Source organism: Mytilus edulis, chromosome 6, assembly GCF_963676685.1.
Source record: "Mytilus edulis chromosome 6, xbMytEdul2.2, whole genome shotgun sequence".
Classification (NCBI taxonomy): Eukaryota; Metazoa; Mollusca; class Bivalvia; order Mytilida; family Mytilidae; genus Mytilus; species Mytilus edulis.
This window is the reverse complement of record NC_092349.1, coordinates 16,177,887-16,249,975: the sequence shown is the minus strand read 5'-3', so window position 1 is coordinate 16,249,975 and position 72,089 is coordinate 16,177,887. Positions and strand designations below refer to the sequence as shown.

The 72,089-nt window shown below is 31.4% G+C and overlaps 1 protein-coding gene across 2 annotated transcripts; it reads right to left on the bottom strand.

Annotated features, from left to right (window-relative positions):
• Positions 1-13,777: 13,777 nt before the first annotated feature.
• LOC139527232 (uncharacterized) lies at positions 13,778-50,992 on the bottom strand. 2 transcript variants are annotated; one of them, XM_071322556.1, is made up of 13 exons: positions 50,880-50,992; positions 47,768-47,878; positions 47,350-47,412; positions 43,955-44,038; positions 35,758-35,937; positions 35,000-35,089; positions 30,213-30,509; positions 23,146-23,258; positions 19,336-19,395; positions 18,707-18,908; positions 16,667-16,732; positions 16,320-16,388; positions 13,778-14,540 (listed from the first exon to the last, which is right to left on the bottom strand). In XM_071322556.1, the coding sequence occupies exons 2-13, from the start codon at positions 47,820-47,822 to the stop codon at positions 14,464-14,466; spliced, it is 1,356 nt and encodes a 451-aa protein (XP_071178657.1). In that variant the 5' UTR covers positions 47,823-47,878; positions 50,880-50,992; the 3' UTR covers positions 13,778-14,463. The 2 variants fall into 2 exon arrangements, with proteins under 2 accessions (XP_071178657.1, XP_071178656.1); XM_071322555.1 differs by having other exon boundaries at positions 13,785-14,540; positions 35,000-35,296.
• Between the last annotated feature and the right edge of the window lie 21,097 nt (positions 50,993-72,089).

Genomic DNA, 72,089 nt, shown 5'->3' with positions numbered 1-72,089 from the left:
AAAATTTATAATCAAATGCAAAATCAAAAGGTCATACACATCAAACGAATGGAAAGCAACTGTCATATATCTGACTTGGTACAGGCCTTTTCACATGTACACAATGGTGGATTAAAACTTGAGAGCGGATTGAAGACAGTGCATGTCAAGGAAGCTTACTTTGTCGACGCACTCAGGTTCACTCTTTTTGTGTTCATTCGATTCCATCAGTTTTGTTGGTTGGCCTTCATTTGTATCTTCCAAATAAATGAAATTAGATTCAACATCAGCAAACTACTCTAATTAATATTCTTGACACATTTTATTTCTACATGATCTCCAATTTTGTGTTTGGTCTTTTAATTTTTGACTGGAACGTCATAGTCTGGCCCACAAAATCAGAAGTCTGAACCTTTCATGAGTCTCCGTTTGTTATTTCATATAAAAATCTGTTATTTTCTTTCATTACGTTATAACACAGAATAATTGATTGGTTTCTGAAAGTCCAGTTGCAATTATTCTCAATATTTAGATCAGCAAAATTAGATCAGAAATAAGCAATAAAAAAATGAAGGATTTGAAAAGAAGTGACTTAGGAAATTGCACTCATAAAGAAAACAATGTATTAGAAAAATCAGAAATTAACCATACAACTGGTTTCAAACAAAGTGTTGCATTATCGATCTTTAACGTTGGGATGTCTGATTATTCCTCAATTAAGTCCTCTGGAATAAAAAATTTAAACCAAGACAGCTCAGTGTAATAGTATATATTTTACAGTGAAACTGCGTCTAGCAGTGAATACGTCAGTAGCAATTTGGCTTTGATCTTATTTTGTTGACCAATATAAAGGAGGTTCTTTTGGTCTTACATGTTGGATAAATCATTTCCAACTGAGAAACAATCAATTTAAAAGCAATGTAAAAGAAAAAGAAGATACCAACGCAAATACAAAAAGAAAACTCGGAAAATAAACATTTTTTTTTATATAGATTAGGCCGTTGTTTTTCCCGTTCAAATGGTTTTACACTTGTAATTTTTGGGCCCTCTCTAGCTTTTTGTTCGGTGTGAGCCAAGGCTCTGTGTTGACGGCTGTACCATGACCTATAATTGTCATCTTCCTATACCCATATACAATGAAGTACAATAACGTATTGATAACATGAATCGTTCTTCAAAGATATGTATGCAATTCATAAATGAATAAAATCTTTTGATGTAAAAAGATATGTCATACCACACCTCTTCATTTTTTAAACTACCGTTCAGCGGGTTATTTTCGTGGGTGTAATTTCGCGATTAACCTTGAATAGGGTATACGAAATATTTTGGTGGTTATTATTTTGGCGGATTAAAAACTTTCATTAATATATTAGCATGTACACTTTTAAATTGAAAGAATTTTTTTACGATTTTGTTCTATCAGCGAAAATAAGCGAAAATTTCCACCCCGCGTACATAACCCATTATACAGTATTTATTTGTGTTGTCTCTTTCACCAAGCTAGAACTAGTGGTTCTATATCGTAATATTGTATAGAACTGGTTTGATAAAGGTAAGTGATATAATATGGTTCAAAGTTCGCCCCTTTCGAATCGTGTTTTTACTTTTTATCAAAGTATTCATTCATGAGGTAATTTTTAAATTTAAGACAGTTTGACAGAAAATCAAAGAAAAACTTGCATATAGATATCATGCTTTGATTATACAATATTTGATAGAATTAACTTAAATTCTGACTTTCGCAATCTTGTAAATACCGCGTTTGGAGACACATCGTAGATATAAGGAAATATTTAAACAACGAAAAATCAACATTAAAAACAGTCGATAAAGAATTAATCATACAAATAAAACTTGTAAATAAAGCCAACAGTAGTATACCGCTGTTTGAAAGTCATAATAAATCGATTGAGAGAAAACAAATCCGGGTTATGAATTCATTAAGAATAGTTGTGTTTTCTTGATCCCTGCTTATTATATATTCACATGGTTTCTTTTACACATTGCATGATAATTCTTATAACACTGTTACGGTTCAGATTTATTTAGGTATGCATTGTTAGTCTAGAAAATGTCCCATGCAGTCTATAGAATATATTTTCTGTAATTTTGAGTTAGCTTATATTTGCATCCACATGATTTCTCTCTCGCCAATCATCAATAAAACAATATATAGATATATATATATATATATACTCTTGTAATGTTCTAATATATGACGTTTTTAATCAATATGAACCGAAGAAGATAGTGACACTGTACTAATATTTCAATAACTAGGTTTAATCAGACTCAGTTTTTGTTTGTTATCGGTACCTTAATATATTCATTCTTGATCACTTCACGTAATATGGACATCGATAAACTTTATCTAATTTAGTACATTTTAAACATTAAAACAAATAAAATTGATATGAAATCATTTGTTTGAATACAGCGCTTTAATATTATGTTGTTTTATTAGCAAATGTACCAACGTCTGTTTATTTTTTACCTATAGTTTAGGTAAATTGTAATTAAAGCCTTACAATAAAATTCGATTTCCTGAAATTATGCATTTGTCAACCTGATTCTTAAGTACGTTCAAAGTGATAACAGTTTCAAAGAGCATTCATTTGAAGAATGATTACCTCGGATGGGCAAGCATCATTCAGTTGAAGACTGACTTTATATTGGAAAACCGCCGGTAATTACTTTTTTAAGCTTTCTTCGTCTGAATATGTCTGATGAAATTCATATAAACGTTGGTGGTACTCTCTTTGAAACAAAATGGTCAACATTACAAAGACATGGCGATACTTTGTTGGGATCACTGACAACGACATCAGAATATTATAATAAGGATAAGAAACAGTTTTTCTTTGACAGAAATCCAGAATTGTTCAACACCATTCTAGATTTCTACAGAAATGGAGTAATTTACCTTCCTACCCATATTTGTGGGTGGAATTGGAAACAGGAACTTAAATTCTGGAGAATTCCCGTTACAGACATTTCCGAATGTTGTTACCCAACATACATCAAATACGAAAAAGATCAGAATCTTGTTAATTATATAAAAAATGCTTTTGTCGTGCGCACGGCAGAATATCAAACTCATAAAGTATCGTGTTTATCAGGTTTTAAACAAAGAATTTGGCTTTTCCTGGAGGAACCAACATCTTCGATTGCTGCAAAGGTGAGTTATTTGAGAAAAGAAGGGGAAAATAATTATTGTAGTAAAGATTTTTGTACACATGATATTTTGTTGCACTGCAGTTTATATTGTACGATGGTTACTCTTTTGTTTTTGTGCTACCTTAATTTGTCCTCTTATGTGGTAACTATATTTGATCATCGATAATGGACTATTGCCATACTGTATAGATTTATTTCGGCATGAATATCGAGTTTTCCCTGAACACGTATAGTTAGACGCACAGGGCTAAACAAAAAGCATTAGTTTCTTTTAATAAGTCATTTTAGGCTGACGCAACCTTACGGCGAAAATAAAATAAAATAATGTTTTAGTAACATATAAAAGTAAAAAGATGTGGTATGATTTTAAATGGGACAACTATTCAAATAAAGTGGATTTAAGTTATCATAGGCAACCGTCCGGCCTTCAAAAATCATAAAACCCTTACAGTTAAGTCAGCTGTAAAAAGCCACGAAATGAAAAATGTCAAATGATTTAAACGAGAAAACTACCGTTCTATTTTATAACAAAACAATTGACGAAAAACAAATATTACAGACATGAACTAACCACTGGTGTACCGGTTTTTGACATTTTCATGGTGTCTTTACACTATGTACTAATTGATACTTTAGACTGATGAGAATATTATCTACTTATTATTTGGAACTGACTTTGAACTAGCTTTCAGTAACTGAAAATGCTCAGTCAATGCCAAGTCAGTCTTAATTGAAATCAAATTCATTTTATTATATCCATATTCATGAAAACGTAAGAAACAAATGCAACAATTATTCATCAGAGGTCACAAAATATTTTGATCATCCTTAGATTTTCCCGAAAGATCCATTCTTTCGATATGTTTGAGCTTTAAATTTGCCATTTGATTAGGGACTTTCCTTTTTGAATTTTCCTCGGTGTTCAGTATTTTTCTAATTTTACTTTTTTCCTTAATCATCTATTGTTCATGTTGTATATACATATTCTTTCAACCTTATAAAATCATTGCACGGAGTGAAGATGGGAATATAGAATTCATATCTTGTTTTTCAGATATTTAGCATCTTCTACTTGTTAATAGTACTGTTGTCTGCAATAACACCGATACTGGCTACACACCCGGATGTGCGACAGAAAGTTGTAGATCTCGATGTATTGATTTACTGGGTAAATCTGAATGGACTAAATTTTTGGTTAAATAAACAAAATCCAAAGGAAGTCATGTTTGTAACAACTGAACAGCCCAAATGGCTAGAGGATTTGGACCTTTTCATAACGATTTTCTTTTCTTGTGAACAAATTTTAAGATTTGCCTCCTGTTCAAGAAAGAAGGAGTACTTCAAAGACTGGTTGAATTTTCTTGATATAATACTGTTCTTCGCTATGTGGACTATTTTCATTATTGATCAATCGTTTAGCGAAAAGTTATATGAAAATTATGAACTGTTAATATTTTATTCTGTGTGTTATTGTCTCGTGGTTTTCCGACTTCTTAGATTCTTTAGAATTACGAAACAGTACAGTGCGCTTAGAATCCTATTGATGTCCGTGAGAGCTAGCATTAAAGAACTGGGCTTACTGAGTATTACATTTCTGATTTTTGTCTTATTGTTTGCTAACCTCATATATTTCGCCGAATTGCGGGATCCAACGACCTTTCCAGATATGGTGATAGGTCTTTGGTGGTCCGTCGTAACTATGACTACAGTAGGATATGGTGATGAGGTACCTAAGTCTGCTCTTGGGCGTACTGTTGGATCATTGTGCGCAGTTTCCGGTCTGTTACTTCTCGCTATGCCAATTGCTGTAATTGCCGGAAAATTTAATGATTTGTATGAGAAAAATGCTAACAGCGAGGATTTTAAAAAACTCCACACTATTCGAAAAATATGCAAGGTTCATCCTGCTAGCAATATCATCACTTTGAAACAAAGTTAAAGTCTGAAAAAGACGCCTGACCTAAAAACCAGAGAACTGAAATCTAACAGTGATAACAAAATATTCGATATAGATATGTAAAAATACATTGATACTTCCTGAATACTGTGAATTCATTAGATTTCGTTGGATATCATTTTGTGGTTTTTTGTTGGTACAGGTGAACAACTGTTATATTCCTGACTTGTTACAGGCATTTCCTTATGTATGAAATGGTTGATTTATGTAGGCATTGTGGAAGCAATTAAAACGCTCAATTGACATTTAGTGACGTTGAATTCCCTAGGTGCTTTGTACCCTCTTCAACCCTTTTGAGATCTGCATTTTATTTTTAAAAAGACGAAATAGTCGCATTGTGTTAATAATTTTTTTTTTGTATTGATACCATTTTAATTACATATCTACATGATAATGTAAGCCAGTTATTTGTTAATCATTTTATAGATTAAATAATTATTAAAGAACATTTAAAACACATTTTATCTATTCATGGTAAATATGTGGAATTCCACAAAAATATTCCTTTTTGATCTATTATATATATATATTATCATCTTAGATGTATTAAAACTTCATAAAAAAAAGGAAACACAAGACATTAGTTTTAACGCGACAATCATTCAAATTCATAAGGGACACTGGTTCCATTAATACAAAGTAGACGTAAATGAAATATGACTATTAAACAGCGATATACTACTGTTGCCTTTATCAAACTGTTAGAGATAAATATGGTGTGTATGAATAATTTTAAACAAATGGAAGATATGTGCAACCTGGCTTCATAAGTAATTAAAATGTGTATCAAATGACGATTGTTCCTACTAAATAGTATATGATATCGGGTATCATATCAATTTATTTATGTACTTCAAACATAGCAAATGAACGGATAAACGACTAAAATAATAAACATGATAAATCAAATGTGAATAAATAGAATGTACGAAAGGGAATATATATTGTTAACGATAGGTTAAATCATTAAATTTTATTGAAGGAATGACTGTAATATTTTTTTCTGCCAATGAAGAAATAACATAAAAAAATTGGTGCACACTGAATAACGCGCGTAGCGGGTTATTTAACAGTGTGCACCACATTTTGTATGTTATTTCGAATAGACAGAAAAATATTACAGTCATTTCTTATAATTTAATTGTAAATTTCATTTTAAACCGTAGAAAACCATGAAAAAACGTTGATGACGTCACGGTCACATGACTAAATCATGTCTATGGGATGATAACAAAATAATGTCAGCCAATCAGAAGACGCGTTATATCCAAAATTAAATTAATAGAGAATAGAAGAGGATAACTCACATATTTGTAGAGAAATCTGTTTCCTGTGTACTTATAAACAGAGAGAAGAAAATGATGCAGCCTTGCTTTATATTAGGGATGTCTACACGGTGAAGATTTACTAATCGACTATTCGTTTAATTTACCGAGCGATACCCGAGTACTCGCTCGGTACAATATTTCAAAATGGATACACAAAATTATACCCAGTTACACGACAAAAAATCGTAGAGTACAAAAGGTGGAGCTCCAATTTTCGTCCCACGACACACGACAGCGCCACGATGCTCAAAATATCGTGCGACTGTCATACGACGATCACATATGACCAGCAGTCTGACAAATTTCATTCATGACGCTGCATAGATGTGTCGTTGGTTCGTTGTGGCTAGGGCTTTAACAAATAGACGGATAAACAACAAAAGAATCAACATGATAAATGAAACTTGAATAAATAGAACGTATATTGTGTTTAATTAGTTTTAAACAAAAGGAAGGATATCAGGCAGCGTGGCTTCATATGTGACTAGACATTTATATTGTATCAAAACATGAATTAATAAAGCGTACTAAAGGTAATACATATTGTTAACGATAGGTTAAACTATTAAATTTTAACAGAAAATACAATAGGAGATATTTCAAGAATCAGGTATCTTGACATTTTATATCCTCAAGGGATTAGATAAAGTATCCTTGTTTGATTTCAATTTAAAGATCTATTGACACATACATTTAGTTGTTTAATAGCTAGTAACATTTCATATTTTGAAATAAAGACATGAGTGACAATGCTATAATTGCAATTTAGATGATTTACGAACAAAACACGCGGATGTAGTCACATATTCGTTTACTTTTCGGCATTCAACAATGACCAAAGCCAATATCGTGTAATAAACTGTTACATTTCCAGTTATGACACAATATGTCATTAGTATTGATTTTATTCATACATGTATGGTTCTTTTCTTAATATAGCTCTTTATTTGTTAAATTCGTTAAACATCTTTTTGCCTTTCGTTTTTTTAACGTAATAAGTGTTTTTGGTAAAGACTATGCTACTGACACATAACATTTACGAACTGTTTATTATTCTAAGAGTACTAAGAACCGAATTGACACAATTAAGCTTTGCCACATCTATAATATGCTATTCTTGTCTTGAGGAAAATATTGTTTTAAAACATATTTGAAACTTTTTATAAACAGTTTATTTTCCGACAATATTAGGTACATCATTTACAAATCATCAGATGACAAACCGGGGAAACAATGCTTTAGTATATAGTGATATATCGAAATAGAACATGACCGTTGAAGCGTTAAAAACTTGTTAACAAATTATTTTATAGAATTGTATTGTATTCATTTGTATCAATTCGAAAATCCCAACATATTTTTACACAATGCACAAACATATCCTTTCTAGGATTTATTGCAGTTTGAGTTGTTGTATACTTCTTCAGATATTTTTTTGTTGTTGTTGTTGTTTATTTATATCAAACAAGCACTGCTAACCTTTGTTCACCCCTGTTTGTCATTTAATACACTTGCATCATGCTACTAAAGATATTTTCCTTCTTGAATGATAAAGTTCATTTGCTGATCATCACTTTCGGGATAGTATTCCGTTTTTTTTGTCTGTTTATGTCGATATCTTTAATGTGAAAGTAGGAAACCGGTAACTCAAAAAACGCTTCCCTTCCAAATTGAATGTTCCATTAACAGGATTAACATATTAATCTATCGACTCAGATGATACTAATATTGTCTCGCAGATTCGTTCTGTAACTTTTTTTAATGTCTTATCGTTTATAACTATAATTTATTTTATATTTTCTATTCGTATGTAAATGTAATTATTCATCCAGTTCGTGTATATCATTTTAGTTTAATGCAATTATATGTAAACGATTCATTTGTTTTTACAGTTTGATTTAGAAGAAATACCGACATAACTAGGTAATACAATTAATTATATAATTACTAACACAATTTTTACAAATAGTCTTGTAATTATATAAAAAAAAAACATCAAATAATATAATTACAAACATAATCTTGATTTAAATCCATTTTTTAGAAATTAAGCTGCGACGTCACTTTTTGTGGCGTTGATACATTTGTGTGACGGACAGTTCGTAACTCTTTTGTGCTATTTTGTATACTGCCCTAAATTATTTTACGTATTCGTTGTTATTCTGTGGTTAACATGTCAAAATGTAATATTATATTATTTATCTGTGTGTTTCGCTGTCCTGAATCTTCTTGCATTAATTTTGACTACATTTCTGGCAAGTAATGAAGTCATTTTAGCAGTATATTTAACATTGTCATACAACGAAAGGTTTGGCTAGCCATCAAACCAGGTTCAACCCACCATTTTGTCTTGCAATGTCCTGTAACAACTCAGAAAATGGCAGTTGTTATCTTCTTGATCGGTGCACAAATTATTTATGAAATACAATTTTAAAAGCCGTTATCAAATTTGAAAAAAGGCTGCACATAGCTAGCTAGAAAACAGGTTTAATCACCTATTTTCCACATAAGAGATTGCCTTTAACAAGTTAGGAGTATGACAGTTGTTTTCCATTCCTTTGATGCGTTGGGACACCCCCTCTCCCAATCTATTAATAACTACTGTTTTGAGTCTGCGTAGAATAGCTGTCCACTTTTGTGTACCATACAATGTAATTTCGAGATTATCAAAGCGCCATAGAGAAAGTGGGACCGTTGATGAGCGCGAACGTTCTAGTAGGCAACTTAAAACATCTGCAAGAGATGATAGGGCTCTTTCACATCAGCTCGACGACATCCATTTACTATAGTTCGGCGCTTACGCGAAAACTTGGTATAATTGGTAGTGTGAGTCTACGAACTGTTAACCGCAGACTAAATTTTGCCAATTTACGTACCCGGACACCAGTCAAAAGACCATTGCTGACTTTCAGGCACCGTCAAGCTCGACATCAGTGTTCCAGGGTCACCGGAATTGGACTTTGAGACAGTGGCGTCGAGTCCATTGGTCTGAAGAAAGCAGATTCCTCCTACATCATATTGATGGGCGCATGCGTGTATGGCGTCACCGGAATACAGCATACAAGGAACATCACATCCTTGGAACTACAGCGTTTGGTGGTGGGGGTTTGACAGTTTCAGAATGCTTTTCATTTAACTGCAAAATGGACCTCTATGTTCTGGATAGGACTATGACGGGTCAAAAACAACGCGATTACATCATCCGGGATATTATTGTGCCACATTTTGACAATCATAATCTAGCAACTAGACCAATATTCATGGACGATAATGCTTGGCCACACAGAGCACGCATTTATGCAAATTATTTACGTCAGGGGACATTTGACACTATTCCTTGGCCAGCCATGTCACCGGATATGAATCGCATTGAACATGTCTGGGTTGATATTGGTAGAAAAATCGACAACAGGGTTCCAGCTTGTCATAATTTACAATAATTATGAGCAGCTTTAATTAAAGAATGGCAAAGAATTCCTGTTAGAACATTACGACGCTTAGTTCAAAGGATGAAACAACGTGTGGATTAACTTTTTCAGAATCGTGGAGGATACATTCGCAACTTACATTGAGTGTACTTTAATGCGTTCACAAATTTTCAACCTCGTGTTTTGAATAGAATTTTGTATTGATGTAGAGCAAATTTGTCAAAAACGTCAGTATAAGTTGAAGCTTTTTCTTGTGATTTGTTTTTGTGCCTTTTTACAACCCTTTGCATAAAATCAAAATCTAATAATGAAAACCGTCCAAAATTTGCAGTTTATAATTAACATTATGTATGTTATTTTTTTTACAAATTCAAATTCAGTTCAATGTACAAATGATGTAACGATATATACCAATTACGTATAAGATCAGAAACAAACGATTTAAAAAAATAATAAGGTGTTGCTTAAGTTATGGCGAGATGTATATTAATATTATAGATATATATATTAATGAGTGGATTAAAAATGCCATTTAAATGTTTGTAGTTCCTCTGTTGTTTTCTTCAAAAGCCAAATAAAAGTATTTGACCCCTTATGTTCAATTTTAGCCAAAGTGTCTATGTTTCTTGACGTAAAAGGAAATGAAATACAAAATGTATACTCTGAAACTCGTTCGGTCCAAGTTTGGCTGATATTGTTTAAGCAATTTCACAGTAGAGAGTTATCTGAGTAAACAAAACAGATTATAATTGTTTTTTGGTAATTAAAAACTTATTTGAAGAACTTACTTTTTTTTAACATGTTTGCTTCTTACGTTCTATCTTTAACTATAATGATATTCAAAATAGTAATCATAGTAATAGGAAACTAAAATATTTCCTTGAAATTATCAATTCAGGGTCAAAAACCTTAAAATCAAATACCCGATTTGGCTGATAATTTCAGGGCAGGTGCACCTTGGCAATGAGTACTATTTTTTTTTGGACAAAACAGAAAATTAAACACAAATTTGATTTAAGATAACCTTAGGATAATACAACAAAAGTTTAGTTAGATTTGGTATTGTTTCAAAGAAAAATAATTTTTAAAGAAAACATGATTAGCAATCTTTCAGGGGTCTTTTTGAACTTTAATTTGTTTATACAAAACTAATTTATTGATCTTTCTTTCTTGAACATTTTTGCTGTTTACAGTGTATCTTTATCTATAATTATCTCAAGATAATAACTTAAAACTGCAAAATTCCCTCAAAATTACCAATTTAGGGGCAGAACCAAAAAATGGTTTGTTAGATTCGTCTGAAATGTTTTGCGCTGAGTGAACTTGACCTAGTAAATATTTTAGCCCATGTCGTATTTGCTCTAAATGCTTTAGCTTTTGAGATATTAACCTAAACCTGCATTTCATCCCTACGATCTGATTTAAGCAATTGTGTCTATGTTTTTGACGAAGCAGACAATAAAACATCAACTATAGTCTATACCCTTAGGATCGTGCAGCTTAAGTTTAGTTGTAGCTAGTTCAAAATTTACAGAGGAAAGGATGTTTGAAATGATCTACACTGGACGACAATGACGATAACGACGACGACGGACGACGGAGGACGACAAGTGATGGCAACACCTCACATTTCCGTTTGAAAGGTGAGTTCAAATGCAGACTTTGAAGTATCTAGATACAGCTTATATTGTACATCTATCCCGTGAAACACTCACCAAATATAGTTTCCAATAAAAATAATAACCAAATATACAAATGGTAGTAGTCTTCTCTCTGTATGCATTTGTAGAATACTCAATGTATATATGCAGTGTGTCACGATTAGTCATATCTAAAGTTTAAATTGCTTTTTATGCATTTACTGTATGTAAAACAACGTTAAAATGTTTGAAATATAAATTGCTGTTTCAAAAGGTTAAAATTACCATCTGGGGATTTCAGTGAGTTAGAACATCTTTCAGATGTAAACTTTAAATACACTTATTGCAAGGGTCTACAACCAGCAATACAGACACAATGTGACCTGAAAGTTAGGAAAGCTAAACAGAGATTTGATAGCTTGTTCAAACTGTATTAATTTTCAAGCAACATATCTGGAGAGTTTGACCGCATACCATTATTTTAACTCCTTTAGTCTTCATCTGTTGAAGGGGCTTTTATCTTCAGATAAGTTGCACAATAAGAATGTTTCTGTAAAAATATGATATCTTGACATACATCTACAATACTTTACGACAAAAGAGATGATTTCAGCTTCCAAATTGTGAACTTTCCATTTCCATGTAGCAACATTTCAGCAGCGCTTGCATACGAAATATATATATATCTCCAAATTGATATGATATTCCCGGGGATTGCTACTCACAAGGAAGCTATTAAACCAAGAGTTCCAAATGGTGACTTTGAAATCATCCCATCGTAAATTTTACGGACGCAATCACTTGTTGCTTGACCGTTATGGAATATCCGTTTCACAGATGATATCGGATATGTTCCCTATGTCGTTACTACACTCTCCTTCCGTTTTCACAAATGTGACCTACCGAATTAGGCTGTTGTTATAATATGAGTTCCGCGATGGGTATCAAATGTGGAACAGGATCTGCCTTCCCTTCCTAAGCACCTGATATCACCCCAGTTTTTTTTTGGTGGGATTCGTGTTGCTTAGTCTTTAGTTTTCTATGTTATGTTTTGTACTATTGTGTACTATTATTTGTCTATTTGTCTTTTTTAGCAAGTTTATTTTCAATCTATGAGTTTGATTGTCCCTCTGGTATCACTCGCTCCTCTTTAAGTAAATATATATGCTAAGAATTTAGAGAAATGTGTCAAGAACATTTGTCCATGTAAGCAGAAATTGACCATGTAGTCCAGTCAAACTAAGATTTAACCTCAAACTAATTGCAACAGAAAATGTTTTATTTCTAATCTATAGCATTATGCCTTTTATATACACAGAAAAAGGTCCCATAAAATCTAACTTGAGGATAACTCAAAATCAACATTTTTAATTTCTTTTTAATTTTTGTAAAAATGAGTCTTTTTTTGGTCAATATTTGGTTGTGTTTCTTGAAATTTATGTAAAGTATGATACTTTCATGGGGTTATAAGTTTGTATTTGACTAAATTATATAATCTTCTGCTCATGAAATGTACAAAACAGAAGTGTTATGGGTATTTTTTTTGGTGCATTTTCATTAAAGAAATTGCAAATTTGAAGCTTTGTAACCATTTTGAAAAAAATGATGTGACATTTTGGTATTGCTAATATCTGTATATTATATTTTTTCAGCAACTTACTTATCTAAAGAAACTTTTAACCACAAAAAAAGAATACATGCTTAATTGTTTTTATTAAATTTAAGATTCTTTACCTTGACATGTTGAAAAATTCAATAAATGGTCAACTAATGAATTATGAAATCTAGATTATAGCTTGATAAAATATATGAAAACACCTTCAGAGTTGTTTGTTATACTAGGTCAAATTTATGCTAGATTGACTGGACTAATCTTGCAGTTCTAACTGGAGGAGTAGATTCGCTAACAAACGAGTAAACACAGATTGTTATCATGCTACGATTTTTGAAATTATTACCTAGTTTAACGGTTCAAACTTTTATTTACCCCATTTACTAACGTAGTATATTGGTGTTGAAAGACAAGTTATATTATTGAGTCATTATCCCTTTTGTCAAGTTACATCATTAGAAAAATCATTAGTTTAATCAATCACTTGTTTGAAAATACACGAGGCTACACATACTTACAAATGAACCAACGGGGCAATTCACACCTAACCTTCACATCGGTTGACAGAGAGTTTTCGTGCATAAATGTTAAATCATATGTCAAAGTAGGTCCAATAAATAATGCTTCTTATTAAAATATTATACAGAATAACTTGACATAAAATCAAATCGAAATGACACTAAGTATGTCCTCGTTTAACTGGACAGATGAGCAAATATGGCTCCACTAGTGACAAACGAAATGGATAGACGGTAGATACCAAATATATATATTTTGAAAATTTATATCGAAAATATAAACAATAGTATCATCTCGTTACAGTAGTTTTAAATAAAAGTGAAATTAAAAATAGGCTTTTACATGGCTTATATAACGTTCAGTGGTTGTCGTCTGTTTGTGTGGTTCATAAGTGTTTCTTGTTTCTCGTTTTTATTAGACTAGATCGTTGGTTTTCCCGTTTGAATGGTTTAACAGTAGTATTTTTTGGGGCCTTTTATAGCTTGCTGTTTAATGTTAGCCAAGTCTCCGTGTTGAAGTAGTACATAACTCAAAAGTGGTCTATTAATACAAATTTAACAATATGTCATATAAACAAACCTCAATCACATTTTTCATTTTCTTCTACAAAATACAGTCCGTTACCATAGACATATATTTTTGAAAGACGTAAGCCATATTGGTAACCACTTGAAGGAAAGTAAAACAAAACTCGATAAGTGAATCATCAATTTCACAAATATAAAAAATATGGACTTAACGAACTATCATATATGGGTAACCTCATAATCACCAAGATGATTTAATAATTTTGTTGTTTTACGCCAATCGCAAAATAGTCTCATGTCCGTAATTGTTCGATTTCCTGAGATTGATATTCATCTTCGTTACGTTTGTGCTTTCTCTGTCTTTCCAGACCTGAAATAAAGTTAGTTAATTTTAAATATAATTAATTATTCACATAATTTGACCATCCTTATTAGATTAAATTACTTTCTCAGTTGTAATTAAATATTTAAACGGACATATACGGATAATATGTTTATCTTTTAGCTTTAAAGTGTCTTATCACATTGAGATTATAAAAAAATTGTTTTAACAAAATGTTTAAAAACTTATCATCAAAACATCTTATGTCTAAAAGAGACAAATCTATCAATGTTTTATTTTGGTTCAGTTTGAAATTAATGTAGTAATCTGTTTTTTGGAAGTGAAGTTATTCATGTTATTGTCTAACGATTTTAATCATTTTTTAAAGAATAAATAAACGGTAATAAAAGAAATTTTGAACTGCTCTTTATTAACTGCAGTTAAATTTTGCAACGAGTAACCGTAATCAACTGATTGGTTAAATTAGGCATTCAAAGCTCATTCAATATTCATGTTTCCTAACGAATGAAGGCATAAATTTGACTAAAACAATTGTATTTTTTTTTAATCGTACTCTATATTCATGAAAAAAGAGACTTTAGAAAATAAAAATTGTGACATGAATTCTTGCCTTTGGTATTGACTATAAAATAGAGTAAAAACAGATTTTTTTGTATTTACTATACACACTTTAACAAGATCAATGTGAAGAACGACATATAACAGGTTTTTCCTTATGTTCCCATACAAATCTTTTAAACATTTAGACTTCAGTAAAACATGATTTACAAAAGTACTATAATTATGTAATCTTAACCAAGAAGATGTGGATCTTCACCAAAATACTCAATCAAAATAATATAGTTGTATCAAACTCTGCGCTTTTTCTATCTCAACACAACTAATGCATGTAGTGTACATGCTCAATTGAAAGAGCAACTATATTTTCATAAAAAGTTGAATAATGACTTTTAAAAAGAAAACTAAAAAATTATAGTAGTATAGGTAAACACAAATAGTCTTATTTTTAGGCAATCTTAAATTATGGATAGTGTTAGTATTAGCATTGATTTCCACGACTCTGATATATAAGATGACATCATCAAAAACGCTGATTTTTGTTGCCAACACTTTGTTACTCTTTTGGTGGAATAACAATTCAACAAACAACCAGCAGTGCAAATGGAACTTAATATTTACCGATACGTATCAACAGGATACCTTAACTCCAATAATTTTCGTGTTGTGTCCAATATAGTGTGACTACGTTTTGTGTCAATGTGGATTTGCATGGAAGGTGCCACAAAACTTGCAGAAGACGTTTGCTCTATCGATATATACAATCTCCATTTTTTGGAGTTCATGCAATCTCTTCCTTTTTTTGTTTATAACCATGTCGAAGTGATGAGTTAGAAATCGTTGGTTCAATAGCCTCCATGTCAACAGTAAGATGTTGTAAATAAATCCTTAGGGAATCATGATAGGTGTAGGTTTTATTTACATACACTGCTCAATAGTGTTACGTAAAATTGAAAGTGTACAAATAAAAAGCTGAAATGTGTTGTTATATACTCTGCCACAATGATAAATAGTAAATGCTAGTCAAAGTATAAGGCAGATTAAACTGTATCTGCGGTATTAGATTTACTAGTTATGAAAGTTTTCGCGTCCGGTGACTTTATTTATATAAGAAAAAATATTACAAACTTTCTGTCTTTAAATTCAGGATTAAAAACACAATTGTCATTTGTTTAATTCGAATTATAATAATAAAAAGAAATACAACGCTTTTTAATTATTATCTGAGACCGTAGATAAAACACTTACTACAGCATGTACAGATAAGTTTAAATAAATTGCATAATGGTCTCCATTTTCTTCTTAGTTTGAATTTCCCTAAAAATAAAATAAGAATCATTACAATAATCGTACAACACCTTTAAACCTTTGATATGTTTTTATCCTAGCGCACAATGTTTGGAATAACAGTCATTGATTATGATCTTAACCACTAGATGTAAAGCTAACACTGTAAAACTAAGCAGAGCAGTCTTTTTCCCACTATATCATGTTTGAAAGGAGCAACATTTAATTAACTGCCTGCCTCGGGTCTCATTGCAAGCAACACTGAACAAATGAATAGAAAATATTGAAAACTATACTCTTATACTTACGCCATATTACAATAAAGACGATAAGCATGATGGCAGATCCTCCATACATATATAATGTGTTAATCCCTGTTAAAAAGAATCATAGTTAAAATTGTGATTATGATTAATCAATCTGAAAACTGATTCAGTAGGAAGATCAAAACATTTTGCCTTTCTCGTCATGTCAACACGTATACTTTTACTCTTATATCCTGACGATAATACGAAACGTTCAATATTATAAGTAGAAAACAAACTTACAATACCATGGCTAAAAAGGTAAAAACCACCTGACAAACAACAAAAACAAAACACAACATATTAGACTGAAGAATTAGCAACAAGAACACAATTAAAAGCAGAGGTATATATCAGGTTCTCTGGAATGATGTGAAGATGGTGAACTCACATTCAGATAGTTTGAATACCCTCATATCGGTACTTTTTTACTTCTTTTTCTATAACTGTATTTGTTCTAATTTAATATTTCAACCCCGTTCAATTATGTGGTGGAGTGATATCACGGTCCCATGCCAGTGCCCGTTCGACATGCCACATATTTGTTTAAAATTTACCCTTCCCTTTCATTAATTTGACCTACTGAATTAGACTATTTACCGGATTTGGTATAGCATGAGCAACACGATGGGTGCCATATATGGAGCAGGATCTGCTCAATTTTAGCCATGGCGTTGTCAGTTTATTTTAGATTTTTGAGTTTGACTGTCCCTCTGGTATATTTCGTCCCTCTTTCATTCAGAAACAGAAAAAATATTTGAAACTTCAGTTGCCGAGATCGGTCCAACGAGTTGTTCCCCTGTTCCGAAGTGGATCGCTCCCGTTGGTAATCGAGACAGGCCGATACGCACGACCGAAAATTCCAGTTAATGGAAGAAATTATACATCTGTCCGAATGACGTCATAGAAAACGATTTTTTTTAATGTACTGCACTATGTATGATGACTTAAGATATAATTTATTTTCTCGAGCCAAAAACTTTATAGAAAACTTCGATACTCTTGATATTGACAGACAATTGATCAGTCTAATGAAATGTAAAGAAATACAATCCTCATTATCATACGCACTTTTCAATTTTTATCAGAGAAGAAAGAAATTTATTTGAATGTTAACATATATTTTTCATAGTTACATTTTTAAAGTCTTTTTATTAACATTGTTATTATTGTTAATTTTGAGTACAGATATTTTAGCTTGATCCTTTATTTAATATTATCACATTTAAATTATTTTTGTTTCCCTAGAAATATATGTTTTCTTTTTGTTAGTTTTTATTTAAAGACATGTAAAACCTTTTAACCATTGCTTATGTTTTTAATCTGTAATCTTTTTATTAATATAGTCTATCTTATATTAATTGATACTTTTACTAGTAAATATTTTTAAAGCAGTTTACTTAATTAATGTGAAAAACCAGTAATTATTTTTGAATTTTATAAGTATAAAATATTATGTATTTAAAGAAATCCTCACTGTATTTTTTTATACAAATATACAGTTGTCTGATGTGTTTTAAAGTGTCTCATACGCCTATTCTAAGGCTGGATATTTGATCTATGTTTGTATTATGAATTGTTGTATATATATATATATATATATTGTCTGATCAGATATGTGACACTATAATAAAATAGTTATTTATTTTATTTATTACTTATTGTCTTTGCTTCAGCAGCACTAAAAAAACACACATTTTCGTTTCCATTTTGAATTATTTTAGAGTTGATTCTGCGGGGCCTTTGAAATAAATTATGAATTTGGTTTTACTACGGTTACCCTTTGTTCGTTAGCCCTTCAACATTGGTTTTATTTTTTTTAATTTGCTGAACTTGATGATAACTTAGACCTTTATTATCTAAATGCGAATGTGGTGCAAGAAAGTGCTACCGTTATTTTTTACTATACGGATATATTTTTATCATTGTTGAAAGCGGCCGGTTTCCATACTCATTCATTGCATTTTGGTCAACAGTTAGCAATGCTACCACAAAATAAACACTGAACAAATAGTTGATAGGTGAAGATCAAGGAAGACTCACCAATGGTTTGGAAAAAGTTACAATCAACTTCAGCTGATACTGAAAAAGAAAACGGTTTACTGCCTACATGACATTTTACTTGCAATGTTATAGCACTGCAAGTTAAATCATTCATATTGACAATTAACACACTGTCTGCTTTATAAAACGTGAAGTTTGACACTTTAAACGACTCGTGTTGCTGCAGAATTTCCTCTACATGCTGAAATGTAAATAAAAAGAATAAGTGGAAATATGAGTGAAAAATGACGCAGTGCTGAATACTTCGTACAGGACATTTTTAGAAAAAATGGTGGGCTTAATAGCAGAGTTCAAAATGTTGCTAAAATAACAACATAACATAACAGGAATATATCACAAATAAAGGCAATAAACACTCAGGAAAAGGTTATAAATAATATATTATTAAGTGGTTTTCAACATTTTAACCACTGGGTAACAACGAACAATCAATTCTGTTTACGACGGTACACAAATACAGCGTAATAGAATTACGAACTGTGCTCATTTATTATCTTTACTTTTCCATACGACTAAAAAAATGAAAAAATAGAATTAAAACTAGATACGATCAGTCATAAAATAATTTATAATTAGAAAAAATGTATGTGTCTACGTCTTTTGCTTACCTTTATTCCTGTTGAACTATTTTGATTGCAAAAGATAGAATTGTTGCATTTGGAAAATGTCTGAAATAGATAAGTAAAAAATTACTCTTTTTTCAGAATAAGTAAAAAGTAAAATACAGAGCAGAAATTTAAAAAATGAAAAATAAATGATGAAAATTAAAATGTAAGCCAAAAAAAAAGGACAAGCTTTATTTTTTACTTGGTGCAGGAATTCTCCAAAGGAAATGGTAGGTTAAATCTGGTATTATAGCTAGCTGAACCTCCAATGTGTAAAACTGGTATGTTTATTCCGCTTTAAATGCGTCGAAACGTTCCCCTTTTGCATCATTCAACTAAAATAGTTGCTCTATAATCTGTAATGATTTGTTCATTTGTCAGCAATGAATAGAATAAAACTTTGTTACAGTTAGTATAAATCAAATGTTAAACTATTTATGGCAAAATGTTGTTTGTGCTGCATTTAGACCCCTCTTACTAGAAATTTGTTTTACATGCAAACGTATAATACTTGCAGTTTTTATTTAACACTATCATAAGTTTAAACGCTGTTTTCAATTTAGACTTGTTTACAATCGAAGGTATATATATACGACTGACATTTCAATTATTATCAAATATGAAAACATTCGGTTTTGGATATGCAATAACCGCAAAATTGTCCTAATCAATTTCTGCCCGACAAAAAAGTGGTTGTTGGTTATTGTGCCCCGATACCGAATGACGTGACGTCAATGCGTCCTTAACGACCATTGCGAACAATGACAATGTTTTTATTGAGAATTATGAGAATTCTGCTACAACGGCCACAACCAACAATGTCCTCCCAACTATTATTGATGTAACCCCAATTTGCCAAATGATCGCTCTTGTCTATTACCATATTTAAAAATAAGTGAAATATTAAAATAATTATGTATTGAAATATATTAAATGAAAAAGAAAATCATGGAAAATGTGATAAAAGTTTAGAGATTTGACTTCTTATGGTCTATTTTAATAGTTTTTTCCTTTTCTTCAAAACTTAAATATATGATGGATAGATTATAAAAGAGGGACGAAAGATACCCGAGGAACAGTCAAACTCATAAATCGAAAATAAACTGACAACGCCATGTCTTTTCCATATAAGCCCTGGTATCATCCCTCGGACCATACGACTCTCGGCTTAAGCACTGGGCTGATATGGAAAAGGGCATGTTATAACTTATACATATTGTACATAAAAAAAATATGAATACGTCAAACATCGTATTGTAGTTGTCAAATAATATGACAGTATTATCCATTTGTGTAATGTATTTGTGCTTTCGATATTGCCATTTAATTAGGGACCTTCCGTTTTGAATTCTCCTCGGAGTTCCGTATTGTTGTTATTTTACTTTTAGATACATCAAAGAAATCATTAACAGACACCGTCTCTTTAACATTAGTAAAACGACTTTTTAATAATTTTATGTACTGTTGTTAGTCTGTTTGTCAGTTTCGTTTTTGAGCATGGCGTTCTCAGTTTATTTTCGATTTATGATTTTGACTGTTCCTCTGGTATTTTTCGTCTCTGTTTCAGTTACACATTCTTAGGTTGTAAGCTACATTTCTGTGAGTGTTATACGCAACAAAAAAAAGAATAAACCCGTATTTTCCGATACATGCTATAGATACACATCCATTTATGACTTCTCCATGTCCTACTTCAGTTAAATATTTCGATGCTATCTACGTATGTTAAAGATGTTACTAAATCAATTTGCCTTGTCTTTTTCGTCAATACTAATAGTGTTATTGGAACACTTGTATTTTTTTCATCGAGAGCACGTCGATTCGAAAGAATATCATTAGTCCTATTAGAATAAAAAAAAGTCAGGGTTGACTTGATATTGTATCACGGTTTGATCTGTTCTATTGATATTGTTCCCCTACCTATAATTGTATCGCTCGTTGTAAACTAAAAGAACGACAAACGGACCTTTGTTATATTATTATAAAACATCCCCCTTAAATGATTTCTCAATTAAAACTGTTTTTCCTTAGTGCTCACCAAATTCGTATTTTATTTGTTCTTCTAATAAAGGCAACAGTAGTATACCGCTGTTTAAACTCATAAATCCCTGGACAAAAAACCTTAAAATAAGCATTATCTATAACACAAAAAGCATTAGGTTTAAAATTTAATACGCCAAAAACGCGCCTTGTTCACACAAGACTCACCAGTGACGCCCAGATATAAAAGATCGAAAGCGAAAAAAAGTACAAAGTTGTACAGCACTGAAGATCAAAAGTTGTGTCAAATACGGCTATGTTTGGGATAAGAACATCCTTATTATTTAGAACAATTAATGCTATTGCAAACAGTAAATTTTATCAAATGAATATAACAGATATACATAATGAAACTGAAGTATTAACCCATTACATAAAACAAACACGAATACATAATGCACAGAATAGACACACCCGACTCAGTCCAGACCTCAATGCAGTAAATTATGAAAATGACGTCACATACGATGGTGAAAAGGCATTAAAAATTACGTCACATTTGAATATATGAAATTTCTGAAACAGCAGAAAAGTGACGTCACATATGAAAAACTATATCTCAAAAGTAAGATAGAATTAGGATTGATTAAAGATTGTAATAGAACTAAATACTGATATTGCATTTAAACACAATGCATATTTCAATACTTATTAATAGCAATTAACTATAATATATATATTTCCAGTTTGTTATGAATCCAACTACAAACGTAAATTATCGTACAGATTACGTTGACCAAAATTAAATCTAATAAATGACGGCGGTGATTAATTTTTCTTTCCATAACACATAAATATAATAAAAAAGACGTCAACACATTTGACAAAATCCGATGAGAATTACAAATATAACATTAAACATTTAAACTAAATACATGAATTTGGGATAAACAAGTACCGTAACACGTCTTATAGTAATGCGAATTCACACTCAGCAAAACAGTCACAATCGGGAATAAGTCACGTTTGGTAATTTAAAGATTAGACGACATAATGACAAACCACAATCTACCATGTGGTAAAAGTTTGGTTAAAGACACATAGTATGGATCCACCAATTCGTGATGGTGTCCATAAAATTTACGGAGTGTCAATTTTAATCTGTCCTCCTCATAACTTTGTTGGAGAAGTTTCTGCGTAAGGAGCACACTTCTGGATATGAAGTCCGTATAGTGTGAACAAGCACGTGAATAACGTATCAATTGTGATATGTAAACACCATACAAAGAGGCAGATGGTATGTTACTGCTGAGAAATGGGAAATTGATAATTGGGAAGTTGAAATCGTCTCGTTTGTCATAGATTTTCGTGTGAAGTTGTCCATCTACGTCAATATTGAGGAAAAGATCAAGGTATGAAGCAGTCCTTCTAGCATCAGTAGTATCCTTAATTTCAAGTTCATATGAGATGTAAGTATTGGCTGAAGTATGGGTTATTCAATGATAGAACATCATCAATATATCGGAAAGTAAAATTAAAGAATTTCGCAAGGTGCTTTTTCTTTTTGTCTTTTAGAAGGTTTTGAATGAATTCTAAATATTCGAACACCGCTGATTTTTTCACTTACTAGGATCAGATCAATTAAAAAACCAAGTCCCAGAAAGAGATTCATGTTTGTTTTGGGTAATTTCTCTTCTTTTATCAGTAATAAATATTTAATTGATCGTTATCTTTTATGCTAGTTCATTTTCGTAATCTATTCCTTAGATATATATTTAATAATAACATATTTTATTTTCATCAAATATTGATAGAACAAACATTTGAACTCACTTCATAATATGTTGTATTACATTTCAGCATGGGAAAGACCTTCTTAGTTGATATATGTATCTCGACTTGTTTTGTTTTGTACTCTGCAGATCTACTGAAGTTTTCTGGCATATCTGAAATCCAAAATCCGTAAATTAGTCAGCACGACTGAATGTCTTGTACAACATCAACATGATATTTCATTTCAAAGGAACGTATCCGGTCTGACATCGGGACGGTATAACAGCATTTGTATTGCTTTTATTTATTTTTTTTTTTTTTTGTCACTGTTTGCCAACAAAGCTTCAAATGATAATAGAAATGAATAAAATAAAGTATATGATTAATGATCATTTCAAAGTAAATGTACAGTTTTAAAATACAATGATGCTATAATGTAAAAATTGTGGTGTTTTCATGTCGGTAGGAGCATGTTTCATAATTCACGAATTCAATACACTTCTAATAAGTTGATACAAAATTCTGACATTTTGCATTGACTTCCCCTTTTTCAGATTTACAATAGCGTTTATTTTTTTGTGAACATGACTATTAATAACAATTACAAAAGTAAAAACACAAAAATACTGAACTTCGAGGAAAAATCAGAGCGGAAAGTTCCCAATCAAGTGGCAAAATCAATAGCTCAAACACATCAAACGAATGGATTACAACTGTCATATTCCTGACTTGGAATAGGCATTTTTTAAATGACTATAACTCGATACAACATTAGACGCAGATTTATCTGCAATGCATGTGTTGAATTTTCATGATATTCTAATCTTACTGTCAGTTCAGCACATTCAGCATTCTCCAAAAATCACAAAAATTTAAATATGCATAAAAGCAAATATTTATTAATTGTGTTTACATTATCAGACATAAATTAAGGTATATTTTGAACAGTTTCGATGAATTATAGTAGTTTGCAGTATTTAAGTTTTTTTTTACATGTTCGCATATACTGCACTGTCAAATTATAAAATTATGAAATATAAATATAAATATAACTCATAGTTCTACAGTAAATATCTCTTTTCAAATAATAAAAAAAAACAATCTTCCGGAAGTGTTTGTTTCTGATGGATACCTTCTGTCGTTCTGGGCACGAAATCGTTATGAATGCGCTCAGTGATGAATCATATATATTAATTATAATAATATTATGAGTGAGATCTTTAAACATGTTAAAAGGTGATTGTATAGCACAATGTAGACTGCTGTATCCCTATTTCTGCTTTTGCTCGTTATGTCTGAATGTTCTGCTCACATATTGGTGTCATTATTTTTTTTTAACAACATAAATAAATATTTATTTCAAATATTGGCTTGTTACAATATCATTCAGTAGTCCAAGCCCCTCCTGATGTTCCCTGTTACAATCCACTAATCACTCAGGGTAGTGATTAGTTGTAAAATATATATTACTTTTTTACATCATATATATATTAAATAATATCACTTAAACATTAATATGACTATTCATATGTTTTCTAATAGTTGCTAAAACATTACTTTTAATTTTCAAACATACTGTTCTATTGAACTCATTCAGAAAAATTGAGAAAAACGTTGACATTTTTTGTCTTTTGATCAGATATGTAGTAGGCTTTGTAAATTGAAAAACCCACAATTGTTAAAAAAAAGTTTAAGTCAAAAAATTCTTATTCAGAAGTTTTATATCCAAATACTAAGTGTCTTAGTTTTATGTTAAAAGTTATTTACTATTCTTTAAAACTTCATTTATTTTATTCCAAAAAGTTTTAAATACGGACACAGTATAAATAAGTGATCATATTCTTCTTCTTGTGTACAAAAATTACAAGAACTATTGTTTACGATTTTCCATCTGCATAAAAGTTTCTTTGTAGGTAGAACATGTTGTAGTAATTTTCATCTAAAAATTCAAGGTTTATATTCTTTTAAATAACTGAATAAAAATTTATATAGATATTTTTGATATAACACATCATCTATATCAAATATACGCATCCATTTTTGGGTCCAATAGCTGGTTCAATTTTTTTATTTATCAGAGACTTTTATAAAAGTTTATTAGTTAATGCTTCTAATTTTATAGGTAAACCATCCAATATAAATTGGTTTCTTTTTATATTAACAATACTTTTTCGATTTCAAAATTGCTGCCCAGTCTTTTGGTATAGATTTCTTTACTAAATTAATTTCAGTTATCCAGTTTGATTTATTGTTTAGTTTATTTAAAATGATGTCTTGCGAAATACAACCTTTTTAAACTATGATATAATTTACATAAATAAGATCGCTTTAAGTCCATTTTTTTTTAAAATATAGCTTTATTTTCAAATTTAATAGATTTATTGTTCCATAATATTTGTTTTCTTATATCTGTAAATGTTTCTTGGTTTTTTTTTGTTAGACCTCCACCAGTTAATTTCCAACATTTAATAATATCTTTATAAACATCTGGGATATTTTTCAATGCTTTCGTCTGTCTTATCCCCACTGTTTGTTTGAAACACTAACCAGTTAAATTATAAAAATAGTGTTGAGGTATAATTTTCCACCCTCCTTTACAATTATTTACTAGTCTGTTTATCGACATAGCTTTTAAAGCAGTGATATAACTTCTGATATCTATCATATTCAATTCCCCCTTTTCATATGGACCAATAATTGAATTTCTTTTTACTTTATGTGGTTTATTATCCAAAACAAATTTAAAACAACTCTTTTCTATTTCTTTTAAAAATTTCTCTGGAACTCTGCAAGCAGATCCCACAAAAGTAAAAATGTGCACAATTAATGTTTTAATTATCAAAATTTTTCCAAAAATAGTAAGATTTCTTTTTTGCTAAGAACAAAATAATTTATTCATCTTTTCAATCTTATTTTCTCAATTCCCCTCTGTTTTGTTTCTGTTTAATTTCAGTCCTTAATAAGAACCAAAAATTTCAATTTCATTCATAGCTACTTGAACATAATATTTAGAACAACAAAATAAAGAAGTTTCATCTGCCAGCTGCGAAATTTTTATAGTATGGTTTTTGCAAACTTATTTGACCTTGATACCTTTAAAATCAGTATTGCTTCTTAATCTTGAAGCCATAATTTCCACAGATAAAACAAATAACAACGCAGATAAAGGACACCCTTAACGTATACTCCTTGTGTTTTTAAAGACCTCAGATATCCAACCATTATTCATTACACATGTTTGAATATCACTATATAAAGTCTTAACCCATCTTATAAAAGATTCATTAAATCCAAAATGTTTTAAAACTGAAAACATTAAATTCCATTCTAGAGAGTCAAACGCTTTAGAAAAATAAACAAAGACTATAGCCTCCTCAATTTTGTATAAATCAGTAAAATCAATAATATCTTGTTTCTGTCTAAGATTAAAACCAATAAATCTATTTTTAACATATCCAGTCTGATCTTCTTTAATAAGTTTTGGTAAGATTTTTTTCAATCGTTGTGCTAGAGCGTACGATAGATGTTTCATGTCAATATTTAAAAGAGAAATAGGAAGGTAATTATCTAGTGACAATGGATCACCTTTTTTAAATGAAAGCGTTAATACACTTGTACGCTGTGAATATGTAAGTGTTTGATTTTTATATCCAATATTAAGAATGTTTACTTATATGAACTTTAAGTTATCCCAAAATTTTGTATGAAATTCAACGGTTAAACCGTCTAATCCAGGGGATTTATTAAGTTTCATTTTATAAATAGCATCTGAGCATTCTTCTACTGTTATATCCCCATCGCAGAGTGATTTATCATTTCCATCCATTTATTTATCGAATTTTGTCTCAAATATATATTTGTCGCTTGATGTTTTCTCAGCGCTTTGCGTCGAGTATAACTTTGTATAGTACTCTAATACTGCAAAGTATTTCACTTTGATCCGTTAAAATCTCACCATTTTCCCCTTTTAATTTATTGATTGACTTTTTTACCTGTCTCTGTTTTTCTAAACCTAAAAAGTACGAGTTATTTTTTTCCCCAAATTCAACACATTTCTCTCGTGATCTTATTTGAGCCCCTTTAGCCTTTTGTTCATAAATTTTGGCAATATTATTTTCAAGTTCTTCAATATCTTTATCTAAAACGTTATTCTCAGCTTCTTGTTCATCTCTCATTTTCAATTTTATTTCTAATTTTTTTTCAAGAGTTCGTAAGTTTTCTCTTGTAAATTTTGCTTTAGGTTTACAATAAGCTATAGTTGCCCTTACCTTTATTTTAAATATAGCCCATGCTAAACGAAGGTTTTTTAAATTACGATTACCCATAAAGCAGCTTTCCATTTCTTTTTTTAACTAATTGTATGTAGTCATTATCTTCTAAAATAGAATTATTCATTTTCCAGTGCCCTCTTCCCTTTTCTGATGCACCAGTTCTAAACTTCTTAAAAACACTTTGATGATCCGTATAATCAATAACTGCAGGATTAATTTTACAACATTCTACTAATGAAATCTGGACCTATCAGAATCATATCAATCCTACTTGCCTGAGATTTATCTTTTCTCGCCAATATATATTGTTGTTTTTTTTTATTTGAATACCTCCAAAGGCCTGTTAAGTTATTTATTTTTATTAAAGATTTTAAACTATTTACTGATTGGGCATTTTTTACCTCTGAACGAGTATTTTTCCTGTGTATCGCTTTCATCGTATCATTGAAATCCCCCCCCCCCCCCCCATTATCGTAATTCCTATCCCTTGTTCTTTTAATATATTATTTACTTTAAAAAAAAAATTGATTTCTATTCCTTTACAATAAGTTGCATATATACACATTAGTGTAAAAATGCTTTCATCAATTTCTACATTTAAAAGAATTAATCGTCCATCTACATCGTTATGTTTATTTATCAACTTATAATTCAGTGACTTTTTAATGAGAATAGCCACACCCCTACTAGAGGTCGTTCCCTGACTGCAAAATATATCAAATTCTGAATTGTTTCTTATTTCTGTTTCTATGTTTTCATCAAAATGAGTTTCTTGTAAAAACAAATAGAACTATTTTGACATTTAATCCATTCAATTACTCTGTCTCTTTTATCTTTATTTTTATTACCATTTAGATTTAAACTACCTAAGTTTATTAGAAATTTAGATGCCATTTCAAAGTATAGTTTCATATAATTGTATTATTTCCTCATAAAACTGTCCTTGCCTGCAAACAATACAATTAAAATACATGTTTATAACAATATTGGTGTCATTATAATGGAATATTTATGACTGTCATACATGTAAGACGTTTAGCTGGTTTTAAAACCATGGTTAATTCATAAATCTTTACATAGGCCATACGAAATGGCATACATATTAATCCTGCATGAGGTACGAAATGACATACATATAAATCTTCCTTGAGGTACGGAACGGTATTACATATAAAGCTTCCTTGAGGTACGAAATGGCATACATATTAATATTCCATGAGGTACGACAGGTTACGGTACGAAATGGTCAGGGTACGAAATAGTTTTTGCCAGGGTCCGAAATAGGGGGAGGGGGGAGCACGAAATGACTATAATTCGATAAACATAAGACGCAAATTTATCTGCAATGCATGTGTTGAATTTTCATGACATTCTAATCTTACTGTCAGTTCAGCACATTCAGCATTCTCAAAAAATCACAAAAACTTAAATATGCATAAAAGCAAAAATCAATTTATTGTGTTTACATTACCAGACATAAATTAAGGTATACTTTTAACAGTTTCGATGAATTATAGTAGTTTGCAGTATTTAAGGTTTATTTACATGTTCGCGTATACTGCACTGTCAAATTATGAAATTATGAAATATAAATAAAAATATAACTCATAGTTTTACAGTAAATATCTCTTTTCAAATAATAAAAAAAAAAACAATCTTCCAGAAGTGTTTGTTTCTGTTTCTTAGGGGCAACGTAATAAATGCATACCCTTTCCGATGTTAATGACTTAATCATAAAAGTAGGTACAATGTCAAAACTTCAATTATTTGAAAAGCTGGGTTTTTTGTTGGCCCCATTTACTATTTGACACACTCTAAGTCCACCTTTTAACGAAGCCATTCAAAGTTCCAGAACTCATATTTGAATTTTCTTAAGTATGTACTTGGGTGAGGTTGTTCGGACTCCTTGGGTTTTTACAGGGTAAAATATTTTGCCCCGTAACACCCATGTTTTTCATAAAAGACTGCAATAGATCATAAAAGGTCATTTTCCAAAACTTTAGCAGATTTTTTATTTGTTTCTTTCGATTTGAGACACAAATTAAACCAATGCAAATGTAGGGTAAATGTCTGATTCGGCCTTTTCCCACTATTTTTGAAAACTTAAATATCTCAAAAAGGGTCTGCATTACCTCTCAATATTTCTAGCTTATTTTGTTCCTCATCTTAGGATCTTTCGAAATTAAGTTTTAATATTACATTCTTGTAGTTTCTTGATTTGTAAAATTTCAACCAAGTACATCCTTAATGAAATTTATTTTGTGTTCACTGTAGTTTCTTTCTGTTTTGTAAGCACGCATCTGATATCTTCATTTACTCATCGATCGTTAATATAAATGGCTATGTGTCGGGTAATCAAAACACTAGTTTACTTCCCAATAGAAACAACAATTCTTTAATCTGAGCAGCGAATGAACACTTTATATCATAGGTTATTATAATGAAGACACAACAGATGTACAACTCAGCAAATTTTATCATCCCGCAATGCATGAAAAAATGTGTTGTATTTCAGCAAATGACATGTGTTCTTGGTTGAATTTTAAACTCGAATTACTCCATTTATTGAATTAGTCAAAACTACAGGTAAAATAAAATTTCATTATACGTTAATAAATAATCACATTTGAGCATCGGTTTAATAAGTTGAACAGCGCGAGAGATTTAAAGAAATCAAGAGATTTAAGTTGATATATTCTGTTTGTTCTAATCAATATTACCCTTTCCCCCACCTTCAGTTGTCAATATCGATCCGCAGCAATCGTAGAAATCGTGAACCCGAAATAGGTTAACCGATGTATTGATATTCATTTGCATAAGGTCGCAATTTCCATATATTATTAAATTGATACTTACTCATATACTCATATACTTCTATATGTTTAGTGAATGAAGCAAAGTGACAAGAACATGTATATTCTTTGATATCCAATACCGAAAAGTTTTTAATTTCGAGTGTAAATACTTCTTTATATTTAGGCATCTTTTTAACAATATTGTTGTATTTTTTATCAAAACAAGCACCGTTGAAACAAAGGATTCTGTCAGTTTTCTCCGATCTCCAAGTTGAAACACAATATTGAGAAGAATATTCACAGTTTAATAAATATGTTTCTCCAAAAATAGCCGGGGCAGTCTGTTCACTCCATTTTACTGTAATATATAAAAAGGAATGCATGAAATAAATTTGAAAACAGTCATATCAAAATGTAAGAGAAAAGGGCAATTCCTTTGGAAAATATCATCAACAAAAGCATATAAAAAACGCAAACAAAACATGTTTTGATATTCAATAACTGCTTTGTTTACAAAACACCATTCAATAACTGTTTACGTATATGGACATACATAACATATGAATATCATGTGTTTGTATAAATTAAAACAGAGTGTTTGATATCAATTTGACAAGCGTGTACTAACTAAATTGTGAATGAAAATGGTGAGTATACCAAGGGCACAACAACCCGACCAAAGAGCAGATACCAGCTATAAGTGAACATTTGAAATTATGCAATTGTCATTATTGCTCAAGAGCTTCGAGCATTAATTAAATACGTGTATTTACTAAATATCTGTAGTTGATACAAAGTCATATCTAGTAATTCATCTAAAGTTCATAAACAGGTTCTTTAGTTCAAGTTATCGTGATGTACAGTTATACAGATCCATATCAAAGGCCGTACCTTCACCTATAATGGTTTACCTTTACAAATTGTAATTTGGATGGAGAGTTTTCATATTGGCACTCATACCACATCTTTCTGTATCTATATACAGTACAAGTTGTTTCCTTACAAATTTCGTGCAATGAAATGTGTAACTTTTAACTTCAGACTATATTGTGCCAATTTATTTTCCCGTAGACCAGTCAAATGATCATTGCTGATTCGTAGGCATCGTCAAGCTGGACATCAGTGGTAACATATGGTCACCGCAATTTGACTTTGAGAGAATGGCGTTAAGTCCATTGGTCTGACGAGAGCAGATTCCTCGGAAAACAACATACAGGAAACAGCGCATCATTGGAACTACAACGTTTGGTGGTGGGGTTTGATAGTTGGTATGCTTTTTCATTCGAATGCAAAATGAATATTTATGTTCTGCATGGGATTATCATTGTGCCACATTTTGACAATCACAATCTTGCAACCATGTCAATATTCATTGTATATGATGCTAGGCCATACAGAGAACGCAATGTTTACGATTATATACGTCAGGAGGTAATTGACACTATTCCTTGTCCACCCATGTCACCGGATATGAATCTCAATGAGCATGTCTGGAATGATATTGGTCGAAAAATACAGGGAACCAGCAAGTAAGAATTAATAGGAATTACCAGCAGCCTTGATTGAAGACTGGCAAAGAATTTCTGTTAGTTCAAAGCATGATTCGACGAATGGATGATCTTTTCCGGAAGCGTGGAGGTTACACTCGCTACTGACCTAAGTTGCACTTTAATGTATTCCCAAATTGTCACTTTCGAGTTTTGAAAAGAATTTTGTGTAAGTTGAAATTTTATTTTGTGATTTATTTTGCCATTTTTCAACCATTTGCCTAAAATGAAATATTCAAATATTCAATTATAAAAACAGTCCAAACTTTCACTGTTCAATTAACATTTTATATGTTATCTTATTAAAGCAAATTCCGTTTATTGTATCGATATTTCGATTAGTTATGAATTCAGTAAAAAAAACATTCTGGAAAATTATCAGGTGTTGCTTAACTCTTGGCGAGGTGTATATATCGTGTTGGAGTCATTTATCAAAAAAGTTCATTTGACTATCGTTGGATACAATTATATGTTTTTCATTTAAACACATGAAACAGATTTTAAGTTTGGAAAGACAGTGGATCTTGTAGTGTAATGTACACATGGTTGTGATTTTGAGTGTGTGGTGTAGGTGATGATGGTTGAGGAAAAGGGTTACAAAGAACACAGGTACATATTTTTATGAAATCAAGTTAAACAAATAAATTGAGACAATATGTCCGCCTCATTGAAATTGGAATAAATATTTTAATACAAAGTTGAAACAAACGTACGGTTTTACAAGTAGCAGGAACAATGGCGTTGTAGATAAAGGAATACTGAAATCAACTTATATTGTTAAAATAAGGCCTTAAAAAATTGTGGATGTCATAACTTTTGGAGTGTCAAAAACTCGTTAGAAGTACTTGATAAATTGCATGCTTATTTTGTTGAATTTGAATCTGTTCAAAATGTTAGCCGTATTTGGCACAATTTTTTGGAATTTTGGATCCCCAATGCTCTTCAACTTCAACTTGTTTGGCTTTATACATATTTTGATATGAGTGTCACTGATGAGTCTTGTGTAGACGAAACGCGCGTCTGGCGAACTAAATTATAATCCTGGTTCCTTTGATGACTATTGACATCCTTTGATACTATAGCTGCCCTTGAACTTTTACTAGATAACATTTTTGTTCATTTTGGAGATTCTGTATATCGTCAAGTTATTTTAAGTCCAATGGGGACCAACTGTGCACCACTTATTAAGAATCTGTGTTTTTACTGCTATGAGTTACAATTGATGACTAAATCAGAAAACACCCATTAAAACAACATCTGATACAAAAGTTTGATACTACTTTAAGATATTTTGATAATATATTGGCTCTCAATAATGACGAATTCAGTATGTATATTAAAGAAATTTATCCTGTTGAACTTACTATAAATAAAGCTAATACTGACAATGACCACTGCCCTTTCCTCGATCTTGATATATATATATATATATATATATATATATATATATATATATATATATATCATTAACGGAAATCGTAATACAAAAAATTTTGATAAAAGAGATGATTTTTCATTTCCTATCGTTAATTCTCCATTTTTAGATAGTGACGTTCCCTTGTTATCATCTCACGATTGATAATTTGGGAAGTTGAAATCGTCCCGTTTATCATAGATTTTTGTGTGAAGTCGTCCATCTGCGTCAATATTGAGGAAAAGATTAAGGTATGAAATAGTCCTTCTAGTATCAGTATTATGCTTAATTTCAAGTCCACTGGGATATATGAGATTTAAGTATTGGTTGAAATATGGGTTATTCAATGATAGAAAATCATTAAGATATCGGAAAGTAAAATTATGGAATTTCGAAAGGTGCATTTTCTTTTTGTCTTTAAGAAGGTTCTGAATGACTTCTGTTCATACGAGTACATAAACAAATCGACCAGTAGGGGTGCACAATTAGAACCCATAGGAATACCGACTGTCTGTTGAAATATAAATCCTCCAAACTCAACAAATATATTGTCGATCAAAAAGTCCAACATTTTGATAATATCATCTTCAGTATATTTTCTGGTAGATTCAGTGTGATTCTTCACAAAATATGAATTATTGTAACCCAAAATAAGACATTTGTATCTACGATTCCCATTTAAAAAAAAGCTCTGTTAAATGAGATGGTGAAGTCGATCTTTAAACAGAGCATGGGGAATAGTAGTGTAAAGCGTAGAAAAATCAAAAGTCTTTAAATTGCTGCAAAATTACAAAGATTGTGATCGAAGATTAAGCAGTAGATCTTTTGAATTTTTGAGAATCCACATCTGGTTAATACAACAATATTTTTGAAGCCCATCTTTAACTGTAAAAGGATAAGTAGTCAGTACTTAAATAAGATGTTTAGTCGAACATTTTGAAGACCCAGCTATGTATCGTTCTTCATATGGAGTTTTGTGTAATATAGGTATCCAGTATAGTGATGGTAAATTTTCTTTTACAAATACCACAAGTTTAGTGACGTATTATTTTTTGAATATTAAAGTCTATTTATACTGTTATATAATCTTTTTTACCATTTGAAAAAGTAATTATAAATGCAGTTATAAATATGTGTCTTTTGATTAACGAATATCTATATATTCTATGAATTTAGTAAAAAGAAATCGAATGATCATATGATAAAAGGTAATAGTGAATCTATTCAAGGATACAATAAATGCGGCGATTCACAAAACCCCTGAATACCATTGACATATCAAAAGACATTTAATTCAAGTTGTATCGTCTTTGAAGATTCTAAATTATCAATTTTACCAAGATTTGCTGATGTATATAGTTAATGATTAACGTGTTTACACATTTTATATTTTTCCAAATTTTGTTCAACTTTTACTGATCAAGTTACAATACAGATTTTACGCTTGCATCAACTTTTTTAAAAATAAAAATTTAAACAAAGCCTTGACGTATTGTTTTCTCATTGCTAAGAATACTAATGTGTACAAATGTTTTCTCTTCCTGTTACATTTTCTGTACTTGAATAATGCAGTTAAGTCGTTAATCGTTTGTTACTTTTTCAGTTGGTTCAATGCGTGTGCGTTGTAGGGGATTTCATTTTAGTGTTTCCATGACAGTTGCACAAAAGAGATAACATTTTATTTTGACTGTTGGTTGCATACGTGCAGTGGCAAATCTTTCATGCATGTTCAGGACGAGTCAAATTTTGCAACAGAATAAAAAAATGTCAGCTTAATCATGTTAAACAAATTCACACGTATTTGTATTTTATACTTGCAAAGTGACAGATAGATCCAATGATGCAAATGCTGTTTTATCTAACTACATAATATTATGAAAACATTACCTTTGAGATGAATGTCATTTTTCTTTTTGAATTTTCCACACGTGCAGGTATAGGACTGTTCCAGGTCCAGGCTATTTACATCGAATATTTCTAATTGAAAAGTCATGGTATTTTGATTAATTGTCATCTGATATTTGTTGATATTCTGACATTTACCATTCAGGCACAAAAGTTCACAAAGTTTTCCAACCCGCCATGTTTTTATATCGATATTTGTGCATTTCGTTTTACTATATGAACATGTCAAGATTATGTTTTTGCGCATTACAACAGCCCCAGTAGTAAGTTGCCAAGACACTGAAATGGATTATACAGTAATTGATTGACGGTTGCTTCATACAAGAATACAGAAACCACGTTTTCTTTAATTTAAATGTTATTGAAATGATTTATTGAAAACATGTGAAATGTTCTATGAAATATTCAGAAAAGGAATGATTTCGTGTTCTGAAGCTTATCTTATATAAAAAAAGATTTGTGACAATGAAATTAAAACAGTACTTTTTACGGTTAAAACACAAAGAGGAATACCTATTCTAACTATGAAGCTGCATTGTTTAGTACCATAATAACACAGAGGAAAGTCGGCAATCTGCATCTTGGTTTAGTTTATTGAAATCAAGTTCGACTAGCAGATAAAAAATAATACAAAGTGTATATTATGCTGTCGTGTATTCGAAGAATGAAAAAACGGCTTGAGAAACATAGCTAAAATGTATAATCATATTTTATTCAGAATTGTTTTTTTTAACATGTACCTTGATCGTCTTCACCACATTTACATATGAATTCACTAAAATCACTGCTATTCATTCTAAGTATTTCTAATGATAAAGTATCTGCTGTTCCATTGAAGTGCATTTTCCAATGTTTTTCGAATGTTCCAAAACATCTTCCAAAATCACTTATCATTATGGAACCAGTCATATCTACTTGTGCTGAAATCAATTTGATTATTTTGTTATGTATAATATCATCCACGAAATACATAATATTCCTAAGTATCAATTACGAAATAATTGATGCAAGATATACTTCATTGTAGTTTTAACATGGGTAGGCATTATATTCGTGATTTTGTTTGCCCGAGCGAAACTGATAAATATAATGCCTACCCATGTTAAACTATAATACAGCATAGCTTTTATCAATTATTTCGATTCTGAACAAGACAATTGAGGTTATTTCTATGTCCGATAAGTGTAAGTGTAAAAGCCTTTGTGTAGGCTCTTCCATGAACCTCCCATTTTGTTTGTAAAATCAAACGGCTGTGATTTTTGAGAGGGAGGAGTTAGAACAGCCAGCATGAACGGTTGTCGTATTTAGGCCAAATATGTCAATTTCGGAATGCAACAAATTACATAATGAATTAATTAGTAACATCATGTGCACCATTTAAGAGTTAGAAAGTGTTTTAAAGTTAAGGAAATATATTAAGTGCATGATAATTTGATAAAATTCATTATTCTAAAGAAGTCAATGTACGCATGCGCAAACAAATTTTATTGGATTTAGAGCAAGGGTTTGTTTACAAAGCAAAGAAGTACGTCATATTAAAATTCCTCATAATGTTTGGCTTGATCTGGATTACATAAGATAAGAAGAAGAATTCATACTTAACAATATTTATCAAAAGTTTGAAACCGATTGTATAGGGTGTGAAATTTTTTGTTATAGCATCACTGTTCCAGATTGGGAGAAGATTGAGCGCACGCAAACGTGTTTAATCTCGCTTCATTCTATGTGTCTTTCCAAAGTCAAAAGCCTGTAGTTTCGTTGGTAATTATGTGATAAATGAGACCATTAGTTGCCGGGACCTTTTAAATATCTTTTTTCATTGTCTGAGGCCCTAAAGTCACCTATTATGTCGTATACCAACTTCATTTAACTGTTGATTTTGGTTTTGTCATTGGCAAACTTCTAGTAGTATTGCTTATATCGGCAAAACAAACGTTTCATCGTCATCATCATGAATTTGTTGATCGATCCAATGAGTTCCGGTTTCAACTTTAACCAGAAATATTTTCGGGATGTTGCATCTTAATTTAGACAGCAGAATAAAAGTATGTTTGTTAAATTAGAAAACATGGTTCATTATCATAGGTCAACTTTTTTTACGTCCGGTATTTAAAAAATGCTTGCTTAAAAGGAGCCTGATAAAGTAATCTGAAATTTATAATACACCATCGTACTAAAAATTCATGAAAGATGTATAATACATTTGTATAACGGCATCCAGTTTGATTTCTAAACAAAATAACTGCCGTTAAAATAGACATTTGTGACACATAATTAACATTTAAAAGTAAACCACGATATAAAAGATGGACGAAAGATACAACAGGGACAGTCAGACTCATAAATCGAAAATAAACTGACAACGCCATGGCTTAAAATGAAAAGGACAAATAGACAAACATTAGTACACATGACACAACATAGAAAACTAAAGAATAAACAACACGAATCCAAACAAAAACTGCAGGTTACTTCATGTGCTCCGGAAGGGTAAGCAGATCCTGATCCACATGTGGCACCCGTCGTGTTGCTTTTTTGATAACTAGTCTTATTCGGTAGGTCACATTCTTTTGTCGTAAAGTTTTGTTTTCAATCGACCCTCATTGTCAATTTCTAGATATGATGCCGACTGAACTGTATCTCTACTATCCTTTATCTCTAATTCGATGTGATAGATGCGTTCCACATAGTCACCAAATTTATTTAATGAAAGAACGTTATCTATATAGCGGACGGTAGAATTAAAGGATATTGCTAACTTCTGATCTTTCTTCCTAAGACGTTCCTGTATGAAGTCAGCTTCATAATAATAAAGAAACAAGTCGGCAAGAAGAGTGCACAATTCGTTCACATTGGAATGCCGATAGTCTGTTGAAAAACACGTCCTCCGAACGTAACAAAATATTGTAAATCAAGAAATCAAGTATCTTGATAATGTCAGTTTCAGAGAATTTTTTGTTTGAATCAGAGTGATTCTTAAAAAAGTAGTATTTATTCCTTCCTAAGACAAGATACTTGTATCTTCGTTTGTCTTCTTTTTTTTTATGAAACTCTTTCAATTTGTCCTATAGTTTGGAATGTGGAATACTTGTATACCGTGTAAAAAAAGTCAAATGTTTTATAACTATTAAAAGATGAAAGAGAGTTAGATTGTAGGTACTTTGGAATTTTTAAGTTTCCACATCTGATTCACGCCACCTCTAGAATAGGCAGTTTCACAATAACTTTGAAGCCCGTCTTTGATTGCTTATTAAATAGACGTTAATAATTTAGAAAGAGGTTTCGTGGAGCAGTTGGAAGACCCAGCAATATACCGTTGTTTGTACACGGCCGACACTCAGCTTACCGAGAGATTGGTCGGTTAATCTATATTGAGTATGCGGCTAAATGGGCAATTGGTCTGTTAATCCATTTGGTCTGTTAAGAGTAAAACGCACAATTTTATGTTAAACTCTATTAAATATAAAGATTTTTGGTATATTATAAGAACTAAATAAAAAAAAAAGAAAAGTGTCTGACAAAATAATATCTATCATAGAATATTTTCCACCTGTAAAAACACTTCATAGTCTGCACAGTTTTCAGTAACACTAAAAGGCGTCGCGCAAGTATGTATAATTAATGCTTATACGCATAGCTTTTTTTAATGAAAGGCGAAACAAACAATTTTATATATCATTTAAAGGACACAAAATAGAACTTTGGTTCTAAACAATAAATTTATATTAGTAAATATTTCATAATTGTAATATAACGTGATAAATTCAACATTTCAGTGATCATTATGGGAATAAAGCCTATTAATGGTTGGAAATTAAAATTGTGTCAGTTAAGAGTTATTTAGCCAGGGTAATAGTTTTGCTACCTTTATACATGTTTATATTTTCATTGAAAAAGTTAAGACTGCGATGTTCTTGAGTAAAAAAAAACAAAAAAAAAAAAACGGCACAACAGTATCCCTCTAGTAAGAACATTTTTATTTTGACTTTCTTTGCATTTTATTGAATGGTGTGTCACTTCAATACATCCTGATATGGATTGGCCGCTGGAATATGCATCAATTTATTATTAACGTTTTCAATCAGCCTTAATTTTTGTATCTGTTCAAAGTAGCATGTTCTCGAATCCGGCTGAAAGTGTCTTTCTAATACAACACAGGGTACGGTACACCTAACGTGTTGTCCTTATCATACATGTATGTACATGATATTTGTCTCTGGACGTTAAACCCTAATTCGTCAGCATCATTCAATTGGTTCTTTTCTTCTATTACTTAATCATATGCTGTTTTCAAATCATTCCAAGGAAGTAAATGGAAAGGAGCGAATCCAGCTACAGTTATTTAACTTAAGTTTCATTCAATTTATTCCGTTTAGTTCCTTTCTACATAAGTGCAGAGAAGAACTGCAATTGTCCGCATGTAAAAAAAAAAATAACAATTTATATGTATATTTATAAAATTCAAACATTATCAAATGACGATTTTGATACAAATATGGTTCGAAATAAATAATATAACAATTATAGCCTATATGCCGGATATATCGACCCAAAGAAGTATATCGACCTCGGACTTCGTCCATAGTCAATATACTTCTTTCGGGTCAATATATCCTTGAATTGCTTTCAAACAAAGGCTATAATTGTATATTATTCCACTGTTTATACACATTGACAGTTTAACCAATATCTGATTGGTTGAGACTATCCCACGTTTCATTGAACAAATCTTCATATCTCACTCAGGCACGGGAAATAAATGTATATTATTCTTTTTCTATTTTTTAAATTTGAGCATCCAAATATATTTTACTCACTGATGTTTAGTTACATTACGACGTTTATCTCTGCTTTATATACTGGTTACCAATGTAGATGACAAATTGGTGGCATTCATAACAATTAAACAGAATCCTCATGACATATGCGACCATTCTAGGATGAAACTAATATTACTATAAAATTACACTTTTTGAAACCATTTTTATTAATTTTCAATTTCCATTGTCTAAAATTTTTCATTATTCATGTGCTGTTAACGTATATTTTATGTTTCGAAAGACATGTCTGTAAAAAAATATAACACCAAGATTTTTCATATCACAAAATAGTCAGAACATTTGTTAGATATTATCATTGGATTCAGAACACCATTCGTGAATATGCTGACATCTTAGACCGTGTTCAAATTGACCTAAACTCGGTGTTGTGTTAGTGTAACTCACACGTAAACTAAACACAATTACGATCCCATTGATAAAACACAATGTTTACATGTAGTAGCATTTCTCTCTATTGTCATAAAAATTCATAATATCTAATAAAATTAATAGATTTAGCTAACAAAGTCCTTATATTTATTTCAATAAGGTAACATTATTTGTTAATGGAAAATTGTTAATTAGGTTTAAATTAAAAATTGTTTGCTTTCCCATCTCTGTAATTAAAGTAAGATAACTCTGGTCAATTTTCCTAACATTCAATCATTATGGGAAGATGATATAGTTCGGTTTTCATTTATAGTCTTTTTCAGAAAAGTTCTAATTGTATTGGGTAGGTCCCAATTACAATTTTACACTCTAGCATTCGGCATCAGTTAGAAGCTTCTGGAAGAAAATGGTGGCTACGGTGTACTGTTTTGTGTTTGTGCGTATGTGTGTTTGTGTGAGGCGTTATTACACTTCTTTCATGTATTTGTCTAAAGGAATCAAGTAAGGCAGATAAGTTACATCAGTTTTCTGCTTCATTTGAGTTCTGGCATAATGGTATACACCATACCGATCTTAGAAACAAATACCTTTACGAGTAGAATGACGAATGCTGTTGGACAGTTTTTGATGCATACCACAACTTGAAACAGTGTTTTCTTGACAGCACAATTAATGTTTTTCACCGGCATATTGTACCTCAAATTAAAAGTAGGAAAAAAGTGTTTTTTTTTTAATAATTTCCAGGATATGGCTTTAATAGAGAGCAATTTCATGAATACTGGGAAGATGTTTTTTCTGTGACATAGTCACTTGTTTCAGAATATTTTCCACTATATACCTTAATGGTATATTAAAGTATAACAAAGGAAAGTTTTATTCTGTAACGAGTGCCTGTGATCTGTGATTTAGAGCAGTTTTTTCTGATTTAGAGCAGTTTGTCTGATCGCTCTAAGAAAGTTGGTGATGGTGAAGGCAGATTTGACCTTGCTTATTTTTGACGTATAAACACGGTATGAATACTTACAGATAACAAAAATATATTTATAAGATAACAAAATAATTCTTTATATTGGTATATATTAATTTTAAACATTTCAAAACAAATAAAAGAAATTATAGATATACATAAATGTCTTTGATAAACTAATGAAAAATACGAGTATCTAGTACGTTACAGATTTTGTAACGATTTTAAATTCAATAAAAAAAACTATATTTATAAGATATAATTATAACCCTGTTCAAGGTAGACAATCAACATATTACTTTATGAAATTAAACATAGACTCATAGTTCAAAGGAATATAACTCTTGTATAGAAATGACACATCAATCGAGTTATTTAGCTGCGAATTTGTGCACCACCTTCAAGGAAGATTCTAAATTATCAATATAACCACAAGTTGTTAATCTATAGATACTGACGACTAATGAATTCTAACCACAGTAAAGAATATTTGTTTAAAAGTTTTTAACACTTACTAAGAAAAATGCTCGAACTACTAGACTTTCAAAGCTCATAATTAACGTGTTTACACACTGATATAATATGGTTGTTAAACATTACAAACCTGTAATCGTGTAAGACACTTTACACCTCGTGTGCTTGCATTAACTTATCCAAAAATATATTTATTTCAAGCCTAAATATTTCGACATGTTATTTACATTTAATAAATTTTAGATTACTAATTATGTCACAATTTCCGGTTAAGATTTGACTAAATACCAAATTCCTGATATCGTCAGGTAAATATGCTACATGTAGTTTAAATCATGTTTTGTCTACATGTAGCAATCGATAGTCAATGAAGGCTTTGTGTAGTTGTTAAGAGTACACAAAATTAGGCATTTAGAACATTAGTTTTACCATTTAAAACAGGGGGAGGGGGACGTTTTTTTGTCTAGGAAAAAAAATCCCCCTCCTTTTTGAAGTCGAAAGGTCGTTCCCTAACCGCAAGAAAAGTTGTCCAAAAAATGTGCATTCGGTTCTCGTAATGAACATTTAAATGACATATAGTTTACAAAGTGAACAAATCTTATGTACAGGTGATTAAACAAGGTTTATAGATGTGAATACATTGAATGTGAAACCAGTGCACATTAGTTTACATCAAACTAATTGTAAACATGCTTACTGTTTGGTGTGAACATGGCCTTATACGATCAGGTATTTCAAATCAATTTGTTAAATGTTATTTTCTATACAATGCACTAAAATGTCGGCATCCACCTCAATATGTAGCCTAGCCTTTTAACACGCTAATTTAGAAGGGGTCTCGTTTATACTGTATATACTGTTGTCAAGTAAAGGTAGAATATTTTTGAAATTGATATTGATTCAATAAATCAAGACAATTACGGTATTAAGTTATGAATGTGAAGTTATCGGGCATTTCGTTTTTAGTAGATATTACATATCCAAGTCGCTGCTAGCAGTCAGTTCGACATTCAAATTTATGGAAATTATAAAACATTTAGATATTTGATTACATAAAAAGCATGATTTTCATAGTTAAAAGGAGTAAAAGGATTCGAAGGTACTGTTTTATGACCCCTTCACGCTGTCGTAAATTATCGTTGTCCTCGAATGTAAACCATTATGTAAGCTCCATATTTGTCTTTATGTAAATATCTTCAGATATATAAATATAAATATTTATGGAAAGCTCCAAACCCTCCCCAAATAAAGAAAAAATGTATAGTGAAAAATCTACCGGAGAACGCTTGAATGATGGTGAGACAAGAAGTCTACTCAAATCCCTTTTGGTCGCGTGTGCATCTATATATTAACTCACTATCTGCATAATGCTAGACAGATTTAGATATCAAGGGGTCAAGACATTGCCCTATGACCACCTGAATTTTTGACGATTTTTATCTGAAAAAGTGACAATTTAAGCCATCCGTTAATATAAAAAAATGAAATTTTTCGGGAAATCCTTTTCATACCATCTGTATGTATAAATATTTCTCTACGTTCTTTGAATTGTATGGTTATCGAAAGACCAAGAGGTGTCTCACCATCATTGAAGCGGTCTAAGGTATTTGTTTTACTGTATATTTTGATATAAAACTGGCACTTTGGGCCCTCCGTAAACAGAGAAGACAATCATTCTACCCAAATTCCTGTTGGTCTCTTTTGTATCACTATATTAACTCTAAAGCTGCATAATATAAGGACGATTAAGAGACCAATTGGTCTAGACATCGCCCTGTGCTCTTTGACCTGACTTTGTGATAATTTTTAACTGGAACAGGATAATTTAAGAACCTCGTAGATATCAAAGATCCATTTTTTTCTGGGAAATCCTTTTAATACCAAATGTACATATACATTGTGTAAAAGTTTTCAGAATGTTATATATGGACATTGAAAGGCAAGGGGGTTCTCGTCATTATCTAAGCGGTTTCAACCTTAGCAGACAAGAAGTCTATCGAAATTTATTTTGGTTTAGTTTGTATCATTGAATAACTATCTTCATAATATAAGGAAGATTGAGAGATCAAGGGGTCTTGTCATCGCCCTGTGCCCATTGATCTAAATTGTTGACGATTACTAACTGAAAAGTAACAATTTAAGCCCTTCGTAGATATCGGAAATGACATTATTCTTGGAAATCCTTTTGATACCATCTTGATATTTACATTGTCTAAAAGTTCTTCAAATGTTAAAGACATTGAAAGACCAAGCGTGGTAAAATATAAACAATCTAATATGACTTACATCCATCCGGTCGCTGTGACTGGTGATGCACTGTATGAACTGTAGATTGAACTTCGTGAGTTACCAATGGTGATGATTTATTACCTAAATTTCAATATAGATATACATATACATACACTGATGAAGAATATCTGTTATTTAATGACATTTATTTTCCCTTTTTAAGTATTGGTGTTGTTTTTTTTTTGCGTTTATATTTAAATAAAGATCATCATCATCATCATCAAGCAACAGCATCATCAGAAAAAATATTTAACGTATGAAGTAATTCCTGGTTTTCTGAAATTTAGTGCAATCCATGAAATGTTATCCGAGAAACATCTTGCTCTGAAATATGACGATGTCTGCAAATTTTATAAAAATGTAATTGTCAGTTTGCCTCCTCAATCGGTTAATTTTATCAATGAAAATGGAAATCGAGCTTCAAAAAATTTTGAAATAACTGCAGATTGTTTTCTTTTTCTGTTGAAGATAAAGAAGTTCCTTGCCACAAAGTGTTCGAACATTTTATAATCGCTTAATAAAATTTGTTGGAAAATGGCCTGTATCCGAATCTTATTGGATTGAAAAGTATCCAGAATTAGAACTTTTAAAGTGTAATATTTCCAAAATTACACATCTTGGCTGGTGAGTGCAAGGAACTTAATTTGTAAGCACTTCATAGAATTTTATTTACTAAAGTTAAAAATTTGAAATGTAACATGCCTGATAATAACACTTGTCCAGTGTGTGCACAATCTATAGAAGATTTAGAACATTTAACTCTATTTAGTAGACTTTTTTAAAGCATGGATAGAAAAATTAATCTCTCACTATTTTTCTCTTTTAAATAAGAGAAAAGAACATTTCTTATTAGAAAAATATTATATATTGGACAATCAAGTTATCAAATTAACATTCACAAAATATAATCAGGCAGAAATATTGTATTAATTTAAAACTAAACGTGTTGGTATTTAAAGCTAGGTTCACACTGCCGATCAGATCAAATTGATGATCCCGATCGTCCAAATTTCCACGACCAAGTTCAACCAAATTCTTAATCGGACCTGTTTACGACTTCTACCCGACCGCCATCCGGCTGTACACGACCTTAACTCGCAATTCACGACTTTATACATGTAATGTTATATATGCTTGCTGGGGCATTATTGGTGTTCCATGGACACATTCTCCGTTTATTTTGTTATATTCAGTAGAAGGTCCGAATAAAATCATACATTTAAAATATCTACATAGAAATAAAGCAGTTGGATTTGTGGGCAAGGTGGTTAGAGCTCAGAGAGACAGGTTAATAGTGACGGAGCTTGTAGAGTGCATAAAAGACGAAGAAAGAAGATGGTGTAGACATCTACAGGCGCAGATAAATCTAGGATAGGCAGTGGCTGTCACGACGACCACTGTGTGGGCAGTTTAAGAGATTTGCACTTACTCAATAAAGATGAACCCAATGGTTATAAAAAGTTTCTCATAGTGGATACTGATATGTTTTCTTGCTTTTGTTTGGAAATGACACCACAAAATGAGATTTGTCACTGGTTTAGTACCTATGTTAGATAGCAGTATACATAAACTTTACCATCCCAATTTCCTTGCTTTTTTACAAATAAAAGCGTACTGTTTGGCAAATATATGTGAATAAGTATGTTTGATATTCAGTAGTTGAATGGTTAAAGATATTCATTTTCCTTTTGCTGTATGTATTTGCCAAAAAAAAATTGTAAAAAGAGGGCGAAGATGTCGCATAATTCCAAAAATATTTGACCCAAAGTAGAATTTCAATCCCCTGGAGTGATACGTTTTCAAAAACAGTTTACAACTTTAAATATATCTATCAAGAGATCAAGAGTGCATTCTTTCTAACCAAAGTTTGGTAAACGTTGTGTGCCGTTTGTTATAGTTTGTTAAACGTATAAACAGGAGTAGAAATGGCCCCCTTTTTTAGCCTAAATTTCAAATTGGGACTTCTTAACCAATATCACAAAAAATGATAGCTAATACAGAAGGAAATCAGTCTTTTTGTTGAAAATGTACTTTCCTGCGTTCTATTTATGACGTCGCAAATAGTATTCAATTGAATTGTCTATGAAAAAACAGTGAAAATGGGTAGATTTCAATGAACTATTTGGACAGGTAAAATATAGCGCATACTTCGACAAAAAAGATTTTTGACGATAATGTTTGTAATGACATTTTACATGTATATTTAGGTTGTCGACGGCTACGCTCTATGTTTCCTGATCTTAGATTTGGCTGAAATCCTGCCAACTTTGTCAAATTTCGCCAAAGTCCTTTTTTTTTTACATAATTTGGATGTAAAAATCAACGCTTTAGAATAAAACTCTGACAGAAATTGTTCTTTAAACTCTCTCCCATGTCGACCCCGCCCCGTCTTTACGCCAACTTAAAACATTTTTTATCTTTGTAGCATTGAACTTTATAACATACCTCCTTTTCTTCCGCAAATTTACAAATCTAACATTTTGATCTGTTATTAAACGATTTATATTTATAAAATGTATTTTCGGCCTTCTTTAACAATCCCCGCTGGTGATTCGATGGCGAAAATCTGTAACAGAGTTGTCATTGGTTCAAATTAAAAATACTTATATACAATATACGTTTGAACCAATAAAAACTCTATGACAGATTGTATTCATCGAATCTCCAGTCATAGGTAAGGAATTAAAGGTTTAAATGTATTTGATCTGAGAAAATCAAAACTGTAGGGTTCTCAACTTTGAACCTTGCATTGCCCGCAGAGCAAGACATATAGGGCTAAAAAATAACCGTTGTAAAACAATTAAAAGAGAGATAATATGGTTTGATTTATTATAAGCAATAAACGAAACACTTTGCATGAACCCCAGTCCCGTTTAACTATCGCTATTAGGCTTGTTGCATCGTTACATTTTAGCATTTGATACCAGAGCAGTTTAGTGTGATATACCATTGCATATTAGCAAGTCATACCGCCGCACTTTAGCAGGTCATACCATTGTACTTTAGTTTTTTTTTCATCATTTTATCGTTTTTAAAAGAAAGAATTATCGCACTGTAGCATTGACCATCACATTAAGCATGACCATCGCATTGCGATGTTTATATGATCGTACATTTTGTTGTTCGTTTCCCTAGGCGCACAAAAAAAATGATTCCGGTTACGCTGGCGAACATCATCGTTAATAGATTATACTAGAATTAAATAGCATCATTTTTTATATTGGTTTATGTTATATAAATTATGTTAGATACTATTGTTATTCGATATATGAATACTTGTGTTACATCATTACGTTAGTTTCTTATAGATGAAGTAAACTCCAATGCCATTTTGTATGACTGTTTGATAAGCAAACGTTTGGACTTGAACATCTAAAAACATCGATTCTTACCTGTCTTCTGGGACTTATCTAGAATGTCATTTGCAGCGAGAAGAAAAGGGTTAAGACCAATATCTGTAAGAAAAAAAAAACACAGTTTGATTTTCGTTCTTATTATGTCTATTGCAGATCAGAAGTTAATTACACAAGTAACATTAAATAAAGAGCTTTTTCCTGTATCATGGTTTAATAAAGATACTAAAAATATAGGCCCGTTAAACGGGATATCTTTTGTTAAAAGTCGTTGTGGATACTAATGAGCTTTGCCTTTTTTAGAAGGGGTACTTATATGATGTTTCGAGTTTAACGGTTATCGGTAAATTATATAATTTGTATACTGAAAAACAAAATGGCGAGTTCAAACGAAATTCAATCATGTTTTTACTGAAATAATAAACTTATGGACTTAATGTATTTTGAAATAATTTACCTCTATCACATATACATATGTTCAAAAAGAACATTTTATAGAGTGTCATAAACATGCTGAAATGGTCACGGTAAAACTTTAAATTGCAGGAAAGTTAGGATACTATTATTTCTACAATATAAATTAAAAATATGCAATAAAACGATAAATGTATAGTAAAACAATATACTTGCGAATATTGTACCGTATATAGTATTAAATGACACAAAATAATAGTTTGCAAATTATCAAATAAATTTCAGAATATTTGTTGAGTTACCCGTCTCCGTTCTAGTTAGATAGAGAGTTAGAATCCCTCCGCTTGTCACCTTATAATTCAAAGGCGCAAGGGTAATATCAGATACGTGTATCATGCATTGATTTGGTTTGTTAGATATCAACTCAGTATTAAATGAAATTGAAATAGATAACTAAATCTTTTGAGTGTTTGAAATTAAAAAAAGTGAGAACGCATGTACCAAACAAGTAAAATGTTAATTTATTGTTTTAAAGCTGAAGCCATCCTTCCAAATGATAACTAACAACCATTAACATTAAAACAGAAATTCATACAATTACATATCGCACGAGGTCCAAAAATCCAGAATTATTGTCATCATAACTAAAGACTTGACTGTTGGATACATAAATACCGAGACATGTTGTATAGCAATACGAGTTTATACACCCAATGGTCATATTCAGGAAAAGGCCACGTTCGGTAAAAATGTCGTCAGTTTGTTTAGACACAGATCTAGAATTGTCGATAAGTTTAATCAATGTCGTTAGTTTGTTTAGACACAGAAATGTCGATAAGTTTAATCAATTAGATTAGTTATGGTGTCCATAAAATTTACCATTTACCATATCCTCTTCATAACTCTTTTGGAGCAGTTTCTGTGTAATAATCACACTTCTGTATATGAAGTCCATAAATTGTGAACATTCACGAGTATAAAGTTGCAATTGAGATATGTAATCCCCATTCGACGCAACATAGGGTATGTAACTGCTGGGAAATAGGAAATTGATAATTTGGACATCATCCCATTTGTCATATTTTTTAAGTGGGAAGTCCTCCACCTGTGTCAACATTGAGGCGAAGTTCAAGGTATGAAGTCAGACGTAATACAGCTTTTTTTTTTATTTTTCAACACATAATTCATCGAAAAAGTTGCATTTTACAGATATGTTTGTTGTTATGTAGGAGAAATAGAAAAACATAAGAAATCAAAGATAACAAAGAAATCAGCATGGCTTTTAAGGGCAGTATATACATGTATACTAGTAGTCTTTATATTTCAAAAGCCACTGTCGAAGGACAAATATTTACTGTAATTTTTATTCGACTAGTTAGATTTCGAAATTAAAATGTGTTCATTAAATCTTTACTATGTTTTCCTTACTTATGTATCAAATCATATTTAACAAGTTAGCGTTCAAATCATGAAATGCCTATACACCGCTGTTCCTGTAGAAGTTCCTCTTTTTCTCGAGCTATTTCTTTTACAAAATATATTATGTGCATCGCGCATTTCTTTTAGACAGAGTTGTTCCACTTCTTTATTGACCTCTCTTATGTTGGCGAGAAATAGTCATTTTCGTTGACGGTTTTGAAAATTAAAACAAAAAGCTTTATCAGTGTGTGTTATGATTCCTTACGTGACGTAATCAATTCAACTTCAAAAAATGTAATGTTCTGTAAGACGATGCTGTTGCAAATTTTAAATTCATTTATATATTCTACAAATATTGCATAATTGATGAGTAAAGTAAAACAAAAACACATTGCTGAATTTTAAAGACAGTAGATATAAAAGACGTTTTTTTCTTTACAGATAAGCATTTAATTATCAATGAAAATTCTAGAAATTAAATGTGAAGACATCATGAGCAGTAAAGGCCAATCATAAATACCTGCATTGCAAAATATATATACGACTGACCCTCGAACCTTCACAGGGTTTATACTTTGATGAGCAGCACGACGAATACCACATGTTGAGCAGGTTATGCTTACCCTTCATCGGCACATTGGATCACACCCGTGTATGCTTCGATTCATGTTGCCCCGTTTTTGGTTTTCTATGTTGTGTTTGGTGTACTTTTATTTGTCTGTTTTTCTTTTCTTTTTAAGCCATTGTGATATCAGTTTATTTTCAACTTTGAGGTTTGGATATACCTCTAGTATTGTTTACCCCTCGTTGACTGAACATAGAAGATAAAGGGGAAATAGATGAATGTACATGTTAAATGAGTTAATACTTTATTGCATTTGTTATGTATCGTCACAAAAAATCTATATATGTATTGGTGTTAAAAGTCAAAAGATTGTTGTGTTGTCAATTGAAATCTTTCAATAAGATTTAAAAATCGCCAGACAGACGAAACCTGTAAATGTCCTTTAAACATATGTTTAATTTGTATTAGAACGCTCACCTTACAATGTGAACAATGAATTGAAGTTTAATATGACCAGAACTACTGTTTTGTATCGTTGCACTCAAATGCAAAATTAGAATGTATCATACATATAGATTAAAAGGTTTTGATATGCATGTTTGATTTTCATATCAGAACAAACGTCCAATTATATCGTGAAAAGGGTTAAAGGGAAGGCATCGTATCGGGTTCAAACGAAATGTTATAGTAAGAGTTATATCTGCTTACAATTTTTAAATACATGTCGGCGTATAATAAATGTGAAGTTTTTCTCTCGATTAAAAGAGATTGATAATCATGAATAAAAACAATTTTATGTAACAAAAAAAATAGAAATAGCATCTTCATTGAAAGTTTCTAAATAAAAGTCAAACTGAATAATGAAAAAAATACTCTAAATTCAGAAATTGTAGCGATGTGCTTATTATTGCGAAATATTTTCTACAAAGGTATGTGCTATATGACTAGGTCGTTGATGGAAAGTAGAAAGTTGCAAGTTGCCTTCTGTGCATATGAAATGTAATATACACCATAGTTAACTTATAATATTCCTAGTGATTACTCATTTTATGTTTATGTATAACGTTTGTTATTTAAAATCATAAAATGTCATTTCAAATACATAAAGATAGTAATAATGAGAAAACGCATATGTTCTAACTTCGTTTACAACTTTATAACTATAACTCACTTAGTTTCGAAATGAGGCAACTTCTCTATATCAATGACATCAATAGTTTATTCCTATGTTTTACTTCACAACACAGCACATTTATTTTTCATATTAAATGTTATATACACATTTCATGCGTCAAGTAGTTTAATATATCAATGACCTGTTTATTAATTTTAACAATACTATTTAAAGGTTTGTGTAATTAATTTTCAGTTTCAATGGTATACAAAACATCGATTGTCAGTAAGGTTATGTAACTTTACCATTCAAAATAGTTGAATAAGGTTGAGAATTGAAATGGGGAATGTGTCAAAGAGACAACAACCCGACCATAGAAAAGACAACCGCAGAAGGTCACCAACAGGTATTCAATGTAGCGAGAAATTACCGCACCCGGAGGCGTCCTTCATCTGGTCCCTAAACAAATATATACTTGTTCAGTGATGATAAACGCCATACTAAACTCCAAATTGTACACAAGTAACTAAAATTCAAAATAATGCAAGACTAACAAAGGCCAGAGGCTCCTGACTTTGGACAGGCGCTAAAATGCGTCGGGGTTAAACATGTTTATGAGATTTCAACCCTCCTCTATACCTCTAGCCAATGTAGAAAAGAAAATGAATAACAATACTCACATTAAAAATCAGTTCAAGAGAAGTCCGATTCTGAAGTCAGAAGATGTAACCAAAGAAAATAAACAAAATGACAATAATACATAAATAACAACAGACTACTAGCAGTTAACTGACATGCCAGCTCCAGACTTCAATTTAACTGATTGAAAGATTAAGATTTCATCATATGAATATCAGGCACAATCCTTCCCGTTAGGTGTTTAGTATCATACCATCATAACATATATGAGAAGAACATAACCCGTGTCATGCCAACAACTGGTTTTTGAATAAATGTGTTTAGTTCCGATACAAAGACCCTATAAGTGAATCAATAGTAACGCCAAAATATGCAATCTTTAATGACCGACAACGGTATCGTAACTATACCCCTTTTTAATAAGTCTATTTAAAGGTTTTGTTAGTTTCTGAGGTGAATACTGAATACTGAAGTCGTGTTTTTAGTAATATAATGTATTTTTTAATGGATTTTCTTGTCTTTCTTACCTTTTTCGTTTTTGTTATCAGATATTATTCGAGACTTATTAGTTTGTAATGTCCACTTGGTATGCTGGAACCTATTTACGAATTGAAAGAGCTGATGAGCTATATTACCAACAAGGACCTAATAAAAAGCCAAATCTTATGTCAACTTTTCATGTGGAACACGATACGAGGAGTAATAATACCAGTATAATACATGTACTTTTGACCGCTTCTGAAGTTATTTATGTACTAAGATATCAACTGCCTTTTTTCAGGACAATATTCATAGCTTTCTTAATGACCAGATTAAATAAGGTAATTGTTCTTTTCATTCTTTAAGTGTGCAAGGTCAAATTACCTACTGTAAATTTCGTAGAAAAAAAATTGCATGGACACCCTAATTTGTATAATTGGTAATAGTAGCATGTGATATCTTTATTAAGTCTAGTTTTCATAAATGGTCATTCAGTATTTATTGCAACAATAAAAGTTTTATCATATATAAAATGGACATTTTTGTGTTTTCAGTGTGAAACAAAGTTTCGCATCATTCATTTGATAAAACGGTTACGTATATATGCGACTGTGCTGCTGATGATGACGTTTTTCTGCTATAGTTTTGTATAATGTCAGATTCTGTTTCTCCGTGATTTTCTTCTCTTTTAGTAAATAACACTTTCGGGCATGTTCCGGGGGCCTTTCCAACATTCTCGGTGGTTTCGATGTTAACACCACTGAAATCTAGTTCGGGGCAGGATTCTTCGCTAGAAACTATACTATTTCGCCAATCAACGTCTTCATAATACGTGCTGGTTATTTCATCATAGCTATTTCCATTTACGGGTTCGACATATGAAAAAGAGATCACATCACCTCGATCTTCAATTTCAGATTCGCTGTTTGACATTTCATTATTTTGCCATTCAACAGTGAGGTAGTGGGAATTTTCTATAATCTCATAGATTGCACCATGATGTACTGCATCTTGTTCTTGGTCGTTTTGAGTGGCCTCCCTGAAAAAGATGTTTTGTGTTCAAAAACCACTGCACGAAACGCTTATTATCATAATCTTTCTTATGTACTAAACAAATTGTATTACTACTCTTTGCGTAGTAAAAGTAATTCGGTTCAAGACTTTACTAATATTCTTTTGACGACTTTTTCTAATGATCGAGAAAACGCCAAAGCGATATACGCGAGATCTTCAGTTATATTTAAATATCATAAATCATAATGCCTTTGCATATGAGTTGTTCCTGTTAAAATTCATATTATTTGTACATGTATTTGAAGATTGTGATTCGAGGATTGTTTTTTTTTCAGTTCTCTTATATTTTGATCAATTTGTTATCGTCGAGATTCATAGCAAATAGTTGTTCTCCTGCATATCTGACAAATTACAATTGAAACCGTCAATGTAATTTTTGTACAAATGGTTATTAATTATGCGATATCTTCAGGTAATTGATTTTCATTTCAAAAAGACGATTTAAAAAGTCATTGTTTCATGTGGAGTGTTTACTTAACATTAGCCAGTGTTCATACGAAGCATGTTCTCAAAATGTTGTGTTTAGATAATAGTTGGTATCTTGTTAACTGCAAAAAGTAATTTATTTTACCAAGAACTATTCGTCGAAAGCAGTATATATTATATAGTTTACTATATACCTTAGGGTTTGTGTAGCTTATTCTTTAGTTTTCGATATTGTTTCATGTGTACTATTGTTTGTCTGTTTGTCTTTTTTCATTTTTAGCCATGGCGTTGTCAGTTTATTTTCGATTTATGAGTTTGACTGTCCTTCTGGTAACTTTCGTCCCTCTTTTACACTGTATTTGAATGAATAAACACATTCAGATTTTAGTTTTTCGGCCGTAATGTTTGCATTTGGAATTGATTGAACCAATATATCTTACAGCAAACTGTACACAAATAATTGCTTTACGTTACAAATGAGTTATGCTCAACATATGAAGTGCGTTTAAAAAAGGGATGCACCATACATCACCGTAAGTTATCTACGTTTAAAAAAAAATACTCAGCTTTTACAACATTATTGTAAATTAATACATTCATATCATATATGATAGTGAGGTCAGACTTTCACGGATTTGGCTATACTTATTGGACCTTTTGGATTATAGCTCTTCATCTTTTATATAAGCTTTGCATTTCAAATATTTGGCTACGAGCATCTCTGAAGAGACATGTATTGTCGAAATGCGCATCTGGTGCAGGAAAAATGGTACCGTTAATGTTATTACTATAAACTAGGTAAAGTATAAGCTATGTCGTGCTGTGAAGTCTTTGGATTTCTATGTTTTGTTCTTTCTGCTGATACTGTTTTGCTCGTTTTAGTTTTTTGCCAAGTCATTATCATTTTTGTTCGAATAATAAGTTGGAGTACCACTTTGGTAAATTGTGTTTTTTTATAAAGCGTCTTTTATGCCCAATAGGCTGAATATGCACTTACTCCGAACGTATTTCATATACGTGTCTGACACAAAACTCTGAAACAGAACATAAAAATGATTTTCAGTCACATGTATGCATGGTGTATACATGCATGAAAGTAAAAAAATACTGATTCATTCTACTATATTTTCTCTACCCTCTTGAAAATTCAAACATGAAAGGAATGATAAACATTTTATTTTTTGATATACATGTACTACAAGGTTGGGATTTTATTCAAAATGCGTAGCATCAAGTTTAAATGCATTAAATTCTTTTTGAGATTTGAAAGCATTCCTTGTCAATTTTAAAATAAAAATTTGAAGTCATAAGAAAAAGGCTTGAGGTCAATGCAAACAAAATGTGTAACACTCTTAACTGTGTATTGCAACCTTAGTCGCTATTCAAATCCTTTCTTTGTCACAATGTTCCGATAGTAAATTAAACTAAACAACTATTCTTGCATAATTTGATATAAGAGAGATTTTGTCTCGATGAAAACAGACACATCGAATCGGTAAATTTAATTATGGTGTTGATCGCAACATATAAATGTGAATTTTCGGTTTAAATCGTTCTTCCGCATAACCCTTTGTTTCAATTGTTTGCTCTATGAACCCACACATCTTTATTAAATCCGTATACTGTAATTATGCAAACGCCTAATTTAGTACTATCCTTTTTCATTGTTATTGGCAGAGGGGCAAAAGATACCAGAGGGTCAGTCAAACTCATAGATTGAAAATAAACTGACAACGCCATGGCTAAAAAATAAAATAAAATTATAGTACACAAGATACAACATAGAAAACTAAAGACTTAGAAACACGAACCTCACCAAAAACCCGGGGATGATCTCAGGTGCTATGGTAAGCAGATCCTGCTTCATATTTGGCACACGTCGGGTTACTTATGTTATTACAAATCCGGTAAATAGTCTAATTCGGTTGGTCACATTCGTGAAAAGGGAAGGGTATTGTAGTTACGATATAAGGAACATACATGTACCTGATATCATCATGTTTATAAGTTTATTAAAACATGGTTTTAAACACAATTTATTTTTAAAACTTACTTCTTGCTAATTTAAATCTATATACTGTAAAAATTACAGTACACAAGAAAAGTACAAAAAGTCCAGGAAATGCAATGTAAATGCTTCCAGTTTTCAATTGAAACTGTTCTGAAAAAATCAAACATGTTCAAGATTAGAATTCCTCAAACTCAAACATTATTCTGAAAAAATTTAAGATTTGATAGTTATTACCACTAATATTGTTATACGGATACCCACATTCGTAATGTTCGTGATTCTGCAATATGTCGATACCAACTTTTTACTTTATATAAGGTCATGACTTTCCTTCACTGTTAATGACGTCGATACACTAAATCCACTGGATGTTTGATGTGTAGTGATTTCTATTTTGTTTTAAGATTTTTAATTATCTGTTATTTGATATTAGCTAGCTTTCTGTGTTAAAACAGAATATCACTAATTCGGTCGTTTTTCTAAACCTTCAATCATTCTAAAGACTTGTTTTCCCTACCCAAAAGCATGCAAGGTGATAGACGAAGTTAGTACAACTTGTTAAGGTCTTAGGTTTTCCACATATTCTAAGGTCTTCATCGTTGTATTTCATAAGATAATCCAACTGCTTGACATTGATGAGTCCTTGTAGTCGAAATGGATTCAAAACGAGCTTCTAATTCAATAAGGGAAATTCATTAACACTGACAAAATTAAACGCTATTAATCAATAAAACTAGTGAAAAACAATTGACCTTTTTTTCTGACTTGTTGCATGGATTTTTCATTGAAAATGGTGAATTAAACTTGGTAACCTCAACATTCATAAATAGTTCTCAAACAGGGTTTCCCTTTAAATTGTCAGCATTATCAAGTAATGAAGACTATTAAGTTCATTTTTATTCGAAAAAGAAAGCAGTGCATCGAAAATGATGCTATAACAATTTGTCTTTTGTATGTAAAGGACCAAATATGGTACCTACCTGGTGTATTAGTTGCAATTGTGATGTCTTGTGGGATTAAACTGTAATCTAATGTTAAAGGAATATTTATGTCAGAAGATTTTTTTAAAATAGACGTTGCATTTCTCAAATAATCTTCCAGTTCTGACTTTCTAAATACTGCTGCTATGCTCCCGAATCTGTTTCGAATTTCACAATTCACTAGCATCTCATTAGTTAACAAACTTTTCGTTAACACTAGTTCTGCGCAAATACCATTTGTACGCACTAACTTTTCATAAACTACTAATGTAACTTCAGTTCGTTTTACCGTTAATTGATACGCCGTTCTATTTTCTGTTATTTTTTCGTCATTGACAAACCAAGATATTAATGAAGAATTTGTGTTGTCGTGAAAGTACACAGATAAAATTATACAGCTTTCGTCTTCAACGATTTCCTTTTTTGTTATGACAGGCCTATCTGCAATGGAAATTCACGTTTAAAACGGTTAATACAACTAAAATCTAACGGGGTTTTTTTTTATCTTATTTTACAATGCAACTAAAGTATAACATATTACTTCATTTGAACATAGTTTGCTATGAATTATTTTTCTTTGATTACTTTGCTTAGATTGATTTCACACTATTTGTTTAAACATTCTTTTATCTAATCATTTTCTTCCTTTAGTCGAATAGTGCATCACTTTGGAATACCTACATTAGCCAACCATAACATGTAATGAGGCTTATGAACTTATACTAACCATTTTGATTTAGTTAAAAAACAAAATGAAAATGACGCAGTCGAAGAAAACATAATTGGATTTGTTCGCTACGATAGGTCTATCTCTTCAGTTCTTATATTTGACGCAGGTTTTTGAAACAACCTGCATCTTTATTGCGCCCGTTACAATTTTGAATAGATGAAATTACAATCAGTACTTTTGGTTTGTCAGCAAAAATCTTCTTTCAAGAAATAAAAAGTAAATGAAAGCCTGATCATCTATAACAATTGTGAGTATATACTCCGTTTGAGCTAAGTCCGCAACATGAATATCGAAATTAATCCTCTTGTCGATTGGTTTGGTTTTCAGTATAACCTCAATGGTTGATATCTTTGGCGGAAGTACATGTGATACATCCTCATTCTTTCAATATCCAAGCTGTGGGAAGGTCGTGCTCCGTGTGTTGTCGGCAAAGTAACTATATTCTTTAACTTTTACTTACATTTGCCTTAGTGGCTTTAAGACCTTGGTGGTCATTTATATATGCCTTGGTGGCAATAGACCTAGGTGGTCATTTATATATGCCTTGGTGGCAATAGACCTAGATGGTCATTTATATATGCCTTGGTGGTAATAGACCTAGGTGGTCATTTATATATGCCTTGGTGGCAATAGACCTAGGTGGTCATTTTTATATTTTTTTGTATTTGCCTTGGTGGCAACATTAAATTAGAAATACTAGCCTTGGGGGCGTTAAGACCTTTGTGGTCATTTATACTCGCCTTGATCGCTTCTTGATAGAATTAGATGGTAATGTTTGACCTTGGTGACAAAATGTTTTGAGATTTAGACCATGGGTAGTTATTATCAACCCAGGTGGTCAGATATTTGTTATGCCGTGCGTCGGTTAAACGCAGGGCAAAGTGTAATCGCTATATAAAATCTATGTGGAAGTGGGGGCTATGGCCATTTTGGGGACCTGTAATTGAAAGGAGAATAATAAATTGTTTATAGGGTAAATAGTTTCTTTTGTTACTTTAGAGTGTTGTGGACTTTTCATTAATTATTACATCGTACATACTGATGGAAAATGCTCTTTAAAGACTTTGTTAGAAAAGAAAAGAAATATTGAGAACGTGGAATAATTTAGTGTGACATGTCACATGATATATATGTTGTTTACCGGAGTGATGTGTATTGAATTATAAAGTGTCTTCGTCGAGGTCCGCGTTCAGCGGTCTGTTTGATTGTACATAGTATTGAATAGAATGTTTTTGTTTTCAGATGGTGTTTCCTACAGCTTTGATAGGCTGACGAATGAAGGAGAAGTAATATGACATTGCACGATGATTCATGTCAATGTAATCGAACAACCTAAAAGCAAAGGATTTTTTCTGATCAGAATCTGGTGAGAACAAATTGCTATTTAAGTAATGTTTTGATTTCTGAAAATAGGATAAAAATTATAATAAAAGAAAAAAAAAGAAAAAAATGAATGGGAGAAATATGGATATAACACTTATTATGTATGTCTGTGTTGAGATGGCACGGTACTAAAAAAAATCTCTGATGGAAGCAGCTTTATATTCAAATTTAAAGTAATTCTAATAATTTGTCCGTAATTTCATGATGTTTAGTATTGGATGTGTATATAATTTCACTGATGTGTTGAGATATGTCACAAAAATCGTTTTGTCTCGGGAGATTAAATAATGGTTGCAATATTTTTGTTTTTGTTTTATTTAATAAACATGTTGAATGATTTTGTATACAAGTACAAATGTATACTAATTTTATGTATTGTTAATTTTTTCAATTTAAATTTCTTTGTCTACATTTCGAGGGACACTGATTCCCTAGTGGATTTTCACGTGGATTGTAGGCAAAGGAATTTTTCCTTTTCAAAGTGTGACAAATGCTGTCTTAATTGCAAACAAACAAGTTGTTATTGGTTAATATATTTTCAGCAGACATATGAAGAATCAAGTGGAAATACAATTTTCCATGGTCCTGATTAGGAAGTAAAAAGTGTGTTTGATTCAACAACATTAAAGAAAGAGACAAGTCAGCATAGTCTACACTTGGAGGTGAAGTCCCTTTGCTTACAAGCTTTCCACATGCTGAAGATGTTATTAAAATAATAAAATTATGACAATATTCATTTTGATATGAGATCATTGCCTTAACGCAACTTTCAAAAGTCTGTATATGGTCAATTTCATGAGAATTTAGTGAATTATGAAACTATTTATAAAGAACTGTGTACATGTATGTTTAGTAGTAATTAAGGAATAATATTTAATAAAAAAAGATATTTTTATTTTGAGTATTGGGAATACTATTCCTTAAAGTCATAAGAAACGAGTGACCGGTGAAAAAAAATGTTCCAATTCTTGAACCAATGCATACAAACATCATAAACTAAGTCTTCTGTTCAAGAATTTTTTTATTTTTTTCGCATAAATTTCGTATAATCGTCAATTTTTTTTTTCAATCGGTCATTGTTGTTTTGAACATGGCAGGTTGTTAAAGTTCGTGTTTGGAAGCCGAAGTTTAACGATTGTCACCTGTTTGTCAACAATCAACAAAAAAGCATGGAAATTGAGCACGTGTATAACATGTAAATTCAGATAATAGTTTATTTTAAGGACATCCATGCGTATTGCGATCACCGGATTTTTACGAGATGGGTCACACTGAGGTCACTTTGCATACGGAAAATATGTCGGGGGAATTGCTTCCTCGAAGGAAGCAATTAAAATAGAACTTCTTCTAAATATGAATAAATTAAAGAATTTTCTTCAGAAAAAAGTATGTGTACATAAGTTTTGTAATGAAAACTATCCATTGAGTTATAAAAAAAACATATGCATTATTTTTTTTTAATTTGAGGTTTCTTATAACTTTGAGGGAAAGCCTTGCTAGTGGTGTAATTTGAGATTGGCCTGCAAATATGCTGTATGGACTAAAACTTAACATGAACTGGATGCAAGATTATATCAATCACTGAGGATATGTGTATAACCTCATTGGTTGATATCTTTGGCGGAAGTACATGTGATACATCCTCATTCTTTCAATATCCAAGTGGTGGTTGGTTTAAGGGCTATGTTTGGTCAGGCAATACATATTGCCTGTTTGGGTTGATGAGGTTCTTGATAAGTTCCCCCTTCTCCCACCCATAAGTACCAAAAATGTGGATACGTTTTTATATTTATATGTAAATATTGGTATTACATGTATGCATTTTGGGTTGATGCATGAGCACGAGACAACATTAGAAAAACATAAGGATTACCATGAGATCATGTTGACTAAACAAACCTTCCCTTTATCGATTTTCAAGGGAATGGTCAATTAGGACAAGTGTATTCGTATGTTTGTGCTTGCTATTTCATTACAATGATAAAAATAAGATTATTTATCTCGGATGACAATAATGTTGATTATAATTAATGCTTCATTTTATGAGCTCCAGAGTAGTTATATATGAGAAACAACTGCGCACTATATCCAGTGAGCTCTTGTTTATTGCATTGTGTGTAGTAGTCCACATTTTGTTTTCTGAAACGTATAGATATTATCTTGTATTCGGTTCTCTCCTCTAAAGTTTTCTATGCCCATAACTTAACATGAACTGGATGCAAGTGTATATCAATCACTGAGGATATGTGTACACCTACTTTGTAAAAGAAAGGCGACAGATACCAAACTCATTCGTCGAAAATAAAATGACAAAAAAACCCAGACAAACAGACAAACAACAGTACACAAAACACAATACACAGAAACATAGAAAACGAAAGACCAAGCAACAAGTAAATAGCATAACTTTTTGGGGATCTCAATTATTTCGATAGGGTAAACTGATACTGCTCGTCATGTTGCTCATGCAAGTATAAACCTGAAAAAAAGTCTTATCAGCAAGGTCACATTAAGGGAAAAGGGAACAATTGGAACATGTATGTTGTCATTTGAGAAACAGATATTCCATAATGGTCAAGCAACTTGTGATTGCTACGTAAAATTTCAGAATTGATGATTTTGATTGTAAATCAAGATATGAACCAGCCTCAACTGTATCTGTTATGTCCTTGTTTCGTGTCATTTTGCATATATACCATTTTGTTTTGCAATCATTTCGTAACTGTCCTGTATTAAAATTATAGTAAAAAAAATAACAGATCACCTTGTGGTGAAGGAAGAGGCAGTTGGTTTCAACGGGAACACTATTTTAAAGAAATGTTCCTATCTTCATACGTAAAACTCTGACCTAAGCCGTCACGTGACAATAAAATGAATATAAACTTAGTATTTGAAGTTAAGAGTTGTCGGTGAATGTTTGGAACTTTTTTGCTTGTGTATATAACATATGTTTTTTTTTATTGCTACATTAATTTTACTTCTTACTATCATCTTCTTATCACATAATTTTTATAAGAAAAATCAAATATACCATTTACAGTCAGTGATGTGGTTCCAACAATTCTTCTATTCTGGGAAGTCCATACACACATATACTGTCCTTCATCTTTAAAGTCGCAAAAGGTTATGTCAAGGCTAGAGTTCTGTTGGTCTGTTTTTGCTTGTAATGTCCGTATATGAACCCCATTGAAATAATGCTCCCAAATGACATTCCAATGCAAGTATTCTTTAGATGATATATTACAAAATAACTTTACACCATCTGACGTTGAGCATACTGGTGCGTGTGGAAAGACGTTTACTTTAGACTCTTCTATAACGTAAATTAAAACGAATCAGAAAGAAAGCCTATATGTTGTGGTAATGTTTTGCTTACCTCATACTCCCAAGTTAAGTGAGGTTAGTTATTTGTATCTTCATCAATACGAGTTTTTAAAAACTTACCTTCAATGGCGTTTTGCCTGCATATTATGGACGACTAACACAAAATATATCTATACTGCAGGACATCCTAGTCTGGAGTAAATGAATATATGCCACAAAAAGGTCAATTGGACAAAACAATAATATATACAATGATCGTCAATCATCTTTGTGAGCAGCTATCCTCTATTAAGAAAATCATAATAGGAAATACAAGCCCGGGACATCGTATCAATTGGGAGATAATTACCCCATATACAGGCGCTGTTGGGATTTTGCTACATAGAAATGGAAAGTTCACAATTGGAAAGCTGTAATCATCTCTTTTGTCGAAAAGTTTTGTTTTCAACCGACCCTCATTGTCAATTTACAGATGTAATAAAATTGAGAATGGAAATGGGGAATGTGTCAAAGAGACAACAACCCGCCCAAATAAAAAAACAACAGCAGAGGGTCACCAACAGGTCTTCAATGTAGCGAGAAATTCCCGCACCCGGAGGCGTCCTTCAGCTGGCCCCTAAACAAATATATACTAGTCCAGTGATAATGAACGCCATACTAATTTCCAAATTGTACACAAGAAACTAAAATTAAAATAATACAAGACTAACAAAGGCCAGAGGCTCCTGACTTGGGACAGGCGCAAAAATGCGGCGGGGTTAAACATGTAAGTCAAGATATGAGGCAGACTTAACTGTAACTGTAGTATTCTTTATCTCTAGTTGTATGGGATAGATTCGTTCAACATAGTCCCCAACTTTTGTATTATTTAGTGAAAAAAATCATCTTTATAGCGAAACGTAAACTTAAACGTTATAGCTAACTTCTTACCTTTCTTCCTATTACGACTAAATTTCAAATTTTATTAGCTGAATACCATACCGGAACGTTATAAACATGCTGAATTACACATGTTTGTTGATAATTGGGTTTTGAAGACATGATGTTGTAGTCTGAATGTCTGGGTTTTTGGGTTGTTTTTTTGTTTGTTTCCCAAAAGTGTTTAGTTTAAGCAATAACATCCTGTATCTTTATTTTATACAAATCAACGTGCTTTGAGGTTAAGTCATTACGCTTATTATTTTATAAAAACGGGAATATACTAGATAGCAATGCAAATATATTTAAGGTCTTACATAAAACTAACTTGTAGGTTACGGAATACATTGTTCAAATTTACATATTACCTTTCAATATTAACTGTGTCATCAGCTGTAAACTTCCTCTGCTATTTCTCACTATCACGTGATATGATCCGAAATGTTCTTCTTTCGTCGGAAATATGGTCGATACTAGGCTAAAATTGTGATTGAAAAGTGTCATAGCTTTTCCATTTGGTTTTGTTGTCCAAATCCCTAGTTTTCCTCCGGCTGTTTGTGCCCAAGATACCATTAAAGACGGATAGCAATTTATATCTATTTTTATTGTTGACAATTTTCCATATTCACCGTTTATGTTGTAGATAACTTTCTGTTTAAAAGTTGTTGGAGGAACTGAAAAGGAGAAACGATCCAGACTCAACCTAATTATATTCGTTAACCTGTTTTCAAAGTAACACATTAGGTGCTTGTAAACGAAAACATATTGCGATATTAACATATTATATGAGCATAAGAACAATTATAATGCATCCGAACCGCTTTTCTTATCTTACATATGTATGTAGTTGGAGGTATTGATGCATGTATGTGGGAAGTGTTAGTTGAATGATGTCATGTCGCAAAAAACAAACACCATATTGTTAAATAATGATTGGATTTCTTGTTATTTTCAATTTCCTATGTTTATTGCCAATTGACTGTGGTGTCATCACATCTGTATCTTTGTTTTAAACTGCATGATACTATATGATATTTCTTACTGATAGATGTCTTTTATAGTAAACACCAGATTTGCAAGTTCTTATTTCTTCATCGGTCAAAATCAACTACATGCATGATACCGTATAGCGGGTTATTTTCGTTGGTATAACATTTTGCGATTTTCATTGAATAATGTATACGAAACATTTTCGTGGTCATCATTTTTCGTATTTAAAACTTTAATCAATACCAACGTATGTGCACTGTGGCGAAATTTATTTTAGCGATTTTGTTCTATCCACGAAAATTAGCGAAAATTTACACCTCGCAAAAATAACTGCTATACGGAAATTATATTTTTTGATAATATATAATGTATTCTAAACAAACATAGTCTGTACAGTGACCTACAAATGTATGTTTATTACTTTCTATGTATAATGTGGTCTCCAGTTGAGAGTTATATCAGTAATAAGCATACCACATCTTCTATTATTGCATAGCAATATAATATTTCCCACAGAAAGTTACCAAAAAGTTAGCGTGCAATAAATTCCAATATTGTACTAGTGCAATAAATCTTCAAAATTCATGACGTCATCAACCACAAAATCTTAGTTTAATCCAATTTTTACTTTCAAATATTATATTGCTATACAATAAAAGGGTTATTGCATGAATATTGGGGAATATTGTCCCTCGTTGAACATATATTGCACTCGCAAGCTCGTGCAATATAAAATTCTACTCGGGACAATATTCCCCAATATTCATGCAATAACCCTATAATACTATTAAAAAAACAGCTTATTGAAATCATTTCTATTATTATTATTATTAGTAGTAGTAGTAGTAGTAGTAGTAGTAGTAGTAGTAGTAGTAGTAGTAGTAGTAGTAGTAGTATCATTGTATTATTATAACTATTGTTGTTGTTGTTTTTATCATTATTTGTTCAATCGTGTTCATACAAATTTCAAAACACGTATACTTACAACTAACAGTTATGTTAATTTTTGATGAATCAGTTCCTATCCTATTCGTCACCTGACAGATGTATTGACCCATATTATTTCTTTCTACTTTATCGAAAGAAATACTGCGATTTTCGCTCTCGATATGTTCACTTGTATTTGAACTTGTTTCTATCTTCTTCAGCCACTGTATCGTACCATATTTTATATTGCTTGTGTAGTTGCATGTTAAAGTCAATAGTTGTCCTTCGTGAACATTCGTTGAAGGGTACGCAGTGAGAATCACTCGAGGGCGCACTGTAAAAAAACAAATTAAGCCCATGGCCATTACAAGTTTTGTTTGCTGTTAAAATAGTTTTATAAATAAGTGGTTTCAAATATCTGAATAACTTGAAAAACTGTTCAATAGTGTTTAAATGAATAATGCTTTGAATAATTGCTTGAGAGAAAATGTCCAAATAGTATTTGAAATAACTTACGATTCACAAACAACTGTACTGTTTTTGTAAGAGGATAATCTGTAGCAGGATTTTGTGCGGTGCATGTGTAATTATCGCTATTATCCGATTCTTTTGGAATAAAGGTGAAGGAAACATGATGTACGCCGAACAACAAGTGCTGATCATTTCGTTTCCATTCAATTGTTCCGGATGGTTTGCCACTATCTACTGAACAATTCAATGTAAATTTGGTTCCTTCATCGACATCAAGAAACTTAATTTCTTTTTTTCCGTTTATCTTCATACCTGATGGTCTTTCTATATGAAAGATATGTTTAAAGCTTAAATGATTATAGTAAAGAATAAGTTATAAGAATTATTGGGATATATACACCTTACCAATGATATGCATGCTGCACACACATTTACATTAATCTTTAATGCGAAGTGCAAATAAGTAGGCCCGATAAAACCCCTTTTTTGCCTCAAAATATAACAGTTCACAAAGTTGTTAAATTATAAACTTTTAGTTATTTGTTGGAAGGTAGAATACTTTTGTTACATAAATATGAACTGTTTTTTTTTTTGGTTATACAATGGACATACATCAGGTTCTAGCATCAATATTTAATACAAAAATACTGATATCTTCGCAATTTTAATCATTTGTGCTAATTTTATGACGTTTTTGACGTAAATGGAAGTGGCCGCAGTTCTGTTCAGTCTAATGTTTAGATATATGTTGTAATCAATGATAATACATAACATATAAAAATATTGAGAGTGAAAACGAATACGGCCAATTTCATTTCAAACAAAAACCATCTGAAAAGTGACGTATTTGATAGATTTTTCATAATTAAGCTTGAATTTGTGCGTTTTAAATGAACAAGTCAGTCCAAATCTTTGACCCTTACCATTTAGATCGAATGAAGTAAACACTTGAGTGTTGAAAAATATTTTAAAAACTTCATTATACAGATGTACTTTCAATTTTAGGCCGAAATTAGCCCTTACCGGAGCTTCTTCTTTGTTAACTGTAATTGAAAAATAACTTTACAGTGTTAAAATTACTACTGCAACAATCATATTTGTTTTATACATGTTTGAACTAAGAATATGAATTTGAACAAACCGAAATCATACAGTCTAAATGCATATACATTTTGTATATGCTTGTAACATGGCCCAATTAAGTATTTGCATGTAACAACATTATTATGTTTGAGAAACAAAATATATTCATGTTTAAATCGAATTGTATTTAACAATGTATGTTATGTAACCACAAAGGAGAGTTTTGCTCTCTTTTATTTGACATTTAGTTTATAGAAATCATATTTACGATAAAGGAGAGGCTCGAAACTAAAAGTCTTGGGTTGTTGTTTCCCTTGTTGACAAGTACACCGGTAGGTTCGTACATCTGTTGATGTAAAGTTATGAATTATCAAATAAAAATCCTCAGTTATTGTTAATCTTGGAGACATGTCCATATTTTTATTGGTAACCAAACCAATAGCAAACATTTCTTTAGTCGCTGGATCGCTCCAGAAGATCACAGGTTTATACGGACATTTTAAAACAACATTCGATCCTTGCTTGACATACATTGAATCCATGGCAACACATCCTGAAATTAAAACAGTGTCAATTTCTGGTCATTAAAGATTGCATATTTTGGATTCAATATTGATTTACTTATATGGTCTTTGCATCGTAAATAACCACATTTATTCTAAAACCAGTTGTTGGAATTATACGTGTTATATATCTGTTCTTCTCGTACATATTATGATGGTATAATACTCAACCACAAACGGTCAGTATTGTGATTAATACTCATATGCTGAAGACATTATCTTTCAATCAGAGTTCTTGATCTTGCATGTCAGTAACTGCTAGTACTCCTTTGTTAATTTATGTTTCATTGTCATTTTGACTAGTTGCTTTTGTCATCTATTCTGAAATCGTACATCTTTTTAATTGCGTTTTACTGTGCTCATTGTTGTGTGTTTGGTTTGTCTACACTGGCTAGAAGTAATGGGGAGGGCTGAGATCTCAAAAACAGGTTTAACCCCGCCGCATGTGTGTGCCCTTCCAAGTCAGGACCCTCTGGCCTGTTAGTCTTGTATGATTTTTAAAGTTTGGTTTCTTTTTTTATATGGTTGATTTTAGTATGACGCCTATAATCACTGAACAAGTACACATTTTGTTTAGGGGCCAGCTGAAGCACGTTCGGCTGTAATTATCTGCTATTTGTCTCTTTGAAACATTCCCCATTTCCATCCTAAACTTTATCAATTTCCTGTTTTTCAATTGAAAACAAATTACCAAGTGTTTTAGATAACAGATCAATTGACCTTATCAAGTGTAAATAAAATATCAGAAAAATAAACATCACAATTGAGATGTATGTATAATCCTTAAAAAAAGATATGCTGGTCCGTTATACATTTTTATTCTCAGTCATCCAACGTTCTAAGTAAAAAAAATAATGAAATTGAGTATTGCATTTTTTCTTTAATGCTTTTCTTATTTAAAACGTTTTATTCTATAAAAATCAATTGAAAATCACGTTCCCATCGTTTAATGAAATAGAAGTTTTAAAAAAAAAAATTAAATAAGAAAACATTTTGATACTTAGTTCTCTTATTTTTTAATTGTCTGCATGTTTTATATGTGCGGTTTTGGTGCAATATAAAATTTTTATCGAGCTTTACCTTCAATTAAACAAAATAAAAGTAGCCATCTGACGAATATCTCAGTCATATTGGGTTCGATCCAAATACAGATTCAAAGATTGGCAGCCTGATAAAAAAGACATACGTTGATAATATGCAAAATATGTGACATATCGTGTATACATGGTGTGTGTATTTTTCAAAAGTGCAAAACATACATGACTATAACAAGTTATTTCAAAATCATTTCTACATACATGTCTAATCAATAAAAAACAGAGAATTATTAAAAAATCCAAATTTGAATCCATCAGAAGCCTATTTTAGATCAAGAAAATGAAGTCGTTTTATTTACCTTTGATCTTGTTACATTCACAGAGTCACACTCTTATGATTCTCCAATAACAACACAAATAACTAATTGAATAATATATATAAACTATTCTGATTGTTTCAATACATTTATAATGTTATTTAGTGGTACGTGTTGCTGTCGAACGCAATTTGTTTAAAACAAAGGTAACTTTAAGAATCGGTCTACAGATGCCCCACAAAACTTGTATTTTACATTAATAAGGTAGTTTGTTTTCTTATTTGATATTTTTTTACAGTTGACACGGGGCCGTTCATAGCTTACTATGCGGTACGGGTTTTGCTAATTGTTTGGAAAACGTCGTACGGTGACCTATATGTGTTAATGTTTGTTTCATTTAGTGAAGAGTTGTATCAATGGCAATCATACGACATCTTCCTTTTTTATCAGATGCAACCGGAGATTTAAAATGGTGAAATTTATGTAAGATATGTAAACCACGTTTGATAAGTAACAGTCATTTTCGTACAAGACATAATAATTATTCCACTATTGCTATTGTATATTCAATTGAACCAACAACGTATAACGAAATAAAAAAATACATAGTTTGTCATAGGCTTTGTTAAAACAAAAATAATTTTGAATATTGTACTTGAGATTAATCAATATCAATGACCAATGGTACAATAATTGTTCACTAAACAATTCATTTAGATATTTGCTAAACTAAATTATTTGAATAATAACACATATATACATGATATACTTACTCATGCTGTTAGGAAATCAAATGATACAATAAACAATGTATTTCCGTATGTTAGATTGAATGTTTGGAACAATAGTTGGAATCCGGTGACATTTATTATCATTGAAAACAATATTCAGTATGTCCTTGATAATAACCATATAAGTATTTGCATAATTAAATCAACAACACAGAAATATTTTGAATAACATGAATAAAGCGCCAGCAAATTCAGACCCTTAAATTCACAACGGACGTACTGAAACAGTGATTTACTTTTACAGGTTATGACTTGGATGGATAGTTGTCTCATTGGCACTCATACCACATCTTCTCGTATTTATTCCCCGTCTTAGATAGCTATATATACCTCTGCTAGACGTGAGAGTCTGGTTATATACCAATATATAGCATGCATACAGTTGGAATTTAAAGCCGTAATTACTTAATAATGTATGTTTCTATGCTTGTTTAGAAATTGGTATTGTAATGGAAACGGGGTCAGCTGAGAGTTTCTTATTGTAGATTTATTATTCTTCATCTATGAATCAAAGTGTTTTTACAAAGTGCATACATACTCAAACAAAAACGTTTGATTTATAATACTTATCTATAAACGAATCCTATTCCGTTACTTCCCCCAAGTCTTTATAAAAGAAAAATGAACGTATTGTGAACAATTTTATTTTAAGGACATATTTATGTAAGGCTACGATACAGGGTAAAAAAGTTTGCTCCATATTACCAACTTGTGTTTCCATAGAAAACATCAATAGCTTATAATAGGCTCTTCCCATTATTTTAAGTTTATTTTAGCAAATTCAACCTGGTGCTACTGTGAAAAATCAATAGTTGATCAACTTCTGTGTCATTTTGGTCTCTCGTGGAGAGTTGTCTCATTGGCAATCAAACCACATCTTTTTTATATATTTGTAATGGTTTATTATTATAAAATTGAGAGTCAATGTATCAGCGTTAAAGTTAACTGTGTCAGCTTTTAAACTCCTCTGACGAACACCTTTTCCATACCGTTCTCTGTATTCTGGTAGTAACTGTACTAAGTGTGATTGGGATCTCTGGTTTATTTTAAAATTTAAAAAAAAAGACAGAGTATCTCTTGGATTTTCATACTCTGTTTGTGTTTTTTACTGGAGAATACCGACATACTGTTTTCTTCTTGATAAGTTCCAAAACCACGTACACTTTCCAGCACTGTAGGTGCCTCATAGTCAGTTGAAACGAATGTGTAAAAACACTATCGGGACACATCCTATATGATACAAAATCGACATTGACTGTGTTTAAAGTGTCCGGGGTTTCTTTTAACAATCAAAGCAATATTTCTATTGACTTCACAGTTTTAAATGCTTTGACACCAAGTGGTCCCTGGCAGCCTGATATAGTTTAATTTAATACTCCTTTAAGGATTCATTGTAATGGGTATGATCGTGTATAAACTGCACTCCAAAGGACAATGGATAGAATAAATGTATCCATGATAATTCGACTCTCTGTAAAAAAAATCACAGAAAAACTTCGAGGAAAATTCAGAAAGGAAAGTCCTTAGTCAAATGGCAAAATCAAAAGCTCAAACTCATCAAACGAATGGATACCAACTGTCATATGTAATTCCATATGTAGAAAATTGTTGATTAAACCTGGTTTTAAAGCTAGCTAAACCTCTAATTCTATGACAGTCGTATCAAATGCCATCATATTGGCAACGATGTGTGAACAAAACAATCAGGTACAAATGTCAAAATAAGGGGTACAGCAGTAAACGTTGTGTTATAATTACTATAGAAATGAACAAATATGTGACAAAGAACACAAAATTGCATATAGATCAACCGTATTAACAAAAATGAAAGACAAGTGTACACAAATTTACCATAGTTTAATATCACAATAAAGTACAGAGCCACGTCATTTATGTATCGAAAAAAGAATTCCAAATGGTGAAGTAGAAATCATCCCTTCGTAAATTTTACGGACGCCATAACGAGGAGGTTAACCGTTACAGAATATCCATTTCACAGATGATGTCTGATATGTTCCGTATGTTGTAACTACGATCCTGTTCTCTTGCCACGAATGTGACCTACCGAATAAGACTATTTACCAGATGTGTAGTAACATGAGCAACACGACTGGTGCAACATGTGGATCAGGATCGGCTTACACCTAGGGAGCACCTCGGATCACCCCCAGTTTTTGGTGGGGTTCGTGTTATTAAGTATTTAGTTTCCTATATATTTTGTGTATAGTCTTCTATTGTTTATTGTCTTTGTCTTTTTCCTTTTTGGCCATTGCGTTGTCAGTTTATTATCGATCTATGAGTTCGAATAGCCCTCTGGTATATTTCGTAATTTTTGTTATAACATGAGCAACATGACAGGAGCAACATGTGGAGCAGGATCTGCTTAGCATCCTACTAACCATTCCGGAGCACCTGAGATCATCCCAAGTTTTTGGTGGGTTTTTTTGTTGCTCAGTCTTTAGTTTTCTATGTTGTTTCTTATATAATATTATTTGTTTGTTTGTCTTTTGCAATTTTAGCTATGTCGTTGTCTTTTATTTTCGATTTATGAGTTTGACTGTTCCTCTAGTATCTTTTGCTCTTTTTTTTTCGTTCCCCTCTGAGATCATTTATGATCCCGACGATTACTTTATATGATCACTTTACATAACACAAAACTGGCTCTAAATTAATTTTACATAGACATCATTTTTCCAAAATTCTTCTCTCCCACCTCTCAGCCGCTTGCCTACCCCTCCTACTACATCTTCTGTCACCTCTCATCTGTTCACTCCTTAAGGCACAAAATTATCAGAAAGAACATCAATAAAATAGCGAAATTCCCGTAGGTCAACTTTGCCTGAAGGAGAATAGTGACGAAGTGCTGATATTGGCCCAGTGAGAAAAAAAGAAATAGAATAAAAAGAAATAAGGTGGGTCCTTTGAAGCTAAAACCTTTTTACATATATCGTTATTTGTTATTGCAGTATAAAAGGATATTTTTGTGACATCATTTATTGCCTGTAATATCTGGAAACAACCCGGAACGCTCAAAATATCAGAATTCTCACAACAATTCACGCTTTTTGGTTTAATTTGGCAATGGCCACATCCCTCAACAAAAGTATTTTTTATCTTATTTTG

Excerpts from the sequence above, each read along its gene's own strand:
- LOC139527232 (XM_071322555.1), bottom strand. The coding sequence starts at position 47,822 with ATGTTTATGACACTCTATAAAATGTTCTTTTTGAACATATGTATATGT. Across the intron at positions 35,297-35,757 it reads ATGTGGTGAAGACGATCAAG|TGTCTTGGCAACTTACTACT; the intron begins GTACATGTTAAA and ends AATCCATTTCAG. Across the intron at positions 18,909-19,335 it reads ATAGTTCAACAGGAATAAAG|CATGTAGAGGAAATTCTGCA; the intron begins GTAAGCAAAAGA and ends TTTACATTTCAG.